Source organism: Erpetoichthys calabaricus, chromosome 1 (assembly GCF_900747795.2).
Source record: "Erpetoichthys calabaricus chromosome 1, fErpCal1.3, whole genome shotgun sequence".
NCBI classification, from domain to species: Eukaryota; Metazoa; Chordata; class Cladistia; order Polypteriformes; family Polypteridae; genus Erpetoichthys; species Erpetoichthys calabaricus.
In genome coordinates, this window is record NC_041394.2 from 143094691 (window position 1) to 143166779 (window position 72089).

Genomic DNA, 72089 nt, shown 5'->3' on the forward strand with positions numbered 1-72089 from the left:
CTAGTATATATATATATATGTCAATGTATGTATGTATATATGTATGTCTATATTTATATATATATATATGTACATATGTATACATATATATGTAGATGTGTAAATTTGTATATATATATATATATATATATATATATATGTGTATGTGTATATGTATGTATATATATGTATATGTAGATATGTACTGTATGTATATGTATATATATGTTTACATAACCTTTTTAACACACTACTTCTCCGCTGCGAAGCGCGGGTATTTTGCTAGTATACTATATACTATCAATTCATAAATTTATGGTCGAACATGTCAAGAGGTTTACTTACCTCGGCATGTCTCTGGTGACTCTTTCTATGAAGTCAGTAGATGGACTGGGATAGCATGGGGGGTCATGAGGTCGCTGGAAAAGGGTGTGTGGCGCTCCCGATATTTAAGGACGAAGATCCAAGTCTTTAGAGTCCTGGTGCTTCCTGTCTTGCTATATGGTTGCGAGACATGGACACTATCCAGTGACCGGAGATGAAGGCTGGACTTCTTCAATACTGTGTCTCTTCAGAGAATCCTTGGGTAGCGCTGGTTTGACTTTGTGTCGAATGAGCGGTTGCTCACGGAGTCCTGAATGAGGCACATTACCTGCATCGTGAGGGAACGTCAGTTACAGCACTACGGCCATGTGGCGAGATTCCCTGAGGGTGGTCCGGCTCGCAGGATCCTCACTGTTGAGGAACTGAGTGGCTGGACCAGGCCAAGGGGACACCCACGTAACTCCTGGCTGCGGCAGATAGAGGGTCATTTCCGAAAGGTGGGACTAGACTGGGTGTCTGCCTGGGGGTTGCACACCAGGATCTCTAGCTTTTTTGTCTTGTGATGGGTGCGGCAACACACTGTATCAGTGCATGCTCCCCAACCTGACCTGACTTGATAAATTCATAAATATACAAAAAAATATACAAAAAAACTGAGAAATCACATGTACATAAGTATTCACAGCCTTTGCTCAATACTTTGTCGATGCACCTTTGGCAATTACACACCTATCCTTGGCCAGTTTCGCCCATTCCTCTTTGCAGCACCTCTCAAGCCCCATCAGGTTGGATGGGAAGCGTCGGTGCACAGCCATTTTAAGATCTCTCCAGAGATGTTCAATCGGTTTCAAGTCTGGGCTCTGGCTAGCTCAATTTTTTTATTTTTAATAAATTTGCAAAAACCTCAAGTAAACTTTTTTCACGTTGTCATTATGGGGTGTTGTGTGTAGAATTCTGAGGATAAAAATGAATTTAATCCATTTTGGAATAAGGCTGTAACATAACAACATGTGGAAAAAGGGATGCGCTGTGAATACCCTCCGGATGCACTGTATGTAACAATCATATCTGAGATCAAATTTTAAAACTACATTTACAAAAAAGGGTAGAATGATGGTGCAATGTATAGCACTGCTACTAAACTAGACTCGGATTTGGATCAAGTAGTATGAGGATATGATGTTACATGTCCCCAAGGAAAATCTTACTTTTTACAGAAGTTCATTAAATAAAAAAAACAAACACACCAGAATGACTGAAAAGACAGAAACCTCTAACTTGACAGTTATAGTCACAGTGAGGTATTATGCCAACATACTGCTGTTGGTATAAAGAAGTCCCAGTAGTATTTCTTGAAACATTTCTGCTGAACAATTTGTTGGCTGAAAGTACTGTGTTTGTGTGTCAGAGACAAGATGTGAAGCATTGTTCATAATGGCATTCTATTTTGTTTTAATTCTATCCTCCGTGGTACTACCTCCAGTGGGCCAAGAGTACATCCCATAACTTAGCCCTCTTTTTAATTAGTTTACATGAAGCTGCTGAAGCGATGTTTCCAGCCCAGCACACCAGTTTATAAAATCAATGGTCACCACAGAGTTGCAGATGTGAAGAATGTTACTACCCACATTAAAGGAATTCAGTCTCCTAAGAAAACAAAGCCTGCTATGCTCCTTATATTGTTCCTTTGTGTAATTAGACCAGCCCAATCTGTCATTGACGTGGACCCCCAAGTGTTTGTAGGAGTGCACAACCTCTACATGTACTCCCTGAATAATGACTGGGTGTAGAAGATCTTAGGTGTGGTGAAAGTCAATAACCAGTTCCTTGGTTTTGCTGTATGTTAAAGTACAGACCAATCTATTTGCTCCAAGAAACAATGTTCTCCACCTGACTCCTATGCTTGGTCTCATCCCGCTTATCAATATACCCCATAAGTGCAGAATGATCTAAGAATTTCTGCAAGTGACATGACCTGGCGTTATATTTATAGTCAAAGGTATACCGAGTGAAGAGAAAAGATTGTTTCTTATGGAGCTCCAGTATTGTCCTCATCCATATCAGAAGCATAGTCCTTGAGCCTCACAAACCATGGTCTGCCCGACAGACAGTCCATTATCCAGGACACCATAAGCTCATCCACCTGCACATCTCCAAGTTTACCCCTTACCAAGGTTTGCTTGATGGTATTGAAGCCATTGGATAAATCAAAAAACATAATCCTCCCAGTGCTACCAGCTTTGTCCAGGTTAAAATAATCTTTGTAGAGCAGAATGATGATTGCATCCTTCATTCCAATCTTTGTTTGATAGGCAAACTGCAGTGAGTCCAGGTAGTCTACCACAAGAGAACTCGTATAGTCCAGGAACTCCCAAAGGACTTCATGATGTGAGACGTAAGTGCCATTGGTCTGTAGTCATTTGGTGAAGGATGTGTCAGCCTTCTTACAAGCAGGAAAAATGGAGGATGTTTTCCACAGCGGAGACACTTTTTACAGCCTTAACGACAGACTGAACAGTTGACAGATTATACCACAAAGCAGATCTGCACACAACTCAAAGACTGACTCCATCTGGGCCAGCAATTTTCCCTGTGTTTAGCTCCCACATTTGTCTTCTCACTTGTCACATTGCTATGGACAGCCCATACTGATGGTCTGAGATGGACTCATCTCTGACCATTCCTGCTGAAGTGGAAGTAGTTGTTAACGTAGCAGAGATGGTGTCGTGGGAGACTGGTCATTGGAAGAAGGTGGACGTGTGAGGGAAGATCTATCAAAATATCAGTTCAGAGCATTAGCTTTGTCCACCTTTCCTTCTAGCACCTGGGCCCTGGATTGCTCAAGTCCAGTAATTATTGCCAGTCCATGTAAATTCTGTATCAGGCATTTAGCACCCACTCTTGAAATTGATAATGCTAATAAAGGATTTTAATTAATCAGAACTAATTAGCATCCTCACTCAGACAATAGAACTCCATTTCACAACACTCAGTCAAAAATCCAGAAACTTTAACAATGAAGATTTTAGGCTTTTATTAATGTTCAGTATATACTGCATTTCTGGTTACATCTCCTATTTCACAAATAATTTCAGCTGACATTAAATAGTAAACATAGTTATACTAAATTATATCATGTTGTTATATTATTTTTATGGTAATATATAATTTGTACAATATTCATTGCGCAATAATATCATATACTATTAACATATTGTATATGTTATTAAATGATGTTAAATATTAAATTAAAACACCTTTGCATATCCCAAATGTTGTAAGTTGACTAAGATAAAGGCATCAGCCAGATATTAAGTAATAAATAAAACTAACAAAGTCATGCATTAATCCATTTCCACAGTGACACTGACAGTAGACTCGATGAGGCACCAATTACAGCAGAGGTCATTAAACAGATTTCACCCAGAGCCAAATTCTTTCAGAGCAAATAGTCTTTGAGGAAGGCTGAGTTGGGTCAGTCACCACAGTCCAGTATTTATAACTTCTAATGCAAAGTAAACATGCTAAACATGTAAACATAATGTGGCGGATGGCTGGGTAAGGGCCTCAGCTGGGACACCTTCGTAATGGAAAGACCAGGGTAGAGAGTGTGCACAGGTTATTATCTTCCTCTGATCGCTAGATGGCAAACCCCCTGATTTGCAGCAGTGCCTCGGATTCCCACAGAGCACACTGGGAGTTGGAGTTTGCAGTCTTGGCCCTGTTGGGTTCCGTGAGTGCTGCCAGGGGTTGCTGTGGGTACTGAAGAGCCCTATTTTGTTTGGCTTCCGCCTCACCTGGAAGTGCTTCCAAACCATGCTAACAAACCACCGGAAGTACTCCCGGGTGAAAAATAAAAGAAGCCCGTTGCCTTCATTTAGGGAGTGAGAGTTGGGAGGTGGAAGACAATGCTTGCTGTGAGGAGTGGAGTATGCAGAGACAAGAAAAACAGAGAGGGGAAGAGACAAAGAGTTGCTGTACCGTGCTTGTGCTACACTGGTGGGAAACACTTACAGAGGAAGTGTTTCCCACAAATAAAAACTCTTTGGTGGTTTCATACCGATGTCTGAACCTATCTGTGTTACGTTTAGGGAGCTGGAGCACCCCCCACTGGCCACAATGTATACATATACTGTAATATCCACAACTGTTGTGAAATGAAGCTGAATTCTCTTACTAAACATACAATACAGACTCAAAATGAAAATAAAATCACCAGCAAGTACTGATGCAGGAACTCTGAGAATCTGCTAAAAATAGTTTAAAACAACAAAAGCTGGAGTTTTTCATTCTTTCCTGCAGAACTGACATATGGACCAGTGTCAGTGTGAATTGGAATGATAAGGTCTTATACTACACTGAATTAATGCAGTGCAAGTGAAATAAGTGAAGGTATTCAAAAATCTGTTTGTCTAAATCTGCCACAGTTCAGCAGAGAGGATGACACCAACATCTGCTCCCATAGGACACTGGGTGTATCAAATTAACCTAATATGCTTGGGATGTGGGGAGACAACCACGAGAAAACTACACAGTTTGTCATTTTATGGCCCTGGAATAACAGCATTGGTCTTGTCCACGTCCTTGCCATTAAAGTGGTATCAGTGCTACAACTTGTCCAACTAGGCATCACACGCTACTATATATCCGCCTAAATCCAGTTTTTAAAGGAAATTCAAAGAGTATTTGTTATTCACGTAAAAAGACAAACATTAAAATTAAACAACTACTTTATTAAAAATTTAGCTTTAAAAGGAGTGTTTGGTTAATTAAATAAAATAAAATAGTTGTCTAAGTACATATACAGTATATGACCGTATGTTTCAGTAAACCAGGGTTAAAGTGTGTCACACATGCGTGATTGGGGCAGCCAAAAGGACCAATGGTGCGCGAAAACTCACTGGACGGGGATATAAGACAGCGTACTAACGCTTCTCTCCTTTTTTCATCAGAAAGATCAAAGAACAGACGAATCCTGATACGTTAAGTCTCCACTAAAAAACAAGCACAAGCAAGGAAGACCTTCTGCATTCCAGCTGTCCCCACGTGACAACTTCAACCCGGTCGCCCTCTGATGATATCATCTCCATCCCATCCCGTCTACGTCATCTCACCTCTACACCAATTTCCGGTCCATCCGCCATAAAAACCAGTCACCTTTCCAGTATGATTGTCGAATGTATATGCTAATTCTTACACTCTGTTCAAGAAGAAGCAAATATTCTGGTTCACCTACAGTATATGGGGACAGTTCCCCAACCCTTAATCTGTCTATTTGGTCTCTTTTTCACATGTGTTAGACTGTGTGTGATTCAAAGAGCATATAACCTTGATTCATCTGTAATGGCAAAAAGCTGGTCTAAAAGAATATTGCATTCAATTAACCCTTGCGACCAGCAGAGAGACCATACCAAGGCAGCACAAATCGGTTGGGTACCAACCCGGTAGCCACGTTTAAAAAGCAAACTGAAAAGGAAGAAAAAAGACTATACTGTGGCACAACAGAAAATTAGCCCACCAAAGTTATCTCTTTCTCAGATCTCGCACGGGAACATGCAAGAGCCAAGAGTGAACAAGATGCCACCTTTATGGGCTGCCCGGTAAGGTGCCATCCTGACTGAAAGGGGCTGGGCCTACTCTGGGTGTCACGGCCGGGCTTGGTTGACCTCACTGGGCATCTTCTTGGGGCTGTGGGTGAAACAGAAGATACTGTTAGCGACAGTGCCCCCTCTTGTCCTAGAGTGGTATCGCTTATCTCAGTCAAACCAGGACGATGACCCCACCCACCCACTACCCCCATCAGACATCTGTGACACTCTTTAAGGCTATTTTAATAGTCATATCCATACTCATTCTCAGCATGGCTTAATCCAAGTAAGGGTGAACCAATCCGGGCAGGACCATCAGTCCATCAGAGAGCCCAATCATGTGAACACCCAATCAAATTATGTCCAATTTACAATTACCAGTCAACCTAATGTACACATCATTCAGAATATTGAAGGAAAACCCACACAAAAACAAAGAGAAACTGAGTTATTTCAGCAGCACAACACATGGCTAAAGAGTAAGTGGATGGTTAACACCCAGTGTAATTAAAATAACACAATGTACTTATTTTTCATTATTTTTAAAATTGAAAAGGTCAATAACTTGTCACTACTGACATGGAATATTCTAATCATATTAAATGTCTTCAACTTCATCTTTTCCCACTTCTATGTGGTGTCAATATACTGTAGCTGATCAACCTCCATACAGCTCGATCCTCCACCTCCACAATCAAATCATTTTCCTTCCAATCTTCTTTTACTTTATTCTTCCATCTCTGCCTTGGCCTCTCTCATTTTCTCTTCTGCTGTTCCACTCTTCTTAGAAGCTCTCTCTGCAGGCTAACTTCTGAATCCTGATCCTTAAACCTCAAATATTTGGTCTTCTTCATATTTATCTTCAAACCTCTATCTTTTAAAACCCTTATTATATTCTATTAAATCAATCATTATAATCATATTCAACAATTTAAAGATTCTAGATATTGAGACTAAGAACAAATAAATCATCTGTGTCAAAAACATTAACCTAGCTACAAGAAAGAAATTATTTCATGTACAGATCTTATGCATCTCATTTTCACTGGTCATTACAAACCAGATAAATGCCAAGGATCAAACAGCATAATGACCCTAATCATTTTGTACTGTAAAAAAGTAGGTGGTGCCTATTACAGTAATTACAGGCCAGATTATGCAGCTTGTAATATAAAGTAACAAAAATTCTGTTTATCAGTAAAAATAATTAAACTACAAAAAGCTGGTTTTCAGGACATACTGTATTTAACGAGAAGGACTATAATAAACATTGCCGTAAAATACTGAAGATTGTTCATGTACATGAGTTTTTTTTATTCAAAATTATATTTAACACTTTTTTTTATTTTAATGGAAATTTCAAGTTTTGTTTGGTATATATTTTTATACTTTTACTCGTCATCAGAAACTTTTGGTATTGATGCTCATCAAGCACCTTGTTATGGTGTGCTCCCTTAAAGTGATCGAAAGAGCAACTGCTAAAAATGCAAACTATTTGTAGTGATTATAATGGGTTCAGGAATGAATGAGTATTTGATATCTTTTTTCACACTTCCTGTGAAATTAATTAAACAATATAGCTCTAATCTTTCTGAAATGTGTCGAATAATCTAATGAGCATTCAAGTAGTTTTACTTTTTCAGGTATATAAAGAAGCAACAGATTTTTATCGTTCTGCATTTAGATATGTACCTTCATTGACGGTGACCTGGCAGAAGACATCTGGAGTATCTTTTGCTGCTTCAATTATCTGTTGTCCATAACGACAAACTCTGCTTAACATTCTTCCATTCTCAGCTCTGAATAAGAGCTTTTCATTCTCAGAGGAGACACTGAATTCACAAAATACATCTGGTTCAGGTTTAGCGGCTTCAATAAAGTCGATATCACCACTTCGGATTCTGCTGAGGTAAATTCCTCGTTTATCTTGCAGAAAGATTGCACCATTTACTCTTGTAACTTTAAACTTGCACCATTCTTCATTGAAAAGGTTGACTGCCTGAATCTGACCACCAGGTTTGCTGCACCAGAATAAGCCATTGTCTGTTGTAAAAGTGACCCATTTATCTGTGTTGATGTATTCTTCCAAATTAGCAATGGTAGCAAGTGGGGCTGTAATTTAAACATATAATTATATTCAGTATATTTTTTTCTGTACATTATCGTTACAAAATTTTCTTTAATCTGTAACTAAATGAACCTAAGTTGGAAATGACATTCTTTTGAAATATGATTATTTAATTACTGTGATTACCAACTGAAAATTTCCAAGACTCAAGAAATTACAAAATATTATTTGGGGGCAGTGAATACATTAACTAAAAACACTATACCTGGTCTGGCCACTATACCAGCTCAGAGAGTCCAGCTTAAACCATTTATTGAGGTAATTAATCTCATTACTATTACTGTATACAAACCTAAACAAAACATTAAGTAATGCTACCACAAACAGCCTCATTATCTATGATAAGCAAAATTAACCCACTGTTTAAACTTTAGTTGTAAAGTTTCCTTTAAAATATTAAACGTCCAACATTTGTTATTACTTGCTAGTGGGAAGATCAAGAGGCAGGACAACCCTTTAATCATATAACATTTATAGGTAGATTGAAGTTTTATGCATTGTGAACCAGTTTTGTCTGAGGGGTCAGGTCATTGGTATGCTAAATTAAAATTTGATAAACTGTGAGTAACAGCTACACACTGAGGATTATTTATATTACCTGTTAATGTTTACACATTTTGATTTGCAATAACAACAAATCCAGGTTTACCTGTCAAAGTAACTGTGATCACTTGCTACAGAAGAGGGAAACCACCGAACTAGTGAGAGTGTATATTTCTACAGTAAAACCAATTAGAATTATTATCTTAAAAATGTAACTGAAATTAGGCTCAATGTTGTTCTGAAAATAAGTGAAATAATCAAAATGTGCATTGGACATTTTTTTAAATTAGATGTTTTTATTGTTTTACCTTCACTGTTGACTGTTAACTTGCAGAAGATATCTGAAACATCTTTATCCGCTTTTATTGGGTGGCCGCCACAATGGTGAAAGAAGCTCAGCATCCTGTTATTTTCAGCTTTGAAGAGTACCATTCTGCCTTCATACGAGACTTGAAATTCACAGGATGTGTCAGGTTCACGTTTAGTTGCTTGAATTCTTCCAATGCCATCACTTTGATTGAGGCTAAGGTATACACCCCTTTTGTCCTGAAGTAGTATCTTGCCATTGTTGGCCTTTGAAACCTTGAACTTGCACCATTCTTCATCGTAGGTGTCTACAGCCTGGAGTCTGTGAATGCCACCACTATGAGCCTTGCTGCACCATAATGTACCTTCAGTTGTTCTGAAAGATACCCACTGGTCACTGTCAATGTATGTTTCCAGAGAAGTCTGACTGTTTGTAGAGTCTGAAAAAGAAGCAAATGCAGAAATGTATCTCATATATATATCTCTTCTGTTTCGTCCTGCTTCCACTTCAAAACCGGTCCCGCCCACACAGAGCCGACACGGCATTTCTCGATTCCTATTCGTCCTCTTCCATGTCATGCACTATACTGGCCTGCTGAGTGTAATAAATCCAACAAGTATTCGAGGTGCTGCCACAACGGTAAAGTAGCTTTACCACCTTTGCGGGAGCCACCTGTGTCTTTACAACAGCTTCTTACACAGCAAACATCAGAAGCTAAAAATTATCGTGAACACATTCGAGAATACAACTCTTCTCTAGCGTTTGCTTCCATGGCTGCACAGATAACTCAACCTCCTGGCCATGGACCATACTGTTTTAAAATACACGGGCAAATTTATCACCAAATCTCTCCACTATATGCTAACACTTCTACCTCTCCAGGATATGTTTTTGACACAGCGCAAGCTACTGAAGTATGCTTACAAAATAAAGCAAACTCTGTATGCAGCAAAAATGTACTTCTCCAGCTAGATTCCATGCTCAGAACCATCAACCCCTTCGCTAAATCATACAAACACATGCATGAAATCGCTCAGTCCAATCCAACAGCATCTGTACGAATGGTTTTCAAGGAAAACCCTAGGCAGGATTTATGACGATACAATGCCCCAACATGTCACACCGATGTTGCAGCGATTTTCGTCGGAGAAAATGAAGAACAGCCTTCTGAAAGGGACATTTGCATCTATCCCATAGGCAATTCCTATAAACAGATTTCCACACTCAATATGAATTGCGATCCTATGGTTTACCCACTTTTATTCCCTTATGGAGACATTGGCTGGCACAAAGATTTACATGTTCCCGATAAAAGAACCACCAAGCGAATAAGGCTTACTCAATGCCAATTTTACACGTACAGATTAGCAATAAGGAATACATTTAGTATTTTGCACTCCAGCTGCAAACTATTCCAACAGTACGTCGTAGATGTGTATGTTTAAACAGAGGGCGCCCATCTCAACTATCTCAGATTACATCAACAAGATCTGCACGTGAAACAATGCAAAGGACTTTCAGACGCACTGCAAGCAAATGCTGAAAATAATGTACGTGTAGGCAAAATGATTATATTACTGTCCACATTTCCAGGAAGTCCAAGATACATGCAACAAAACTATCAGGATGCCATGGCCATAGAACATAAATATCGGAAAGCCTGATTTATTTATCACTTTCACATGTAATCCTGCTTGGCCGGAAATTCTACATGCACACTGCGTCTTTCAAGAAGTATTTATTTCTTCTTGATTTCTGAATTCCTTTCTCACCGTTTTCCGTTCCTATTCTTACACCGCTGTATGCTACGGCAGGTGTCGGCTAGTAGAAATATTTTAGCAATTTTAGTGATATGTTTAGCAATTTTTAAAGGCAGTGTTGTTCACTAGAACTAGTTATATTACTTGTGAATAAGAATTAGCCTTGTGAGCATGAACATTTCAAACTGGCACCTTTTAAAAAGCTTAATTTCTGCCTTTCACCTGATGATACTTGGATAATATCTGGCGTCTCACATCCCTGAACTGAATTTAACATATTTGAGAATGTTATGTCAGACTGTATTGGTTTACAAATGCTTAATATGCCATCTTATTATGTCACTTTACAAACAATGCTGTATGAGAACTTAACCCTCAGGTGTTCTTAATTTTTCTGGATCCACTCACCATAGTAGACTAAAGGACCACAACAATCTTCAGAGGCTACAAAAAAATTAAATAAAATCTTCTCAATCATTCTTATTATCTTACTATAATCATTCTTATTCTTATTGTCATAATGACCAACTTAGTTTTTACAAAGAATGCTTCATCAATACAGAGAACATATTTACAACACAATTCATGAAATTAACATACAAAGCTAGGGTAAATGTAATAAGTTATAAAACCTACTACAATATATTTGTGAAAGAAAAAGAGAGCTACAATAGATAATTATCAAATAGGAGGTCTTGTATTATATAATACATTGATGGATTCAGGCCTTATCAGTGATACGTCTTGAATAAATCTTGTAAGTTTCGAGGTGTCAATATAAAGAGTTTATGTCCCATTATTCTCCCATATCTGTTCCCCTTATGTCATACATGGCTTACTTGCTTGTTGAAGAATATTTGAAACAATGCACAAAAGCATGATACATTTGAGTCCTTTAATGTTTGATAAGCAATAGTCCCCAATTAGTGAAATGATTAAATTCTCTTTTTCTATTCTCCCTGTTCCACACCTGCAAGTATTTCATATAGTATGAGACCATGTGACAATGGATGATCTATGATACCCACTTAATTACTTTCATGAATTGCTTACCTGTACATTTATTTAAAATGCTATTTTGTTACTTCAAAATATATATTGTGTAACCTTTAACCTCCAGCAAAGGCTTAGTTAGATAAGCAGATTTCTGCGCATCTTATCCCAAACAATATCGTGCGTCACTGCAAACTTCGAGAGAAAGCCAACATTTCCTATTTTACAAATGTCATGTTTGGAAACCTGGAAAGAATTAGCTGTATGCAGATAAAACACTGAACCAAAGTCATATAACAAAGTTAAAATTAATAAAGTAAAATTCATAAAAGATAAATGTTCATGAGCATAATAAAATTCACATATTGCTCAAAACTGTCAAAGATCCCTGACATTATCTTATATTGTATATGCGCTGTTACCTTAATAATGTATATGCAGCTCATTTGTCTTTGGCAGACTTAAATAATATCAGCTATGGTCAACAGAAATTGTTGGATCTGGGGCACTGTTATCATCTTGAAAGGAAGTGGAGGAGAGTTATCCTACTTGCATATAGGGCTGCAACTAATGATTATTTTGGTAGTCGACTAATTGTTCATTTTTGTTTTTTGATTAGTCATGATTATTTCATGCCTGACTATTTTGATGCCTGCGACCTGTGGTTGCACATCCTGTTCTGGGGTCCAGTGCAGGTCTTACCTCATCTGCTCACGTCAGTCCACCTGTGAATGTCACCCTGATGTCTCAGCATTAACACAACTAAAATTAATAATAATTAAATGAAAATAACCAGTGAAACATAGGAATTTGAAAATAATCAGATGTTTTATATTAGTGTGACCATCACAATAAAAAAGAAACACATTAAACAATACAAGCTAAAGTGCACATATTCTTTAAACAAAAAAACGACCACTTAACCAAAAATGGCCACTGGAGTGTCTTAAAGTCCAAAAGTTTAAATAAAGCTTCAATTCAAATAAAATAAAACAACAATGTACAGTTTATATAAGATTCAGTTCATATATTCCTGATTGCAGTGCAGGAATGTGAGCATTTCGACATGCTCTGGTGTGAGGCTGGCTCTCTTCTTTGAGACAATGTTCTTTGAGAAGAGATGCTCAGAAGTAGCAGGAATACACAAGAATGGTTTTGTAGACAGAGAAAGATGTTTTAATCATAACACTTTGAAGGAAAAGTGTTGTAGTTTATCACATCATGTACTATATTATGCCAAAATAAAAAAAAAATGGAGTAAAATATGTAACAAGCTAATTACTGATATACTCCAAAACACAAGTTACCTAACGTTAATTAGAGATGGTTTACTATTAATATGAACTCAAATATTATATGAAAAAAGAAGAAAAAAAAAATAGGATGGCTCAGCTACTCCTACCCACTCGTTTACTATAGCTCCAAACACGTTAGCAAACATAACTGAAATTATAATCACTTAACCCTTAAACCACCATTTTCCACCACAATTTGCCGAGTATATTCGGAAAAGTACATTAGTTGAACGCCGCAACTGGCTAGTCAGTTTCCAGTGCAATTTGGGAGCACGGCGAAGCCGAGTATATGCGGCGACATACATTCAGCGGCGTACATTCATTGAACTCTGCAACCGGCTAAAGTTGTGTCTTAGTGCAATTTGCCAGCACGCAGGGGGCGAGTATATTCGGTGATGTACATTCACTGAATGCCACACCCGGCTATAGTCACTTTACCAAGGAATTTGCCAGCACGCCGGAGCTGATCAGTCAGTGCCGTATATTTGTTGAGCAGCCAGCTCACGACCACTGGCGCCTTGCAGCATCACTGTCCCCGGAATTCAGCCACTGCACTAGACTGGCACAAGCGTCAGCGCTTACCTCTGTGTGCCTACGTGCAGCCAGTTCAAGCGCAATTGGCTCGGTGATTTACTGAATTTCATTAATGGCTTCAGTTGCACCTTGAACATATAATAGATTATTGCAGTAGTTTTTTTTTTTTTATAGTTTTTACAGTTCATTTGCAGTGTGTAAAATGATCAGTGTTGCAGTAATTGAGATGCCCTTTACATGAAAAAAATAAGTGTTCCATTAAAACTTCACATTTTCTTTGTGAATTGTGACGTTTACTTAAAAAGTGCAGCTAAAAAGTATTTGCCGTCCAGGGGTGCATTAACCCCCAAGTATGTGCCGGTTTAAGGGTTAACTATCATTGTCGAAACCTTGATATACACATTATTGTACAAACATCAACGTTAACACGTGACACTAACTTTACTAGCTAAAACTTACCTCTCAAGAGACGGCAGCATCACAGCTATAGGATGCTTGTGCTTCTGATGCTCATGCATCGCGGTGGTGCTGCCATGAAAAGAAAGCTCCGCTTTGCATAATCTGCATTCAACTTTTTTTTCTTTTTCGGTGAAGTTCTCCCACACTTTAGAAAGTTTCTGTCTCAATTTTTTTTCCCATCTCCTTCCCCTGCCCCCAGACGTTCATGTAATGCATTGCAGTTACAAAAACTAATGTGGTTCTTTGTGACTGAAGCCTCAATTGAAGGTTCTGTTTATGACACGTCGACAATAAAAAAATCCACATCAATGTTGTCGATTAGGTCGACTAATCGTTGCAGCCCTACTTGCATAAATAAGACACTTCAACTATGTGTCCCCGGGTTGGGAAGTATGAAATTTGGGAGAACGTGGAGCCTATGGACGTAAGTTATCATGGACATCCTTTCAATTACATAACCCTTCCCTTAAAGCTATATAGACAGAAAGGAATCAGTCTCCACTTAGCATCAGCTTGAACATCCAGCTGATTACAATACTAATAACTCCACAGGGACTGGTAAAACTGAGATTGTAGTGAAGGATGTGAAAAGGTGCCTTTACATCAAGGCTGTTAAATTAAGTACTTTTATTGTATATTTAATTTATGTTGTATGATGGTTTTTTAAGACTATGTTTTACTTTTTATCTTTTTTATGTATGGTATACTTTTCCTTTTAAATTATATATATACAGAAATTAGTAGCCTTACATCTGCATCCTCATTTTAAACATTACAATCGAACTGAAATGTTTCAGTATAGCTTTTGCACGTCACAGTAAAGAAATAGTCATAACTCTTGTTTGTACATGACCTATTACAGGAAATGCAAAACATTTGAGGTTTTTAGATTTAAGTACTGATTGTTACAATAACTCTCACATAAGTCTGCTATACAAACTTGTCAATTATTTCAAAAAATATAGAATTTTAATGAGGGCACTCCATTCTTATATTCTTAAGTTTTATATGGTGTCCTTCACAGAACACAACTGTTTTCTCTCCACAATTCAAAATTAGTGAGATACAGATACAGAGAATATGTTATCTTAAATTATATGTAGATAACACTAAGTTGCATGTATTAATCAAACCTAATGACATTTCCCAAAATAAGTCTAATTAATTGCTCCAAAATGTTAAAACCCCGGATGACGAAAAACTACTTGCCTTTTAACATAGAATAACAAAATTAGTTTATGGAAAAAAATCATTGACAGCAACACTAAGCACAGCAATGCACGCTCTCTCTGTAAGGGCCAGAGTATTACTTTTGGATGATTAAAATGAAAATGTATCATTTTTGACATTAATCTATGATGCAGCAAACACACACACATAGCTGTGTTACTCAAAACCTCTTTTTTACCAGCAATGAAATTCAGGAAAACTAAAGTATTGAAAGTACTCCTCCCTTCAGGACCATTGTCACTCATGCCAATAGCTTACTTGCATGCCAAGTAGCTGAGAGAGCGACAGAGAAAAGAATCAGGGATCAACTAAAAGTTAGCAAATTGCAATTTAGTTTCATACCTGATTTTTGATGTCAGGAAATAGCATCTGGCAACTATAAAGAAGATAAAGGCATTCTGAGGTCTGTCACGATAATGACTAAAGTGATGAGATCGTGTGAATGACTGCCATAAGAGCTGTTGTATGCTGGTAATCTCGTATGGATGGGAAAAGTCAAGCAACATTGAAGGGGATGAAACAATAACAGAAAGTGCTCTGTTGTAAGTTGCTTTGGATAGAAGTGTCTGCCAAGCAAATAAATATAAATGTAAGCTAGTATAAAAGCAACAGGTCTTAAGGTACATGCAGAAAAAACTAAGGTGATGGTTGGAGGCAAAGAATAAAAGGGGGTATGGAAGAGTTTGATGGCTGAATGATGTGTAGTAAAGGTATTCGGAGAAACTCTAATGCCTGTTTTGTTGGAAGTCAGTCAGTCAGTCAGTCGTGGAGTAAAATATATAGTGGTGTGAAGAGTGATCTGCAGGCAGCAAGTGTGACCTTTTTTTTTTGTACAAAGGCAATAAATGCGGTATAATAATGCTGACATGTACAGGACTTATCCTGAATAGGGTGTGCATGTTGAGTGACAATGGTGGTGCAGGCACAGGAATGACAGAGAGGGTGAGAGGTGCGAGGAAGAAATTTCTGCAGCTGTCCCTCATTCTTTTAAAAGAGTCTTACTGGCATTGAAAAGTAAACTTTATTAAAAATGTGTGATGAGAATGATCAGATGAATCAAGAATCATAGAGTGACAGTAAGACAAACGTTAAGTTAAAAGAAAGACTTGTTTTGAATGGTGAATGGGATAGGTAGTGTGCTAAGGAGAAACAAGTTAAGGTGGATTAGAACAAAAGGCAGAAAGTGATAGCAGAAGAGATGCACCAAAATGAAGGAAGAAGGGGATGAGATCAAAGAAAGGATGTGGTCAGAGGTGAGTATCGGATGATATAAAAAGAATGGGTCTCACACCAAACGATTTCCATGACCATAGACAGTGAAGGAAAAAGATTTGAGGCAGAACCAGCTAACCTAGGTAACCCCATAAAATGACTGTTAAACCAACGATGATGATGGTCAGACTTCTCAAGTAGGTTACTAGAATCTATCATTGGCAAAAGCATGTTATTAATCTCAATTTCACTGGCATTTTCAGTGAAATGAGCAGAATAAAGACTTTGCAGTTTCGGAAATCATACTTTATCTAAAGATTACATTTTCACTAGTGTAACAAAATTCAATTTCAATTCAAAATTCAATTTTGCAAACTGACAGCTTCAGCAAAAAGTGACAGCTATTATAACTTTCATTAATCAATGCTGTTCACATATAGTAAGTACCTTTACTTCTGGAATTTTTGTATTTTTATTTTAACCATTAATTTTATTGTTATTATGGCAATACCATTTCCCGTTTGGCTGACAGCACTTTGGTGACTATCTTTGCATGGCTATGGCCATATTGTTTACAGGATTTTTGCTTATCTATACCCTACATTAAAAAGTGTGGTGTTGATGCTGACAATCTCAACAGTTTTCAGCCCTTCTCTCACTTACCTTTTCTCTCTAAAGTTCTTGAGCATGTTGTAGCCTCCTAACTCACCATTTACTTAACTTGTAGTAAGCTGATGGAACCCTTTCAGTCTGGTTTCAGAGCACAGCACAGCTATGAAACTGCTCTGCTTCGAGTAACTATTTGCTTAAGGCAACAGACTAGGGGCAAACCAGCATTTTAATTCAATTAGACCTTAATGTGGAATTTGATTCTCTCAAATATAATATTCTACTGTTCAGACTGGAGGACATTTAGGGTATCTCTCTCACTACCCTACAGTGGTTTAAGTCCTATCTAAATGATAGACAAGAATTTGTTAGTTTTGGCAACATCATATCCAGGTCAGCGCCAGATACACAAAGAGTCCCTCAAGGCAGTGTCCTTGGCCTTTAACTCTTCTGTATCTAAATGCTTTCCCTTGACCATATTATTCGTAGCTTTGGACTGGTTTATCATTTATATGTGGATGACACTAGATTTATTTTAGTGTTCAAAGTTAAAGTTCAGAGTTTGTTCAGCTCACAACCTGCCTCAGTGAATGTAATGTAACTCTTTAAAATTAAACTGTAACAATACTGAAATCATGCTAATTGGCACTAAAGTTCAGTTTAAGAAGAGGGTCTCCTTCTCAATCACCCTTGGTGATGATGTCATCAAGCCTTCTTCTTCTGCTAAGAATCTTAGTGTAATGTATGCTTCCTTATTTTCTTATGTTACCGACAACCATCACACTAAAAACTTTCTTACATCCATCTTCGTAACAAATCCCGTGTTAGTTCATTCCTCTCCTTTTCCAATTGTGAGAAAGTTGTTCATGCTCTTATTACATCCCGCATCAACTACTGTACCTCCCGACTGGCAGGTGCCACTTCTAATCTGTTATTACAGCTCCAGTTGGTTCAGAGCTCAGGTCTAAGAGTCCTTATGCAGATCCACAACAGTGAGCACATAGCACCCATCCTGCTCCAAATTAACTGGCTCACTGTGTCTTACAGGAGTATAAATTTCTATCAATAACCTAAAAAGCTTTACATGGCCTTGCACCAGGCTACATCCATAACCTCCTCCATCATTAAGCTCCTGTCTGTCCGCTAAGATCCACTGATTCTGGAAATCTCACTGTGTCCTAAACCAACCCGTATTCTACAGATGACAAAGCCTTCAGCTTCCAGATCTTGGAATAACCTCCCTTATTAATAAGATCAGCCGACTCAATATATTCTTTTTAAAATGGCTTCAGTCATTTGTTTAGGAAGGGATATTGTAAGTTGATGTTTATATCTTTCATATGATCACCACCAACTGTTTCAGCATAGTCTATTGATACACATTTAACCAATTTGCTTTGTAACCGATCAACATTTTTGGCGTTAATTTGTTTGACTTCATCGTTTCTCGGTGCTAGGATTGCCTGTGTACTTATTTTTATTGTTGATAACCCTTCATGATGAAATTCTTCAGTAAGATTTGGACATAATATGTCTTCTTTAATTGCGAACTTAAAGTCAGGAAAACGTTAAAATGTATAAGAGCTGTGAGAGCAAGAACTGTGTCTGTCAAAAGCATTCACATAAATGAGAGGTGAGAGTACCGTGTGCGTAGTTGAATATGGTTCAGAGGAGGGTGTGACTTGAAAAAATCTCATGGTCAAAGTCTCATCTCGCGGGACTTGAAAAAATCTCTTGAAAAAAGTCTCATCCCAGGATTTTTTTATGTAACAGAGAGATTTGTATTTTTATATGTTATTGTTTTTTTTGTCACTTATTTGATTTCAATGGTTTGTGTAACCTGTATTTATTGTTATTTAGCATTTTTTGCAGATATTATTTGTATCCAATATGTATATGCCCTGTTGTTCTTTCTGAATTTCTGTGAAGTGCTTTGAGCATGGGAAAGGCACTATATAAATAAAATGTATTATTATTTTTAGATTGGTACGCCTGTTTTGCAGACTACTGTGTCTTCTTATTCTGCCTATAAAAGATTAAGTGCCTTGCCCATCCAAGTGTTTTATGAAAGGCAAACTACTGTGGGTTAGATGCAAATAGTCAAGATAGAATTAAGACTTTGCTATGAGTCTTCAGACAATAACTTTTTTTTGGAGAAAATGGTTCTGAAGCTTCGTATTTTTTAATTTATTTAAACAAGGATTCTATTTTGCCCTTGAAGCTCCTTCCATGTGCTTGTCAATATTTCAGTTGCTCACAATCATTTCTGAGATCCTGTTTTCTCTCAGCTGACTATAACAGTAACAAACTATACTTTTGCATGCAAAAACAGTAAACTATTATTTAAAAATTACATGCAAGAAGTTTTATTAATACATTCTCAAAAATCCTTAGCTTGTGCATACTTTTAAAAAGTACTGTACCTCCAGTGCTTACAGCAAACCTGCAGCAGACATTAGGTTGCTCATAAGCTGTTTCGATATGGTGCTCTGTATAATTGAAATATCTGCTGATAAGCTTTCCATTGTCGGCTCTGAAGATCACTTTCTCATCCTCACAGGATACTTGAAATTCACATAATGCATCTGGTTCAGATTTTGCAGCCTCAATAAAATTTTCATTGACTCGGTGGACTCTGCTGAGGTATACTCCTCGCCAATCCTGTAGCAGTATCTTGCCATTCTTCCCTCTCAATACCTTGAACTTACAAGATTCTTCATTAAAACTTCTGACACCTTGAATGCTGTTGAATTCTCCCCCAACATCAAGACTACACCAGAATAAGCCATTGTCTGTTCTGAAAGTTACCCTTTTTTCTGTATCAATGAAGCTTTCCAAAGGGCCGAGATTATACACTAGAAGAAAAAAATATATTTATTTCATTTAAATAAAGTATAGAGCATTTGATAAATCAGTCTTTTTTAGACCACCTCCAGTACAAGGCCCTGTTTTTGTTTCTAGTACAAACACAAACTGTATATAAGGAGAACATTTTACATTACCAAAGATTAATTAAATTCACAATAAAAACATCTGGAAATCATGTTTTTGCTTAAGCATTTTCATAAAGGCTATACTGCAGAAAACACTAACTAGTACAAGTCAACAACCATTTTCTGTGACACTGGTTGTTACTGACCTCTGTGTTCTGAGCACCACTCAGAAAACATTATAATTTAAATAGATGGAACTGTGTATACAGTGGCGCTGCTGCCTTGCAGGGCAGGGTTCATGTCTTAGATCCTTCCTGCATGGTTAACACGTTAGGTGGATTGGCTAAACTGGCCTTAGAGTGTGTGTGTGGTTTGTGTTGACCCTGTGATGGACTATTGCCCTGTCCAGGGATTGTTCCTGCCTTGCCCCCTATGCTTGCTATGATAGACTCCAGCTTTTCTGCAACCCTGATCAGGATAAAATGGGTTTAGAAGGTGGTTGTAACTGGGTATTAAAAAAGCACACAAAAATGTGTCAAAATCTACACCAAAGGAGCACTTTATAAGATATAGCTAATTCTCTCCAAGAACAGCCTGACTTCATTAGGCTATAGATTTAACAAGGTGTCAAAAGCACAGCATATGATTGTTGGTCTGACTTCAGTTATTACACATTATTTGGTAGTAAATCTCTTGCACATTCATCTGGTCATTCCATCTAATCCTGGAGATGCCCAAATGGACTGAAATGTAATTAACTGGAGAGACAAAAGTATTATATAGAATTCATCTTTATATCCCTTAGGAAGTTTCAGTTTTCTATCTTTGTACAATACAGAATCAAACTGTATAAAAGGTATAGTTTCAGAAAAGTGCACTGCTGCAAAAAAGGGATTTTACCTGATTTAGAAATAATGTTTAATTACCCATTGATATTCAAAAATAGATCTCCATATGTTAACAGATCCATTGTCATGGTCACCATTATATTACAGCTATCAGTCTGCATTTTTGGCACTTGACAAGATGGAGTCTTTGACTCACAGGATTTTTGCCATATCCTGGTCCTTGCTTTAGCATGAACTAGTATTCATTAGCCTAAGCCAGGTAGTGTTTTGTTGTGTTGTATGTTTTTTTTCATTAGCACACTGTAAACACATCTTCTTGTACTCTACTAATAGAAAAAAGGGAAATCGGTTGGGTGAATGTACACTAGCTATAATCAAATTCTTTTCATTCAAGAAAATCTTGTGCTTTTTTCCATCAGTATATTATAATGCTTGTCCAAGTGAGACAATCATTTCATAAAGCAAAAATACATAATTTGTGCCCTATGTGTTTATTTTCAAATCTAGGAATCATATAATTAAAAAAGTAGCAGGTATAACCAGGAATGTACTGTTTTTGCAAATTTCTAAATAAGGTTTTACTAAACTGTAGGACATTTTTTCAGCCTATTTTGAACAGAAGGAAGAAATCAACAATTCTAACAAATAAAAAGTGTTCCCCACAGAAAAATTCCATCCAGACTTTAGAAAGTCAGAAATAATAACCTATTTTTGATTATAAATTGTAATCATTGCTGCAAGATAGGATCCATCTCCATGTGACTTTGTAATGGAAAAAACAGGTTCAGAAAATGTAAGATATTATTTCATTAACCAAAATACAAAATTATATAAAGTAAAAATGTAAACTCCATTCGCAGCATGATTCACAAGAATTTATTTTAATAAATTATCTCCAAAACAAATAAAAAAATCTGCACATTAAATAAAAATGGAAGAAAGGCATTTGAAAATCACACAAGAACACAAAAAGTCTTCTCATTCATAGACATTTCTTTCACTGATCTGCACAATATGCTTAAAAGATGTAGGAACAGTTATGCACATTTTCAAATGTTAAGAATAAAACCAGGAAGACCTGATTGCATAGGTCATGGGCTTCTATAACTGCATCTCCTATGTCTGAGCTACAAAAGTGTAATCTTCAACCAGCTAAAAGCATGGCAATTAAATGAAAAATGTAGTATGATGGATCTCAGCCTCAGTGGCTATTTTGTCAGAATTGGTAGTCTTATGCACTGGTTGGACTTGACAAATAAACATCTACCTTACAACATAAAACATTATATCCATAAAATACACTTTATACAATCCAATGTATGAGTTACAGGGGCCCCACAGCAACATTAGGCATAAGGTAGGTCCAGTTTTGGACAGGGTACCAGTCAAATCATGAAGCCATTGCACACACATAGCCACACTCACACAGGGCCAATCTAGAGTCCCCAATTAGCCTAACGTTTTAATCTTCATGGATGTTGAAGGAAAACCAGATCATCAAGATGAAAAAGCACATGGACATTATGAATGTGCAAACTCCAAAAAGGTAATGACCAGGTGTTGGATTTGAACTGAGAAAGCTTTATGCTTGAGGCAAACCAATTAAGAATTTGTTTTGAAAGTCTAAAAAGTTGTTAAACTAGACTTTTATTTATTTTACTTTTTAAAAATTCAGTGTTGTATAATTTTAGAATCCTATTATCCACTAGAGGGCAGTATAATTGTAATCTACATCTGACAGGTTGGTCTAGTAAAGGAAAAATGGAAAGACTGCTGTGGCCATCAAAAAGTGCTGTGTGAAACTTCTTCTATAACATACATAAAAATGAGATCAAAATGTAAATTTTGCTGAATAAAGCTGGCATTCCATAGGTCAGCTACAATCAAGCACAGTCATTTGAAAGTGAAGCACCACACAGAAGCTCCTTCACATTTATCAGAAGAATATTTAATAGATAACATCATCATTAGACAATGCTGAAACTTTATTGAAGGAGAAGGGTTTGGAAGTTTAAGTAACTGTGGCTGGAACAACTGGCAGGAATATAGTTATAAATCACTGCTATACCTATCCCACCACAGCAGGACTCATTTTAAACCAGCTGTGCTCTCACCTTCACCCAGACCACATTAATATGTTAATTCTTCTACATAGAAATATGGGGTTATAGGCTAGAATAGGGCTTGTTGTTAAGTCCTTAGCAGTAGCTCATAATTTAAAATTTAGGCCAGTGTAGAAAAACTATTATTAAAATGTTATTAGCATAAATAACAAAGATTCATTCAGTGAGTTCAAGTATTACTGTTAAATATATTACTTTATTGTTTTAAATAGTTTTTCCAATTTGTCAAAAACTAACTAAATAAAATATCACAAATACAAGGCATGAATGGGCCAGTAATAACTTGAAAATTCAAATAACAGTTTTGCCTTACATGCCCATCCCTAATAACTGTGCCACTATGCTGCTCAATATCTATGTTTTTTCAATAAAAAAATTTGTAACAATCTGTCCATTAGTGGAAAATTCCCTCATGGTTCTCTGTTTTAAACGCATACTGATCAGATGAGTGTCCAAATTTATCTGGCTACAGAAATCATCCATCCAACATCAAACAAGCTAAATCCAATTCAAAGTCATTTAGGCCACAGCATGTCTAGAAACATCATATGCAAGCCAGGAATCTGCCTTGCCAATCAATCATAGAACATACTCATACAAGAATACCTACACACCAACCCAAACCAAGCTAGTTTTGAGCTGGTATTTAGCCAACCCTGTATGTTTTGGGAATGTATAACACTAGAAAAATTTAAATGCCCAAAGAAAACATATGTAGACACTGGGAGAATGATCAAACTCGACACAAACATGCCCTGAGAAAAGGTTTTAAACCAAAACTCTTGAGCTGCGAGGCAACAGTGCTAACCATTACACCGTTATGTTGTCCCCAATTTGTCTACTCCATAGTTAGTTTTAATTTTAATATTTAAAAGTATGACCAAGCTAGCTTTAACAAGAATTGTAAGAGGGTGTATATTTTGTCACGGTGGCGCAGTGGGTAGCGCTGCTGCCTCGCAGTTGGGAGATCTGGGGACCTGGGTTCGCTTCCCGGGTCCTCCCTGCGTGGAGTTTGCATGTTCTCCCCGTGTCTGCGTGGGTTTCCTCCGGGCGCTCCGGTTTCCTCCCACAGTCCAAAGACATGCAGGTTAGGTGGATTGGCGATTCTAAATTGGCCCTAGTGTGTGCTTGGTGTGTGGGTGTGTTTGTGTGTGTCCTGCGGTGGGTTGGCACCCTGCCCAGGATTGGTTCCTGCCTTGTGCCCGGTGTTGGCTGGGATTGGCTCCAGCAGACCCCCGTGACCCAGTGTTCGGATTCAGCGGGTTGGAAAATGGATGGATGGATGGATGTATATTTTGTGATAATTTAAACTGATTAGTAAAAAAGTGTTTTCATATTTTTTCTTACCTTCTTTATCCTGCAACATCTCTTCTTTCTGCTATCACTCAAAAATGAAATCTGCAGGAATTAAACATAAGAGAAAAATAAACATGGAGTAGAAACAGGGAAATATTGAGTGACTTGAATAACATATTATGATTCTGACCATTTAGCATTTTATGAAGGACCCACTCAATTATGAACTCTGGCTTTCATTATCATTTTACTATCTGATACAATTTCAACAGCTTTGAAAGGCCATTACCATTACATAAGAAGCACTACTTATAGATACTCCAAAAATATTTCAAATACATTCCTCAAAAATGAAACTGTCACCATTTTATCATAAATTGAACACACAAAACACCATTTACAGCATGTAGGATATACTGTCTTTTGAAGAGAATGTACTGTGATAGAGACCCCAAGTAGGAACCACGACCTGAAAGTAAACTGTGAAAAAATGTGTCTCAGTATGTCGGTAGAAAGCCAATAGGAATGTCAATTAAAAAAAAAAGGATTTAACTATTGTTTCTATATAAAAGTTACCAGCTTTGAGTTCACTCAGTAGCTGACAAGTACAGGCAGATCAACTCTTTAAAGTAATACTGCTTAGAGAAATGCCCTTATAAGTGGGACGACAGTTTATCTGTAACAGTGGTGCATGACTAGTGTTGATCAGTGAATTTCACTAAATCATTATTCGCAGCAAGTTTGTTGTATTCGCCCTTGTTCACAGAAATATTTACTGATAATTCGGCCAATTTAGGAGAACTTTTTTTTCCCAGTGCCCAATAATGCTTTGTGAGGCCACAGCAACAACCCCCAGAGCTGTAACAGCCGGCACTGGATGGGACCACCCCCAGGGTATATAATGCTGATCATTTGCATTACAGACTTTGTGAAACTTAGTGGTAGAGATATGAGAGAGAGAGAGAGAGAGAGAAATTAAAGGTCTTGTTGCTGTTGGGAATTCATTTTTCCTTGGCATTCAGTGCTGTTGTCTGAGTTTTTTTTTAACTTAATTGCTAGTTTGTGGCTAATTGTTGTATTTTGTTCATGGTTATCTTTCCATTCACATCTTTTGTTGTGAAAGGCGTGTGCAAGTGTGTTTGTGGGTGGCTTTCTGTGCAGCACTGTGGGGTTAGAACAAAGCCCTAGTATTTGTCCTCTGGTTGTTTTGTGTATTTGCCTATTTTATATTTTTCCCCCCAAAAAATTATTCAATCCCCATGAAGGCTGGAGGAAGGAGAGCTGGTCGTGGCTGTGGCCATGGACTTGATATGTGACACAGTACCACCAACCCATCCAAATCATCTCAGCCATCTGCGGCTATACCTGTCATTCTTGAGGAGACAGCCAGCAACAGCAGCTATGCAGCCAAAGCAACTCTGTGCTGCCAACGAGCAGTGGCCAAGGCTCCAGATCCTTAACAGGTCCCCCTGAAGAGGAATCCCCTCACTGTTTGATCACACCTTGGGGGATCTCTAGGAAAAAGTCCAAAAGAAGACAAGCACAGACCTGGAAAGTGACGGACAGGAGCTGTTGATTCAGGTGCTAGGCACATTTAGGAAGGAAGACAGAGAGGACTCGGAGCTTCCACCACCTAAAGCGACACAGTGGGGCAGGGGCAATGCATCACCTGCTGAGGACCACACTCTGGCAGCAAGGGAGGAGCAGCTGCATGTTCCTCTTATAGCTGCCTCTGCTGACCTAGGGTCTAAATTGGTGGAAGAGGAGGGGGGTGAAATGCTAGGCACTCACCTGTCTTGGTAGGCAGTACCACTGGCAGGCAGCAGCAGACGACATCCAGATCCATCATGTGCCACGTTTTACCACTACCAAGGTAGCCTGAGTGGTGCCACACACTTTGCCCGTCTGGGCCTATTTTAGCATATTGACATAGGACCAGGCCACAGTGGTCTGCAACCTCTGCCAGCAGAAGGTATGCAGGGGGTAGCCTTGCTCCTACTCCCCTTATCAACCATATGAAGAACCACCACAGGCTGCTGTGGAATTGCCCGGTCCCACTCCCCGGAACACTTTGTATCAGAATTTGCCAGTGGAAGCCAGTCCTCAGCTGCAGAAGATCTGAGGTGGCCAGTGTGTAGCTCTTCCTCTTCCATGCCATCCTCTACCCCTCCTATTAGCACACAGCAATAGTCCACCATCACCCAGGTGCTGGAACATAACAGACCCCTCCCACCCAGCCACCCCCAAATACAGTGTCTAAATGGGCACCTGGCAAAACTGTTGGTGTTGCATCTCCTGCCCTATCAGCTGTTGGACACTGCCACATTCCGCCAGCTGATGAGTTGCGGCATCCCCACCTGGCATATGCCCAGCCACCATTATTTTGCCAGAAAAGCTCTCCATCAGCACATGGCATGGAATGTAGGTCTATCACTTGACCATGCTGTGGGCAGAAGGGCCCACTTTACCACCGACATGTGGACAAACAGACACAGCCAGGGGCGGTACGTATCAATTACTGCCCATTGGGTCACCCTTCTAGGGGTGGGGAGGGTGCTGTTATAGTTGGTTGTGCCACACTAAGGGATCAGGGGGAGAACAGTCCCACTCCTCTTCTCTGCTACTTCCACCCCCTTTACTGCATAGCTGCCTCCAACCCAGAGACAAGCTACACTGTGTCATCCAGCAAATGCCTCCACAGCTATGCTATGGTGCTGCACAACCAGTGCCAAGCTGTGCTGAAGCTGGTGTGTCTAGGTGAGAGGAGCCATACTGGGCCAGCAATCCTGGCTGCCTTCCAGGGTGAGGTCCTGAGGTGCATTACCCCCTGGCAGCTCCAGACAGACAGTGTGGTGTCAGACAATGGCACTAACCTCCTGGTTGCCCTGTGACTTGGCAAATTGACCCACATCACATTTTTTGCTCACATGCTCAACCTTGGGGTTGAGTGAGCTTCTGAACAAGGCATGGAGTAAGGCATTTTCATCACTCCCCTACTAACAGTGTGTTGCTTGCAAAAATGCAGCAGGAGCACCTGTGATGGTGCAAGTCGGCTCCTTGCTCCCACTCTTGTCTGGGAGCTTCTTGATCCTGACACCATTGATAACGTAACCAGATGGTTCTTTTTTTATAGACTGCACCTGCATGGGATTTTGGTGGCTTTTATATTTAAAGAGCAGCTGCCCAAGTATTGCTATTTTTTTCTGCTGGCTTTTCCTGTTGATATTTCCCACCATTAATACAGTAATCCCTCCTCCATCGCGGGGGTTACGTTCCAGAGCCACCCGCGAAATAAGAAAATCCGCGAAGTAGAAACCATATGTTTATATGGTTATTTTTATATTGTCATGCTTGGGTCACAGATTTGCGCAGAAACACAGAAGGTTGTAGAGAGACAGGAACGTTATTCAAACACTGTAAACAAACATTTGTCTCTTTTTCAAAAGTTTAAACTGTGCTCCATGACAAGACAGAGATGACAGTTCAGTCTCACAATTAAAAGAATGCAAACATATCTTCCTCTTCAAAGGAGCAAACAAATCAATAGGGCTGTTTGGCTTTTAAGTATGCGAAGCACCGCGGCACAAAGCTGTTGAAGGTGGCAGCTCACACCCCCTCCGTCAGGAGCAGAGAGAGAGAGAGAGAGAGAGAGAGAGAGAGAGAGAGATAAAAAAAATCAATACGTGCCCTTCATGCTTTTAAGTATGCGAAGCACCGTGCAGCATGTCACTTCACGAAGCAGCTGCACAGAAGGTAGCCAACATGAAGATAATCTTTCAGCATTTTTAGACGAGCGTCCGTATCGTCTAGGTGTGCGAACAGCCCCCCTGCTCAATCCCCCTATGTCAGGATCAGAAAAAGTCAGCGCAAGAGAGAGAGAGAGAGAGAGAGAAAAGTAAGCTGGGTAGCTTCTCAGCCATCTGCCAATAGCGTCCCTTGTATGAAATCAACTGGGCAAACCAACTGAGGAAGCATGTACCAGAAATTAAAAGACCCATTGTCCGCAGAAATCCGCGAACCAGCAAAAAATCCGCGATATATATTTAAATATGCTTACATATAAAATCCGCGATAGAGTGAAGCCGCGAAAGGCGAAGCGCGATATAGCGAGGGATCACTGTATAATAAAATCAAGTAACATCTAGAATCGTTAGATTAGGTTAAAATATGTGCAAATATTAATTTATTTTAATTTGAAAATTCAAATCTTATTTTTCTGGCTTGTTAGTATGGAACTTAACTTGAGCCATACCAGTCTGAAAAGGTAAAGTTATCAAAAGCTTTGATATGATTTTGGCTCGGGGCTTACTGTGGTGATGCAGCAATTGTACAGGGTTGGTTTGGTCAGGGTGGGGAGGAAAGGGCAAAAAACTCTAGCAGTACCCCTGACACCTGTGATGGCGAGTGAGGCATTGGAATTGTGTTTAAGAAAGAAAATGAATGTTTAAAAGCTATGCCTTTTGGTTTTGAATACATAAGTAAATATTTAGTTACATTTTGACCTAACAAACAAACAAATAAATAAATAAATCTTTCCAACATTCATAATGTGGTGCTCTTTTTGTAGGATAAGACTGCCACAGCCTATCCCAGAAGCATAAGTGTCCAAAGCAGCACTTGGGATGTATGAACAAAAGAATTCATATTATTATTTTTTTTTAAATAAAAATCACATTTTTGTCAGAATTTATTCTAAAAACACCTATCAATTGTATGGATATCCTATTCCACACTTGTAATAATTTTTACTGTTTAGTGACCGACTGCTACTAGATGAAGTTCCGGTCTGACTGGCTGAAACGGATTCAATGATATTATTCTGGGATAGACTGGTGGAAGGTTATTTTCTTAGCTATTTCTATTTACTAAAATCAGCAGTAAGGGGAATACATAGCTGGGTACCGTTAACTAAAAGGCAGATTGGTTTGTACTCTTTACCTTACAAATACCACACAAATATAAAATGTTCACTCAATAACTAATCTAGCTCTCTAGTTGTGGTCATGTTTTGTCAAACAATACTGATGTCCTCCACACGTCGCCAAACTCATGGACTCGACTCTACGACCTCACACACCTCAGCCCACCTACCAAGCACTGATACTGTATGAAGTAATCTACCTCTCATTCTTTTCGTCACTCAAGTATCGTAAATGTTATTTAGTTTGTTAAAATGACAAGCAGTGTACCATATGACTTTTTCCGGTTACGGTGAAGACGTCACTGCGTAAATGTGTATCGACAAGGTTATTCCAATATACGCCCATCGTTTATCATGCAATCTCAGCGGACTCTCCCAGGTTTCTATCAGATGTGTTGACAACTTTTTTTCCAGCCGAATGTCAACAGTCCCACAACAAAACGGGGCTGTACCAATCATTTCGCATAGTGCCACGTCAACTTGCGAATTTCTGCTGTTATTACTAAGTCTTACTCTAATTTATAACACGTAGTGAATCAAATTATTATTAAGGCGCCGTGTGTCACTCACCTTGCTGCGCACTGACTGTAGCGGAAAAAAACGAAACTGCGCGAGCAGCAGCCAGGAAAACGCGAATTGCTCGTGTCATCTCCCCTCCCGCCCAATCGACCCCGCCCACGTACTTCTAAGGAAAGGGATTGGACAGGTGCGCGAGGTGGGCTGGGAAGTGCGCGACTAAGGAAACGGATTGGACAGGTGCGCGAGGTGGGCTGGGAAAACGGAGCGAACAGGGAAGGCTTGTCTTAAACCCGTCCATCGTGGTTTCTTTCCGTAGTGTTAATAGTTTTGCATTTTGTGCATGGGAGTTTATGCTTATCAAACAGAATTATAAGTAAGGCAGGACATTAATCTGAATAAGTAATACACTTACTGGCAGAAACGTGCACAGAGAACGGTCACTAGAAGAGTCAGGATTTGTTACTTTATCCTAGCCTAGACTCATCTAGTGAACACTTTTATTTCTGTGGTATTTTTAAATAAATGGGAAAATTGGATGTAACATCAGAGACATTATAATGCAAAACAGCAAAAACATGGATCGGATTGCTGATTGTTAGATTATAATCTAACAATTATATATCAGAAAGCACACCACTCCCCATTTAACTGCATACATCTTTTCCAAATACAGTTCTAATATGGCAAATTTTAACAAGATTTAAGAGCATATAAAAGCATTTCCGTTTAGCTCATTAAATAGCACATCAAATCATTTTTTTCCTCCAAAAAAGTGTGGTGTAAATATTCAGGAATCTATTAGAACCAATAATCTGATGCCATAAATCAGCACTATTTTTGTGCATTACTTTTTAGCAAAGAAAGGTACAATTAATATGATCTAGAACCGTAAAGTAAACTGTAAAATACTTTTTTTGTGTACAGTTTCTTCAGAAAGTATTCTGATCCTTTTATTTTGTGCACACTTTAATATGTTGTAGATTTATTTTTAAATTGATACATTTGCCATTGCTGCCCATTAACCTACATTCAATAACCCAAATGACAATTTGAAAGCATTCTTTCAAAAAGATTAGTAAATTTATTAAAAACCAAAACCTGGAATCTCTAATTCATATAAGTATTCAGATCCTTAATTCTGCACTTTGTAGAAGCACCTTTGGCAACACTTACACCTTTGAGTCCTCTTGGTTAATCCCTACAAGCTTTGCAAACCTGGATTTGGGTAGTTTATCTGATTCTTCTTGGCAGATTCTCTCAAACTCTCTTAGACTGGATGGGAAAAATATGTAAGCTGACATCCTGAGGTCTCTCCACAGATGTTCTATGAAGTTTAAGTCTAGGCTTTGGCTGGACTACTCAAGGACAGTCAGAGACTTGTTCCAAATCCGTTCCAGTATTAGTTTGGCTGTATGCTTTAGGATTAATGTGTTGAAAGATGAACTGTCATACCAGTCTGAAGTCATATGCTCTCTGCAGCAGGGTTTCTTCAAGAACTTCTTACCAGTCTTCCTGTCCCTGCTGCTGAGAAACATCCCCATGGTATGATTCAGCCCCCAGAATGCTTCACTTTAGACATGGTATTAGGCAGTTGATGAGCAGTGCTTGGTTTTTGTCAGATATTGTGTTTGGAGTTCTGCCTAAAGATTTACATTTTTGTCTTATCAGACCATTGAATCTTTTTCCTCTTGCTCTCAGAGTCCTTTAAACTGTCATATGTCTTTTACTCAAGAGTAGCTTCCATCTAGCCACTCCATCATAAACGCCTGATTGATTTAGTGCCACTGAAATGGGTTCACCTATTTCAGCAGAGGACTTCTGAAGCTCTCTTATGGGGACTATTTGGTTCTTGGTCACCTTCCTTACCAAGGCCCTTCTTACCCAGTTACTCAGGTGGGCAGGATGGCCAACTCCAGCAATAGTCTTGGTGGTTCTGAACTCCCTCCATTTTTCAATTTTTCAATTATTGAGGCAGCTGTGGTCCTGGGAACATACAAAGCTTTAGAAATGTTTTTATACCCTTGCCCTGATCTATACCTCACCACAACCTTATTGTGGAGATCTACAGAGAATTCCTTGGACTTCATAGCTTGGTTTTTAGTCCTGATGTGCAGTGTGAATTGTGGGACCTTTTATACTAAATGATGTTCAAGCAATTCAGTTTGCCAATAGCTAGACATCAATAAAAGTCTAGACACATCTCAAGGAGAAATAAAGCAAACACAATACGGAGTGCCACAGCAAAAGGTCTGAATATTTATATTTAGTTATATTTCAATTTTTGATTTTCAATAAGTCTGCAAACATTTCTGAAAACATGTTATCACTTTGTCATTATGGGTTAAAATGTGTAGATTGGTGGGCAAAAAGGAAAATGTGTCTATTTTAAAATTAAATACACAATACAATTTTCAGAATACTTTCTGAATCCAATATGTACCATATGTATTAAACTACCTCAGTAACTGGGGGAAGACCAAGGGGCAGATGCAGGAAACTCTGGAGAGATTATGTCCTAGGACTGTCTGGGTATTCTCCAAGCTGTTCTGGGATGGGGAGGCCTAATTAGACTAGCACAGCATGTTGGGACTGTGACTGTCTCCAGGGAAAGTGAAATGAAATAATAATGATCACGATATACTGCATATGCATTAAAAAGTCATATATTGGTAATTTGTGCAGATGCTTTTTTTAATTTCACAAAATGGGGAGTAGACAACATACAAGAACACAAGTAGGTTAATGATGGGATAGCATATTCTCCCAACAGAAAGAAAGAGTAACTATTTGTTCACTGCATCATAAGGTTAAAGCCATTAGGGTGTGCACTTCAACCATCTCCTCATTGACTATGTTTATATCTAGGAAATTACAACCAACCTTGACCAAAGCACATCCAGAGTTACAAGATGGATATTATTAATATTATTGCTCACTGCTCACAAGGTTACATGTTACACAGCATAAAAGAATACTGTACATAAATTGATATTTTGTGATACATTTCTATGATGTTATGAAGACATTATACAATGCTTCAGGCAGTAATATATTGAAATGTGTGGATAAAATATGTACATTATAAAAATATGTACATTTAAGAAAGCAATGAGAATAAAAAGAGAGTTCAAAGAAACATAATGAAAGGAAGTATAAAGTATGTGACCAGAACTGGCCTGATGCAAATGCATACTGTAGGTCTGCTGCATAAGACACCTTTAAGGTTAAAAGTTTAAAAGACTGAAAGTTTTCCTTTGTGTGCTGTAACACTGCAAGGATCATAAAAGCGTATCAAATAATCATGTCTGTACCATGGACATTGTGAGAGCTGTGTCATTCACATGCTTATGGTTTTATAAACAACTTCAAATCACTTACTTTGTAATACACTGTGATGTTCTTTTTGTATTAGAAATACATGCCTTTTTTCCCAGCATCCAAAAATATTCAGCAAAAGGTGATGTGAATTCAAGGTTTAAAGTTTATATTTATTTAACTGTATAATGTCTCTGCATTGACGACAGAAATTGTAAAATAAATTCACTGTTGTACAAAGTTCCCCCATTAGTTGGAAGTTTGCTGCATAGCACAAAAAGACGGCACTGCATTTACAATAACCTGTATTACAGTCATAAAATACATACTGAGTCAAGTGAACGATTCACAAAGAAAAAGTGTCATGTATGTAATTTAAAGGACAGGAATTCACTGTATGAGCTGTCAGCTCTATGCTTTGTATGAAGGAAACACAAGATGCTTTAATTTCAAGCCCCTGCACACAAACTTGCACTTGTACTTCAGCAGTTTAGTCGTTTGCACAATAACAACTGCTGATATACAGTGCAACTGCAATTAGACTATTCACTAATGACATATAGCCATTTTAAGTGTGGTGATAGTATAAGAGCAAAACTGCTGCTAACGGCATAGACTTACTTTGCCTTAATTTTAACTGAGTTGTTTTTTATTTGCCTAGTGAAAGTAGGAGGTTTTCCTGTCTGATCTTCTAAAATGATTATAAACCTTCAGGGGGATTTTTTTTTATTTCATTTTATTTTTAGCCCCAGCATTTCCTGTTAACATACTGATAATCAGTTGAGGTCTAACTAAAGGAAAGTATGTATCAACTACTCATAGAATGGGGAATACAGGGTAAATGACTGAATCACGCGAGAAGAAAGGAGAAGCACAACATTGCTGATGTGTGTGTCTAAACAAAAAATGATTTTCAATGAAATCAGCTTTAGAGAACATTTTTGCATGTGTAAACAAAATGCTGTGGAAATAATTACACCCCCAGAAACCAGACTGGCATCACTGCCACAAAGAGGAAAGCCTATATCCCTTTATCTACAATTGCTGATAACTTTAAGATATTTTTTGCATCTGTTACCTTTCACCATGAAACTGGAGATTTGTGTTTATGCAAAGTACTCCAAAAATTCTCAATGGTCATCTGTGTAATGAAGGGTCATTACATTACGTTTGCTGATGCTGCAGGCCAAGCTCTCTACAAACTGCAGATTGATGTCAAAGCATTTTTGTCTTTGATACAACTGCAGGTGTTTGTTTTTGTCTTCTGTAACTGGGGATCTTGACACTTTTTGCTTCAATTGTGTCTTTTCATGCTCACTAAAATTTTTTGATAGTGTTCTTTTATCTTCTACCATTGTTTTTACTTTTCTCTTTGCACCAAATGATGGTCTTCTTGCTATCTGCTCCAGCTTTTATGAGTACCCTCAGGCCTGTGCCAGATGTCTGCACCCTCACTAATGAGTAGTAACACAGGTAGTGTTTTATAGTGGTAAGTTTCCCTTTGTACTCTTTATTGCATAGAATTTAATACAATGACCCAAATCCCATACTTGCACCATATTGTCAGAGTTGACTGCTACTGTAGGTCAGGACTTCCTTCTTTTAGATCTATACACTCATTAGATAGAATAGAAGAATAGGCAGAAGAGAAAGGTGCACAACCATTTGTGTATTACTGATAATATGCACAAAATACTCATAGCAGAGTACAATGAATGTTGGTTAAAATAATTCACACTCATAATAGGTTACCAGACACTCTGTCTTGTTAATGTCGATTGATTTCTGGTCCGATGTGGTCCTTGCTCTCACATGGCCTTTGAATGGAATGTCAAGAACAGGTAGAATGGCCTGCCTAAATATGACTTGCAAGAGAGTGATGGAGGGAAAATAATAAAAAGCCACTGTATTAGCCTTAATTTAAGGGAATCCTGTGGCTTCTTGACACATCCCTCAAATCAGTAGTTGCGTGAAAGAGATCAGTTCAACCCATTAAGTCCAGCTCGTGCTTTGTTACAGTAGACATCTTCATGAGTTTCAAAAGATCCCCAAATATAGTTTCAGATAAACAAGAATGAAGGAATAAACTAGTAATTAGTTCTAAAACTGCCTTATTAAAATCACTCCTGGATTTTTTCCTGGTGTGGATGGCTCATAGAATGTAAAGTGTCCTTGTCATTGATATTTGAAGCTCATACAAACTAAATCTACGCTTCTGATGCAGCAGGTTACTTGTTAACTACATCAGAAATGCTGCGTGTTATAACAATTCCTTGAATACTTCTGCATTCCACTATATTGGACATTCTGATTCAGCACTTAAAAGAATTTCCTAAAGACTAAGAGGGAAGAGGAGGAAGTAAGCATTTGCAACATCACAAAAAACAGCTGTTCTTATAAGGAAAACATGCCTTTTTGGAAACAATGGCTCTTTTTGTACATTTTTACACTAGAATATGCAGTATGCTGACTTGTCAGAAAGCAGTTTCTTTCTTTTAAATATTGTACCGGTAAATGGAATATATCCAAACTAGCCGACGCCCGCCGTAGCATACAGCGGTGTAAGAATAGCAACGGAAAACGGTGAGAAAGGAATTCAGAAATCAAGAAGAACTCAACTTCTTGAGAGACGCAGTTGTGAATAGGTGTTTTGGTGGAGACGACAGATAATGAGTCGAAAGATCTATCCCTAGAAAAAGCCATGTACAATTGACCGTTGCTGAAGACTGGTACTCCAGATGTTGCCATGTATTGATAGTACTCCTGACTTGTTGTAATAACTCGACTTGCGTTGGAAAGAACAACAGGAAGAACATCTCCAAATCTGTCCCAATGTGATGCAATGAAATCTACTGCCCTATGTCGTAGTGAGAGTGCATTTCCTTCATCAACTGTTTGTGTCAAGAAATAACCCACTGATAGGAACAGGCAGTTGCCAGATCCTGGAATAGAGATGACGTTGTACAAAAACCTGTCGACAGAGAAGATACTGTCATTCATTTTATAACAAATGCTTAGGAAACAACCATCACAGTATAACAAAAATACGATGGAGTGAAACCAATAGCAAGGAGCGAAACCAATGCCAATGATCGACAGAGTACCTTTCTGTAGCAGGCTACAGAAAAGACTCCCAGGCGCACACATGGCTGAAGTGAAAGGTCACACGGTCAGGCTAGATATAGGGCGGTGACGTGACACCAATGGGGTCATGAGAGAGGAGCGGGGAACACAGTAGTCTGAAGGAGGAATAGGAATCGAGAAAAGCAGCGTGGGGGTGTATGATGCCTCAGGCAGCGTGGAGAAGGGTTTGTAAGAGCAGGAATAGGAATCGAGAAATGCCATGTCTGCTGCGTGTGGGCAGGACCAGTTTTGATGAGGAAGCAGGACGAACCAGAAGAGAAATATATATAAGAGATATTAAATATTAATCTACACTACAAGTGATTACTTTTTAATCTTGTTTACTTTAGTCAAGGACTCAATAATCAAATAATAAAATAATCAAAAAGTAACTAATACACATTTAAGCTATGATGATTAACTATTCTAGATTAACACCTACTCCTGGCTTACTTTAAACTCTGTCCAGGCTAAGAGACCATGCGTAGTACTTGTTTAATTCTTACCTATATGACTGATCAATATCCCATAGGTCGCCACTTTCTGGCACCTTGATATGCAAGAAGGTATTAAAATCCAGAGATTTTAAATAATGTTGGGCACAGCTCAAAAAGCACAATACTTACAGTGCAATATACTTTTGTTAGCATTAAATTGTGGCTCTGCTTTTCATCAAGAACTGAGCATATGGTTAACATTGAAGAAAGTATGGGTGTTGAAAAATACAAACAAATACTGCCAGAGAACAACAGTAGTGTAGAAAACATAACATAATCCTATAGAGCAAATGAAAATAACATAACAAATGCAAGAGTATGCACTAAAGACACTACATGAAACTTACATAGGAAAAAAAGAGCCATACACCTAGTGAGTCTGACCTAGAATAGTGTTTAATGCACAATAAAATTAGGCTGCTAGACTACATATGACAGTGTAGCTATAGGCTTAGTGCTGCTGCCTCATAGCTCCAGAACACTAAATCCCCAGCCTGATCATTGTCTGTGTAGCGTTTGTGTTTTCTCTCTGCTCTCTCAGGGAACTCCATCTTCCTTCTGTATCCTAAACACATGCATGTTAACGTGTGACTCTAAATTATCCCCCAGTTTCAGTGATTGTGAGAGCATGTGAATGGTACTACATTAATATGTATTACTATTAAATAATAATGATAATTAAAGTTAGTGATTAAAAATTATTGGAAGTACAGTGGCACAGTGGGTAAAGCTTCTGTCTCATAGGTTCAGCATCCTGTGCTTGAATCCTAGTACTTTTTAGTGTATGTTTTCAGTTTTACTCCTATATCCCTAAAAGCCAAAATAGTTAGGTAGAGTGACAATTCTAAATTGTTCCTCTGTGTTTATACAATACGATGCAATTTATTTTTGTATAGCCCAAAATCACACAAGAAATGCCACAATGGGCTTTAACAAGCCATGCCTCTTGACAGCCCCCCAGCCTGGACTCTCTAAGAAGACAAGAAAAAACTCCCAAAAAAAACCCTAGTAGGGAAAAAATGGAAGAAACCTTGGGAACGGCAGTTCAAAGAGAGACCCCTTTCCAGGTAGGTTGGGCATACAGTGGGTGTCAAAAAGAAGGGGGTAAATACAACACAATACACAGAAGAAGACACAAGTAATCTTCAATGCAATATAATAGTAAAATAAAAATATTGCAAGTACAAAGCAGAATTTAACAGCAGATGATTTCACATAATAGGATTAGAATTTCTTTAGAGTCCTGGAGACCTCAGCCATCAAGCTGCCTCCCCCTATTGGCAATTCCACAGCTGAGACAGCGCTAGGCCAGCCAATCCAATGGAAGAACCCCTCTACCCAATGATTCCTGCAATCCTCCATCAGAGATGACTTTACCTTGGGCAGGCAAAACAAGTTGGTGGGTGGGCCGTGGCACCAAGTGCCACATTTGAGTACCGAGAAGAGAAACAGAATAGGTGAGGGTTAGTAACAATTTATAACTATCATAATACTTATGTTTTAGTAGATGCAGTCTGTACAGTTAATCAACAGCTCTAGTCAGGATATGCTAAACTGAAGTAGTAAGTCTTCAGCCTGGATTTGAAAGCTGAGACTGAAGGGACATCTCTTATAGTAGCAGGCATATGTATCTGTATGGGACCTGTGATGGACTGGTAGTCTGTTCAAGACTATTTCCTGCACTGTAGCCAGTGCTGCCAGGAAAGGCTCTTGCAGTTGATTAAACAGTTTTTAGAATATTGAGTTAAAATCAAATGTCACAGTATGTTGACTAGATTTGTGGACTTTCTGACTCATTGCTTTTTGTTGAATAAAATACCTGGTCATTTTGTAAGCTTTGCTGATGTGCAGAGTGTAGATTGTGTGCACTGAGAGTTAGGTGCTATGTATTTCTTTGTTTCTAGTTGCAATTAACGCAGTGGTAGCACTGCTGCCTCGCAGTTAGGAGACCTGGGTTTGCTTCCAGGGTCCTCCCTGCATGGAGTTTGCATGTTCTCCCCGTGTCCACATGGGTTTCCTCCTGGTGCTCCGGTTTCCTCCCACAGTGCAAAGACATGCAAGTTAGGTGCATTGGTGGTCCTAAATTGTCCATAGTGTGTGCTTGGTGTGTGGGTGTGTGTACCCTGCGGTAGGTTGGCATCCTGCCTGGGGTTTGTTTCCTGCCTTGCGCCCTGTGTTGGCTGGGATTGGCTCCAGCAGACCCCCATGACCCTGTAGTTAGGATATAGCGGGTTGGATAATGGATGGATGGATGGATAGTTGCCATTAAGTGGCCAGGCAGTACTTTTTACAGTTTGTTTCTCCTTTTTGTGAGCTGCTCAGGAGCAAAGAGATAAGTTGTGAGTGAAAGGTGTGTATGTGAGGTGAGACGAGGTGAGAGTTAAGAGCATATTTTTAAACGGGGGCATTTAAGCAGTTATCGTATTGATAGTTGCTCTTGTATCAGTACAGGTGTGTCCTCAGAGGTTGACCAAACAGAGAACCCAGAAGAGGAACACTGAGCATGGTGGGAGTTATATAAGTATTTCTTTTTTTTTGTTGTTTGTGTAAGAGCCATTTGCTAGTTATTTAAGTTATATTAAGTGTTTGCCTATACAGTGTATATTAGTGCATAATCCGTGGGAGGTTCTTATAAACACCACATGCTGAATTGAATTGGTATATTCTAACTATTTAATGTCTCTCTGACTATAGATTAGTTTCAGTTAGACTGCACACGGTTTTAAACTGTGCCTTAGCGTGCGGGATAGAATATAACACAGTGTGCTGTATTGAACATGCAGTCCTGTACGCTTAGCATCTTTAATGTATAGAAACGACTGAAGTTTGACAAGAAGAGCTAAGTTTAGAGAAGAGATATTTTTTCCAATTTATTTTGCCTTTTATTCTACGTGTGTAACAACCCTTTTTTATTCTTGTGTAGATTATTTGCTTTGAAACCTAAACCTTTTAAAACAAACTTTTGGACTGAGAGATTTCTTTCAGCATGCATTTGACCTGTGCTTGATCCTGCAGCTACAGTTTAGGCTTTTTCTGTTCAGATTGCATTTTAGGCATATCTTGTTTGGTTTTGTTATATTTTTTCTCCTTTATAAAGTTTATAAAGATTGCAGTTTTGACTTGCCTTTACAAGGCAGAGTTTTCAGTTTCTCTCCTTTTTTTATGTTTGACGCTTTAGTACACATTTTCACCTTTCATAGTCTGTTTACCATTTTTGGCCTTGTTCAGGATAAAGCCTGCAGGTGTTAATTGGAGACTAGCTGGTATGGGCTGCCCAATGAAAGTTCTAGCCTGCTTTTGTGGCTTATTTTGGAGGTATCACACCCCATTTCACCATGTTTAAGACTCACAAGAATCACAACATAATTGAGTTTGTGCTTGGTGAACTGAATCAGTGTTTTAGTGCTTGCAGAAAGGCATCTGCTAACAGTCTGGGCTCTTTATTTAAATAGTGGCAAAACTTACTAATCATATCATGGACTTAACAAGTTAGACCATAGCTGAGAAAGAGCATATTTTGACATGCCTTTTTTACTTCAATGAACTAATGGATAGCAAAAAAGAGAGTAAGTGGACAATTAAACAACTCCTCCTAACACGTTACTTAATTCCATACCAAGTGTTCTAATTGCCATAAAACAAGCTTTAACACTAGGTGATTCCACTGCCAAGTTTAAGAATTCACTTCTGCTGATTAATTTTTGATGCTATGATCTAAAACAGGGATTGTTTAAAACCCAGTGGATCTTAAGGCACAGAACCAGCCAACAAAACATTTAGTTCTGTCATACAGAGATTGCATAGTTAATAATAAAGTGAATCCATATCCATGTATAACTATACCCTGGGTCATAGGGGGAGTTTCAAATTAAGTGTAGTGGGTGGTGTGGGCTTTTAACCCGAAAAAACAACTCAAAAGTCCAGAAAAAGTTTTGGGGACCATCCCCGTATATTGCCCTAAGACAATATAAGAAATAAAGAGATCAAAGTCTTTGAATTTACAAGAACATTTGACAGTTTTACTTTGAGAAAATGGTGGATTTATACAAAAAGGATTATGGGAACAGGAAATGGTTGGCAGGAAGTGACGTTAAGAACAGGAACCAAAAGTAACGTCATCGAGGTGAGACAAAAGTGATGTGATCTGGAAGCGCCGGAAGTGATGTCATTGAGGATGGCCGGAAGTGACGTGTCGCGACCATTTTTATGTCCAGAAGTGAAGATAATTGCTTTTCTTCTGGTTTTCTGTGGAAAGAAGAGATCCAGGTAAGTACCACGTGACCAACTCATATCTCGAGATAGTTCACTCACCTTTAGGCTCTTTGAATGCCTCCTAATCTCACGTGTGTGACAGTGGGCAGACGAACCAAAAAAAAAGTCACAAATGTACTGTTACATACTTACATCATATACCAAGTTAAACATCATAAACTTAGAAAACAAAGTGATCTCACTTATTTTAACATGTTTAAACTATGAAAAAAAACAAGTACTACACTCGATGAGAACCCTCAGTGCCAGGATGCAATTGGTGGTAGACCTCTTAGGCATAAAACCAGACTGCTCCGGTAACCGTTAAGTCAGCAGGTGAGCATGGATTCTATTGAGATTGACTCTAGCAAAGACCTTACCCGGCACAGAGAGCAGTGTTATCCCTGTAGTTGCCGCAATCCATGCGCTCACCCTTCCCTTTCCAGATAGGGATGATAAGTCCTGTTTTCCAGTCAGTTAGGATGACAGCCGTCTCCCAGATGGAGACAAGGATTGCTTGCAATGCCAGGAGGACAGCCTTACCACCAAACTGGAAAAGTTCACCCCAGATGCCGCAGTTTTCTGCAGCCTTCCCTACCCTCAACTGGTTCACCACCTTTGCAATCTCAGTGAGATTGAATGATTCACAGCTAATTGGAGGGTCAGCCTCAAGAACCATGGACCCAAAGATGTCCAGTATCCTAGCTGGAGGATCAGCTTTAAACAGCTGGTCAAAGTAGCCAGCCCAGCAAGTCACAACTGCAGAGTCATCCATAAGGACTGTTCCATCACCCACCCTGACTGCGACTCTCAGAGGAACAGATTTGAATGTGTGTCAAATGCTTTGATTCCTGTGTAAGCAGGATGTGGGTCACTAGACCACAGATGGTGTGTCACTTGCTCACAGATTCCTCTAACAAACCTCTCGTAATCTGCCCTCAGAGGCCTTGCAACCATCATTCTCAGTTCCTGGTACAGACCAGCATTGCCATCAAGTCATGGGCTGCGACTCCTCTCAATGATATCCTGGGTGCCCTACAAGATAAAATTCCTCCTTCTGGGAACACCGGTAATACTAACACAGAAGATGTTTTCATATCAATGTCACTAAATCAGAAAAGTGGAAAGCAAACATATTGTTAATAAAACAATAACTATCGTTCAAAACAGGGAATGAATTCTTGGGGTATATCACTGACAGTGTAAATGTTTAGTATAGCTTTAGTAAATCTAAGAGAAAATAATTCTTCTTTATAATAGGTGAGGCGTCAGGATATGATGATTTTTTTTAAAGGATGATGTGAATTGGACGGCACAGTGGCGCAGTGGGTAGCGCTGCTGCCTCGCAGTTGGGAGATCTGGGGACTTGGGTTCGCTTCCCGGGTCCTCCCTGCGTGGAGTTTGCATGTTCTCCCCGTGTCCGTGCTCCTGTTTCCTCCCACAGTCCAAAGACATGCAGGTTAGGTGGACTGGCAATTCTAAATTGGCCCTAGTGTGTGTGCTTGGTGTGTGGGTGTGTTTGTGTGTGTCCTGTGGTGGGTTGGCACCCTGCCCGGGATTGCTTCCTGCCTTGTGCCCTGTGTTGGCTGGGATTGGCTCCAGCAGACCCCCGTGACCCTGTGTTCGGATTCAGCAGGTTGGAAAATGGATGGATGGATGATGTGAATTGCCATGAGTATGGAATATCATTTGAGCCAAAATGAAAGTGTTATATTAAATTATTCAGTAAATTATGCAAAAATGCATAATTATAAATTAATTTTTATAATATAGAAATAAAACATGCAGTAATCACATCACAATGCATTGTATTCCACAATAATTAGATGACCTTTACTTAATTTTTTACTACTTAATGCTTTTTTTCTTTTTACAGTTTAATGACCCTATACTGTATATACCATCACTTTTATGTGATTGTTTTATTTCATAATTGCTTTTTTATTTATTTTATTTTGGCCCAGATAGTGTTCCATACTGGAGAGAGGTAATTCGTTGCATGTTTCTCCTCAAGACCACTTGTATTAAGTCATTGTATTAAGTTATATAAAATAGTCAAAATTAATTAACTGATGCAGTTTATTTACTTTGCCTTAAATAATGTTATTTTTAAAAAATAACATTTTTCAAATTAGTTTCACTATTAGCAACATATTATTTTTAAAAAGTTTTCAAACTGTTCAGCATATCCATCTTTCATTTAACTATTCAATAAACTGAATAAAAAAGTTGAGTAATGTAACTAAATTATTGTTTAAAATGTATTATTTTGTACGAATTATAGGATAGCTCTAGGTGTAGAATTCGGCAAACAGTCCAGTCTGAAATGTTTAATGCTACTGACTAACATTGTCCTAAATTCCAAAGACTCCATCCACTCTATGGCTTGTCTCACCCTTTCAACATTTCACAGTGCTCTTATAATTCTCAATGGGCCACCAAACACCTCCTTCACAATACTTTTGAAGTGATATTTACTGAACTACTTTAAAATACTGTTTGGCAATAGAATTCTTCCTTGAAAACACATTAAACTTAACAGTGCCATAACAGTGATGAGGCACTGACTAGTTGTTGATGGTAACTGAAACAGCATTTATCATATAAAACAGCCACAACTTACATATATATATATATATTATCACATGTGGCCAGGTGCCATACCCACGGCACCATGAGAGGACAGCTGTCCTGGTTGCTATGGGGGTCACGGGAACCGAGCTGGGAAACTCAACCCTATAGGGGCCTGTGGCCACCGCCACGGGGCGTTTACTGGATCCTAGAGCCCTGGAAATCAGCACTTCCACCACATGAAGTGCTGGTGGAAGGAATTCCAGGGTCACCTGGAGTGCTTCCGGGTGCTCATGCTGCACTAACCCCGCACCAGGAAGTGCTGGCAGAGGTTCATCAAGGGGCACCTGGAGCATATCTGGGAAAGTACTATATAAAAGGGGCCGTCTTCCAACAGTTGAGAGCTGGTGTCGGGAGGAAGCAGACAAGGCTTTGGAGAGTGGAGAGAAGGCGGCCCAAAGATGACCAGTGAGAGGCCCGAGAGAGTGGTGTTTGGTGCTGGAGCACCGTGTGCTGTGCGGGACTGTGGTGAACATTGTAAATATTGTAAATAAATCGTGTGTGGTGGACTTAAGGACAGTGTCTGTCTGGCTGTGGTCAGATATATATATGCCCACACCCTATTGACTTACTTCCCCAAGAACCCCAAAAAATCATCAGATCTTTCTACCTTATCCGTTAACTTTATTTTGATACTTCAAATTGGTGTTGTGCTACCTTCATCTATCAAGCTTGTCCTTTCCATTTCTTTCTTTCTTTCTTTCTTTCTTTCTTTCTTTCTTTCTTTCTTTCTTTCTTTCTTTCTTTCTTTCTTTCTTTCTTTCTTATATGCATCGTTACTGTCAGTCATCTCAGTTTGATTGTTCCAGTTTGTGAAAGGGATGGTGGTGTTGTTAGGAATATTTATTATATTTTCATACAATTGAAACAAAAGCTCTCTGTGATGAACCAACAGAGTTGTTTATAGGCTTCATCTGAGATGCTACCAAAATAAATAGTGTACTAAATAAAAGGCAGGTAACACTTGACACAGAATTTGCACTTGGCGAAAATCCGCTAAATTTATTACAAAGTTATGCAGCGACCCATCATAAGCATATCCACAATGCAGTTTGGGTTCCAGTCCAATACAGTCCTAAGTCAATAATCAAAATAAAAAAGGTATTTCTTAAGGATAAACATCCTTAAGTCAACAACCCAGATGAGAGGGCTGATGATGGTCTGGAAAATTATTATTATTATTTGGTGTAAAATAGTCCTTCTTTACATTATTTGTAATTCAGTTTGCCTTATAGTCATTTCTATAGTTTTTCAATTTAGATACCATAAGTAAGTCACTTTACTTACCTGTAGTTAATTTGGAAAAACAAAAGAAATGTAGCAGATTGTACTCAAGTTTTGTACTTAGACAAAGGCATTAGCCCAACAATTAAATAGTAAGTAAATGATAATAATAATCTCTCAAGCTGCAGATGTTAAAGTGAACATACAGTACATTCTCAACCTTTTGCTGACATAAGGCTGCAGTTGTAGAATATCACTTTCATTTGCTCCCTAATAGACCTCAGGCATTTCTTGATGGAATGTAGCTGTATTATTTAATATTTATTCTGATGTTCATTTAGTTTTAGTGTAACAGAAATATATATCCCTACTTGATATCCTTTTCTTCAACCTACCCTAGCTGCTTCTACATCTTGGATACATTATTTTCATATTCCACAATATATTATTGTAACCTCCATTTTTGGTCAAACGACCCTGCCCAGGATTAAGCAGGCTTAGAAAATGGCACGTTATTGCATAATAATGATGTCATGAAACTATGAAGGTGTAATTTGATCCTTCTCTTTAAGAACATTTCTCCTGTTTTGGCAGCCAGCCCTGTAAATTCCCCAACAGGCAAGCCATTTACAATGCATGCTTCAAGCATTCCATTTACAGTTTAGTGCCTCTCACTTTTTTTCTGAAAAACTTGTGGTGTTTGATTTTCCCTGACCCACCCTCTTCTCGCCCCCAATATCTATTCACCCCCCCCCTCCAAATGTTGTTTTTTATACTAAATACTGATATTTAAACAAATTCCTATACAGATCTCCATGCGATCATTATTAAGTGATTAACCTCCAAATAACATATAAAATGATGTATGTTTACTTTGTTACCTAATGATTTTAAGTTTGGATTGTATATCTACTTATATTTAGAATTAATGCATTTCTGAAAATATAATTCTGAGGCGCTATGATCACATTGTGGAAATCTTACAAAAAAAACCTCAAAAATGTGTCTTTGCTTGTATTAATTGAAAGCATGCACTATCATAACCTTTCAGTCAATAATTAGAAAACTTTCTGTAATGTAGTATAACTTAGGAAAAGGGTATGGAACAAATAATACATAAGGAAAGCTCTGTTGTAAGGCTGAAGATACACATTCTTTTTTTCTCTTGGGCATCTTGTTGTGAGCTGTATCTTATTATTACAAAATGTAAAGCCGTTTGAATTTATATATTTTACATTTATGCCATATGTGCAAATGTAAGATGTCCATTTGTTCCACACCCAAAGCAAACATCACTCTAATCTTTCATATTTAAATTGCCAAGCATAATGAATCATAAAACTTGCACACAACTCTTCCTGTTCATGTTCTTTATTTACTATTTTTTAGTTTCAGTGGTTTTCTGGATTAAAACTACAGTATAGTCCTAAATAATTGGCCTACCTCTTAAGTTACTTCAGAGTAATATGAAACTGAAAGTTACTTCTTCCTCTAAGTGACAATAAAAACCAAACCTGTTTTTTTTTTTTTTTTTTTTTAACATACAAAAAGTTTTGTGTAAAGCAGCTCATAGTGAGAATCAACTGAGACAGCCACTGGTAAGTAGATGCAAGTTTTCTTGTGCTCTTTGTCTTAACATGTATGTTTTTCAGATATTTTTATGAAGATGTGCTTGTGTGGATTATGTACTTGTATCCCTCTTGTATGAAATACAAATTTCATTTAGTAACATTCAAAAGAAACAAAACAAAGCAGAAAAGGCTCTAACAAACACCATGGAGAAGCAACCGTAGAAGAGTGCATGCATTAGTATTGTTTACTAGATTACTACAAATGTGCAGTTTTCTTCACATCTGTTTTATTCTCTGCTTATCACTTAGGTGCCCAAGACCATGGAAGGAGCAAGGCGTCCTCCTAAATTTACAACATCAGGTTCAGTCCACTCAGCTGAACGGAATCGCAATGGTTTACCGATGCAGGTATGGAGCACGGGCCTCCAACAGCTTGTTATGAATTCATTTCAGTTCATGTGTAATTTAAGCATTAAAATGGCTACTATACTGTTTTGACATGTTTGAGTTTATGGTTTGTAATAATATGAACTTGTTCTTCTGATTTTATTTCAATTCATATGTTATTTCACTGCTGCTATATTGTTGACCTTAATTTTAGAAGCACTTATTTTCACTTTTGACTTTTCTAAATATTGTAGCTTTAATCAGTGTTGTCATTTTACCTAATTTAAAGGAGCAAGGCGAACAGAGGATTTTGAATAGAAGACAGGGCCAGATGAATGGTAAGAATACTGTTGTTCTGTTACATATGTCCATCATTTGTTCTTGAGTTTTTCTTTTTTGTTTTAAGTATTTATTAAAACAAATTTCTCTTCATGAGTACTGTAACATGAAAATGGGAGAGTAGGTTGTTTTTATTTTATACTCCCCAAAGTATCTGACATTGTCCAAATATCTATATATATAATTCACTAAGCCGCTGACAAGTAGCCACCCATGGAAAGCACGCCGGAAGGGGCGTGGATTCACTAAGCTGCCGACAAGTAAGACGCTCATGGTGCACGCAGGAAGGAGCCACACCCACCAATTCTAAGATCATTGGATATGACGACAACTCGCAGAGCCACGCCCACCAACTCGGACGCGACGACTTGGAAAAAACGCCATCATTTATGTTCGTCTGTGCTACAGTCCACATGCACCTCTGAGCCACGTTGACTTTACGGTTACGACACACGACCACGTGCACCATAGCAAACCGTTTTACATGCTACATACAGCAATTCACATCCGCAACAAACATGCGTCTTCTTAGATGGTCCTGCAGGAACATGGAAAATGTTTCCCCGCCCACCAACACTTCTTATTCCCCCACCGGCGTCCACCGCATCTGTGACAAACATGCGTCTTCTTAGATTGTCCTGCAGGAATACAGAAGATGTTTCCCTGCCCACCAACACTCCTTTTTCTCCGGCCCGCGTCTACCCTCGCTCTCTAGGCATTCACACTGCCTGCTCATGTGCCCGGACACAAAAACTCACCGACCACCCAGTTAGTACCGTTTGTCTGTGCTAGGAGTCCAGATGCACCTCTGAGCCACGTTGACTTTTCATTATTCTTTTCGGTTACGATACCCGACCGCGTCCACCATCGAAAACCATGGGAAAGGAACAACGAAGCCCTGCCCAGAAACTCTACCCCTCCTCCCATGTGATCGGGAACGCACCTCAGAGCACTGCCCACCAACTAGAACAGCTCATCAAACACATACTCGCTTTGGTCTGTGCTGCTGTCCAAATCCAGCTGTGAGCCACGTTGACTGTTCTTTTGCCCTCCATGGCTACCGCTTCAAATGTATTTCATGGAAACAACACTTCTTTCAATGTTATAGAAATTCCTGCATCAGGTAACTGTTTGTTTCTATCAGTCGGGTTTTTTTGGAAAAATGTCATTGACGAAACTGTTGCTCGCAAACTTCGCAACATGGCTGTTGGCTTTGTTTGCCAACATTGGGATAACTTTGGCGACGTGGTGTCCAACTACATGAATATGTCCGGAGTCTATGGTGGCGAGGCAGAAATTGTGGCAATGTCCCAAATTCTCCCAGCTACTATCAGCATTTACTTCCAAGAACATCCTCATGCCTCTCCTCGAGTTTATAATCCGGCCCAGCATCTCTCCATATCCCAGCTCTTTAGCGGTCCTTTGGATCATGGGCATTACGAGGTTCTCATGCCTCTCAAATACACACGTGGTAACCTTCTGGTGACATCTTTTGACGCTATCGGTATGTGCACACAGAGTGCACACCCACTTGCTCGCCACACTAATGTGACGTCACCTGCCCACTCTCCTCTTCCTGAAAAACATTTCAAGACACACTCCCCTGAACACACGCATTCCACACAGGACTTTCAATACACCTTTTGTTCCAAAAGCTTCCGAGTGCAGAGATATCTGAACGCATATTTAAAAAAACACAACACTAAACGAATTATGCAATGTGAACGTTGCCTACAATGCTTCAAAACAACTCGCGCTCTCAAGAAACACTTACGAACTCATTCCACTCTCACCTTCAATTGCACATTTTGCAACGAGGACTTCACAGGTGAGATGGATCTCCACAACCATATGCCGATCCATTCAACACAAAGATTTGTATGCAAAATTTGCGACAAACACTTTCACGCACACAGATACCTTACTAACCATCTCAAAACACATTCCCTGATGAATTCTTTTCAGTGTCAACACTGCTCCAAAACCTTCACGCACCAGAAATCTCTCAAAGTACATTTAAACACACACTACACTGAACAAACACATTCCAAACAGATCTTTCAATGCACAATTTGTTCAAAAACGTTCCAGTGCATAGATATCTCAACATGCATTTAAAAACACCCAGGCAAACAACACTGAATAATCAATAGCTGCAAATACTTTGCCCGCTCCAACTCCTCACCTGAGTCGGTTACGTCTGTGTTCAGCAGTGTTTCCCAAACTCGGTCCTGGTGAACCCCTGTGGATGCAGGGTTTTGTTCCAACCAGATTCCTAATCATTAATGCCGGTGAAACTCATCCGGGATAAGTCGGTTTTTCAAACGCAGCCGTGTAGCAGATTAGTCTAGCAGGATGTAATAATCCGAGATGAATGCGCGCCCCCACGCTGAGTGAAAAGCCAATGTATATTGAGTCTAGAAAACATGATCAGCAAGTCTTTGATAGGCTGCAACAAAATGATGAAAGAACGGGCGCATTTTTTTCACACAAGCTGGGTGGGTGGGTGTTAGTTAGTTAATTAGTTACTCGAAGGATTTCACAGACAATTGTATGTTGGTTCGTTCCGTGCATTGTTACAAACGTTGATACTTATGTCATTGCTGGCTGAAATGAAAATGCCCCATCAGTCATCCACATTGACTTTCTGATACATATCAATTTCTGCAAGTTGAGAATTTGTTCTTCACTAGCGAACCCGCGGTGTACCATACGCGCATAATCAGGCCGCTTTTTTAATGATTTTTAAGCACAGGGAGAAAATTAACATTTGAAAAATCAGTAATGTAATAAATCACCAAGAAAAGTAACATTGTAACAATGCACGGAACGAACCAACATTCATTATTGTCCATGACTGAAAACTGGCAGACCGCCGTCACGCCTTCTCCTCCCAGAGCGAGGGATCAGGGTGGACGGCACTCGGGCGTGGAGGGTGGAACGGGAGGAGAGGGGAAGGACGCCCATTCCACCCCCTCCGTCATGCTAGTCTGCTGATTTCTCGTTCAGTATGCACTGCCTGCTCATGTGCCCACCCCCAACTCGTCACCTGAGTCGTTTTCCTCTTTGCACAGTCCACATGCACCTGTGAGTCACGTAGACTTTTCATTGTTCTTTGCGGTTTTGTCTGCTTTTCTATATATAATCCACCAAATCACCCGACCACGGTAGTAGCGGGGTTAGGGGGGTGTGTACAAAGGGCAGGGACGTAATCGTAAACGTATGACCCACTAGCCAACCCGTGGTGTAGCATACGCTACATAATTATGTATTGATGGGTGAACACTTCCTGAACGACAGTTGTCCAAACAGAAGTGAAAACAAAATCGAGGCCGGTGCATTCTTTAACTGCCTTGTAGCGCAGTAGTAGTGTTGCTGCTTTGCAGTAAGGAGACTGTGGAAGATTTTGGGTTTGCTTCCCGGTTCCTCCCTGTGTGGATAGCACTTTGAATACTGAAAACACCGGTATATCAATGTAATGAAGTATTATTATTCTTATGTGTCCAGCGCTCTCTCTCTCGCGCGCGCGCGCCTGTATGTGTGTGTCACTTGCTCGCTCAATGCACATGTTCCTGCAGGCATACCAGTAAGTGAATGAACAGATGGAACTCTGGAGAGAGCAACATACAACGGTCCGTGACTGAACACTGGTTTTGGCAGATACATGCATATCTTTTTGAAAGTTTGGCCCTGTGCCTTATTAATTGTCATCGCAAAGGCAAATCTAATAGGAAATTGTCTTCGTGTTAAAGTAAAAGGCAAATTATCCGCGCCAAACAAACTGTTTTACACGCTGCATACCAACCTGCGGCGTAGTATACGCCGCATAATCACGCCGCTTTTTTAATGTTTTTTAAGCAGACGGATAAAAATGAACATTTGCAAAATCCGTAACGCTGCTTTCAGTAAGTACAATGCACACATGTTTAATTTGTCTACCACTTTTTGCCAGCTGTCTTTTCTGGTTTGGGCTGCTTTTGCAGTGTTACCGCTTGTGCATATAAAATCTTGAAATCCTTCGAGTAACTGATTAACTAACTAACACCCACCCTCCCAGCTTGTGTGAAAAAAATGCTCCCGTTCTTTCATCATTTTGTTGCAGCCTATCAAAGACTTGCTGATCATGTTTTCTAGACTCAATATACATTGGCTTTTCACTCAGCGCGGGGGCGTGCATTCATCTCGGATTATTACATCCTGCTAGACTAATCTGCTACACAGCTGCGTTTGAAAAACCGACTTATCCCGGATGAGTTTCACCGGTATTAATGATTAGGAATCTGGTTGGAACAAAACCCTGCATCCACAGGGGTTCACCAGGACCGAGTTTGGGAAACTGCTGAACACAGACGAAACCGACTCAGGTGAGGAGTTGGGGCGGGCAAAGTATTTGCAGCTATTGATTATTCAGTGTTGTTTGCCTGGGTGTTTTTAAATGCATGTTGAGATATCTCTGCACTCGGAACATTTTTGAACAAATCATGCATTGAAAGATCTGTTTGGAATGCGTTTGTTCAGTGGAGTGTGTGTTTAAATGTGCTTTGAGAGATTTCTGGCGCGTGAAGGTTTTGGAGCAGTGTTGACACTGAAAAGAATTCATCAGGGAATGTGTTTTGAGATGGTTAGTAAGGTATCTGCATGCGTGAAAGTGTTTGTCGCAAATTTTACATACAAATCTTTGTGTTGAATGGATCTGCATATGGTTGTGGAGATCCATCTCACCTGTGAAGTCCTCGTTGCAAAATGTGCAATTGAAAGTGAGAGTGGAATGAGTTCATAAGTGTTTCTTGAGAGCGCGAGTTGTTTTGAAGCATTGTTGGCAACGTTCACATTGCATAATTCGTTTAGTGTTGTGTTTTTTTAAATGTGCGTTCAGATATCTCTGCACTCGGAAGCTTTTGGAACAAAAGGTGCATTGAAAGTCCTGTGTGGAATGCATGTGTTCAGGGGAGTGTGTCTTGAAATGTTTTTCAGGAAGAGGAGAGTGGGCAGGTGACGTCACATTAGTGTGGCGAGCAAGTGGGTGTGCACTCTGTGTGCACATACCGACAGCGTCAAAAGATGTGACCAGAAGGTTATCACGTGTGTATTTGAGAGGCATGAGAACCTCATAATGCCCATGATCCAAAGGACCACTAAAGAGCCGGGATATGGAGAGACGCTGGGCCGAATTGTAAACTCGAGGAGAGGCATGAAGACGTTCTTGGAAGTAAATGCTGATAGTAGCTGGAAGGATTTGGGATATTGTCACAATTTCTGCCTCGCCACCATAGACTCCGGACGTATTCATGTAGTCAGCGTATTGTTGAGCAGACTGTATAACAATGCCTCTGTGACTAACAACAATGGACACCACGTCGCCGAAGTTATCCCAATGTTGGCAAACAAAGCCAACAGCCAGGTTGCGAAGTTTGCGAGCAACAGTTTCGTCAACGACATTTTTCCAAAAAAACCCGACTGATAGAAACAAACAGTTACCTGATGCAGGAATTTCTATAACATTGAAAGAAGTGTTGTTTCCATGAAAAACATTTGAAGCGGTAGCCGTGGAGGGCAAAAGAACAGTCAATGTGGCTCACAGCTGGAATTGGACAGCAGCACAGACCAAAGCGAGTATGTGTTTGATGAGCTGTTCGAGTTGGCGGGCAGTGCTCTGAGGTGCGTTCCCGATCACGTGGGAGGAGGGGTAGAGTTTCTGGGCGGGGCTTCATTGTTCCTTTCCCATGGTTTTCGATGGTGGACGTGGTCGGATGTCGTAACCGAAAAGAATAATGAAAAGTCAACGTGGCTCAGAGGTGCATGTGGACTCCTAGCACAGACGAAAGGGACTAACTGGGTGGTCGGTGAGTTTTTGCGTCCAGGCACATGAGCAGGCAGTGTGAATGCCAAGAGAGCGAGGGTAGACGCGGGCCGGGGAAAAAGGAGTGTTGGTGGGCGGGGAAACATCTTCCATGTTCCTGCAGGGCAATCTAAGAAGACGCATGTTTGTCACAGATGCGGTGGACGCCGGTCGGGGAATAAGGAGTGTTGGTGGGTGGGGAAACGTTTTCCGTGTTCCTGCAGGACCATCTAAGAAGATGCATGTTTGTCGCGGATGCGAATTGCTGTATGTAGCGTGTAAAACAGTTTGCTATGGTGCACGTGGTCGTGTGTCGTAACCGAAAAGTCAATGTGGCTCAGAGGTGCATGTGTACTGTAGCACAGACGAACATAAATGACGGCGTTTTTTCCGAGTTGTCACGTCCGAGTTGGTGGGCGTGGCTCTGTGAGTTGTCGTCGTATCCAATGGTCTTATAGTTGGTGGGCATGGCTCCTTCCTGCGTGCGCCATGGGCGTCTTACTTGTCGGCGGCTTAGTGAATCCACGCCCCTTCCGGCATGCTTTCCATGGGTGGCTACTTGTCGGCGGCTTAGTGAATTATATATATAGATGTGTATGATTGGATTCCATAATTGTACTAACTCCTTGCTGGGTTGGAAAGATGAACACTACTTGTTTGTACAGGAACATTCACTCGAAAGAGGCCCCGAATATTCTGTTGTAACTCCCATTAGGATGAAGCAATCTGAACTAAAAAAATACGCTATATACCTTGACGTACGTATGTGTAATCGATTGCATTACATGCGATGCTGGAAGTGGTTTCTGTTTTCTGGCAGACACATGTTGACGTGACACTCCATGTTCCTGAACGTATTGGCAAGCGTCTTGGGCGAATAGAAGCAATTTCACATTGGATGTGTTCCTTCAAATCTTCCACAGTACAAGGCTTCTTCCGAAAGACTTTTTCTTTGAGCATACCCCAAAGGAAGAAGTCTGGTGGTGTCAGATTCAGCAACTGTGGTGGCCAAAGCCCCTTTGAAATTACCCTGTTGCCGAAGAAGGACTTAATTTCTGCCATGCTCCTTGCTAATGTGTGACACATTGCTCCATCTTGCTGGAAGTAACCTTCCATTAACTCACAATCATCCAGTTGATTCTGACATCGCTTAAACAAATTAGTGACCCAATACATTTGTAGCGGTCCAGTGCCGCTAAGATTCACACCATCAAAGAGACAGTGATTTATTTATTTTTTTGGTGGATATTCCAGGGACGCTCCCAGCCTTGGCTCGATTTGCACACACTCACAACAAAGACAAAAAAGCAACCAATAAGAAAACAACAATTAAAGAATGTATTAAACACTAATAAACAAAATATAACCAAGCTAAATGATATTACCCCAGTTCCCCTTACAGCAATGTACAATAAACATTAACAAACCACAGCAATAAAAACACTCAAGACAATGTCCTTATACAGTCCAATACAGCAAAAGCAGATGAAATGATATGGTGTGAAGATGAGAATCCCGTGAATAGCTTCCGTAGAAATGAATGAAACAGTCCTACCGGTATTCCTGAGTGGCGGGAGGTGAGATTTCCAGAAGCACTCCTTTTGAAGACGCACGACAATTAATCCACCACTATAGCAAGACAGGCAGGCACGAGACAGTCCATTCATCTAACGTGAAACGATCCAGTGCACAATTGACTTTTCAGACAACAGGTTGGACAGGATACACAAAACACCAATCTCCTTTTGCTCTGTCAGGCCCCCATTTTAAACTTTCCCGCTGGCCTCCTTCGTTCCCAGTAGCCCCTACTTTCGTTCCCGTCATCTTATGCAGGTAACCCCCTCGGGCTGCTGGGAAGTAAAGTTCTTCCCACAGCAGCACTGTTACATGTTTGCACCACGAAGCTGCACTGCTCAATACTGTATTCCACCATTCTGATGAGAAGTCAAGTGACTGAGTGAAGGGGTACGGGCGGTATGCACCCAGAAGTTGCAAACTAAGGTTAACTGTCAAGACAGCTGTCCAGTACCTACCTCATCACTCTGACGCAGGGGCATCCCAGCTTGTTCGAAGCTCCATATACTGTGGAGCACATTGCATGTTGTTTCATTCAGATTCCTGCATCCTAGCGAGAGTTATTACAGAATATTAAAATATTCAGGGCCTCTTTGGAGTGAATCTTCTTGTATTAACCCTTCCTGCTTAACCCTACATTAATAAACTGGATAGCTTGTTGAATAATAAAATTCCATTGGTTGCAGGGGTATTGGAGTTCACAGACATTGCTGCAGGACTCTGTATTGTTAGAGGACACAGCAGGTGTAGTGTTATTCATTAATGCTAATGCAAAGTTGATTCATTCAAAACTGATTTAAAATTGCTACAAATCACGACACTCTGTTGGCATCAATTCCTAAAACTGTAAGTGCTTCATCATAAAATGGACTTGAATAAATGTCTGTCATCAAGAAACTTTAAAAGTTAGCAGCATTGTCCTTAGTTGCTCATTCTGCCAACTTTTGAATAGCATTCTGAGCATGAGCTTACAAATCATGTTTTCATCATGGTTTATTTTTTAGCAAGAAGATGCTGGTGTATAATGGTGCTGTTTTTTTTTTTCAAAAACTAGGGGGCCTGGCCCCCTGCTTGCTTTGCTCGCTAACCCCTGGGCCTGCGCTAAGCGCTAGCCTCTTTACGGTTCTGTAGCTCGCGTATGGGGAAGCGGATGTACAATTTAAAAAGATTGTTATTTTCATGGGAATTGTTACATATGCATAATAGAACTAACCATTTTACATTACAGTGAGTAATTAACCATATTAAAATATAGTAAAATGCAATAATTTGAAAGTAAAGTATGTTTCATGTTGTGTTAGAGTTATTCATTGCGTAATATGATTTCATTCTGTTTGGCTTTGAAATTAACATGCAAATACTTTTTAAACTTACACTTTTACTGTAAAAATTCAGTAAAAACAATTTTTCGAATTTAATTATTGTCAATATCGCATTGAATTTTGATTCTGTGTTTGGACTTTCATCGTGACAACGCAATGTATAACTGCCTGAGATTGAATTTTGTTTCTTTCTGTCTATTAAATAAAATGACTTTTTTGGAATGTTTGGCTCTGAGATTTGTTAATTGTCTTGCAAAAGCTATTATAATGGGAAACGGTTAATGTTTTAATATGAATTGCATATTAAAATCTCCTTTGTTGTCTAATGTTATTACTTGAAGATTTACTACATTACCTTTCTTGGATACATCCTTCTTACTATAGTAATTGTGGAGGAAGCCTGGACGGTGTTAACGGTTGTAGATTTTCTTTGGGATATTGTAAGCTGATGTTTTCATCTTCTGCACGGTCACCACCAACTGTTTCAGCATAGTCTATTGATACGCATTTAACCAATTTGCTGTATAACCAATCAACATTTTTGGTGTTAATTTGTTTGACTTCATCATTTCTCGGTGCTAGGATTGCCCATGTACTCATTTTTACTGTTGATAATCCTTTGTGATGAAATTCTTCAATAAGATTTGGACATAATACGTCTTCTTTAATTGGGAACTTAAAGTCAGGAAAACATTAAAATTTATAAGAGCTGAGAGAGCCAGAACTGTGTGTGTCAAAAGCATTCACACAAATGAGAGGTGAGAGAACCGTGTGCGTAGTTGAATATGGTTGAGAGGAGGGCGTGAGTTGAAAAAATCTCATGGCCAATGTCTCGTCTCGCGGGACTTGAAAAAATCTTCAAAAAAGTCTTGTCTCGTCCCAGTATTTTTTTATATAATAGAGACATGTAAGGTTATGCTTTGATGTGAAATGTTGTGTCATCAGTTTACTTCAGAACTATTGTCACGTATACACAATGCATTTAAATTCCTCTTTGTACTCCTGACCAACATGAACCAGGCTGCTCACTATCCTTGGCTGGCAGCATAAATATTCTACCATAGGTTATGTAAAATGTAAAATCACAAATGATTAGGTAGTGGTGAGTAAAACAGCTGAAGTTTCTTTTCATGAAATTGATGCTAAACTTCATTATGCATGCAATTTTGCGAAATGAAACTCACAATATGACAAAAAGACATGCCCTTAGACAAAAGCTGTAATCCACAGTGAGGCAATGAAATTGTTATCCAAATTAGTTGACTAAAAATGCTGAACCTGCAGCCTTAGATGAGATCTTGCTTTGGCCGGTGTAAAACTTTGTGCATGCTGATATCTATGTGGCGTGTGATTTCTGTGCAGTTGTGATGCTGACGTGGATGTGTTGAAAGGAGGTGTGGAGCAAGGGGGGCCGATTACCTTGGACCCCATTTGAGTAGAGGTTGAGTAGAACTTCAAATTACAGCTGTAGGTGGATGCAGAGAAAAGGAGAACATGACTTGTTGGGAAAGACAGGAATGGAGTCTAGCAGTAGGAACACTGTGAGACAGAGCAGTGGAGTTAAAGCACAGCAAACATGAAACTGCATCCTTTTAAGGCGGAGTAATTAAAATTAACTTAATATTTGCATTTTGAAAGGCAGTTATTACTTTTTAAGCTGATGTTAGAATGTAAAATGGTGTAAAATAATTACACCTACTTAAACATTAGCCACCATCACATTACTGTTGTGTAGTGAGTAAGGCATTGGACTTTGAACCTGAATGTTGCAGGTTCAATTCCTACTTTTCACTTGCTGCATTATTCTGAGAGAAGTCACTTAACCTGCATGTGCTCCACTGAATAAAAGCCAGAAACATTTTGTTTGCATATAAAAAATTAAACTGAAGCACTGAAGTAATGTTATACCAGTATATAATATCTGTATGTATCTGTTATATTCAATAATTTTTAAATTTAAACCAGGATGTTTGATCATTTGATTAGTCTTCTGGTAACTAATTATGTTTTTCTATTCTTTTTTTTTGTTTTTGATACCAACTATCTTTGGAAGAAGTGGCAATGACCTCCAGGCAGTCAGAAACGTTTTTATTCAGCATTATGATTTATTTTTATCTTTGGATTTGTTACCTGTTAAATTACAAACCACCCCAGAGAGTTGCTCATCCACCTGCTTCAGGTAAGGCAGACATACTTTTGATCTATAATCTCAACAAAAAATTAAAAGATGTATTTTTTGCCATTTTCACAGACTGTGTTTCGAGGGGCATTTGCTTTTGGATATTTGAAGCAGTTGCATTTTCTTGTTTTTGTGGTTTTTATGCCTGCTGTAGTTTAAATTCTGTAAACAACATTTTATGGCCAATTTTTCTTTATTGCACCAGCTATAAAAATATATTTACTGAGAAGTGTTCAGAAAATAGTAACTTAAGTGTGACAAATAGAAAGAGAACATTTCTTTCAAGATCTATTAGTTTGGCAGTAGATAAACTGTTTCAAAATCTTCTCCAGATACTTTACAGAGTTGTTCAAAGTTTAAAGTTTTTATAAATTGTTCCACTGATTTTTTTTCACATTTTATATTATTTTTTTTAATCAATCCATCCATCCACCATTTTTCTAGTTATTTAGTTGGTTTGTTATAGTGAGGAGCCTTGGCTTCCATCTTTTGAACTCCAAAGGATTAATTGTGCTTTAATTCATGCCAATGATTACTTAATAAAAGTGTTCTACACTAAACTATGACAAAATGCTAAATTATACAAGGTCCAGAGATAAAGCAATGCATGCAGGATTTATTAAGTTTTATTTAATCATTTTCAAATCTGTGTAATCCTATTCCAAGCTCTGGAGTTTTCAGCATCTGGCATAAGGTCAGCATCAAGTGCAAACTAAAACGAGAGCTCACCACACAATGCTTAGCAGTGCTACCTTACAGCTCTTGAGTCCCCAGTTTAAATTTGAGTTCAGATACTGTCCGAGTTGAGTTTGCACATTCTGCCTGTGTCTTCAATGATTTTTATCTTAGATAATGAAGTTTTCTTCCTACATTCCAAAGACGTGTATATTAGATGACTTGGACAATTTAAACTGTAATAATGAATTTATTTGTTCTCTTTGATGAGCAGTTCTTCGGTTCAACATTCTTTCCTGATCTGTACCTTTCACAGCTATGATAGTCCTCACTGACCTTAACTGTATATGCTGGGTAAAAATAAATGGAATGAAAATTTAGAGTTCATAAAAAGCGCCAGAAATATCAAATAGCACCACAGTTTTTTCAACTATGTGAACATATATGCAAATATTCATCACTTATCTTCACATACTTGATGTTCACGTTATTACTTCTTTAGAGTTCTTGATCTCTGGGAGCTTCCAGTTTTTACTCATTCTGATTATATTCTGCACCACTGTGAATGTCTTAATGTGACAATCTACTGAAACTCATATCTGTTTGAAAGCTGGAGATAAAAGCCAAAGGTGAGGTACATGTGCATACCTCTTTCCATCAGTAGCTAGTAAGAATTTTGCTACAGATAAGACATGTGATGAACTATACTTGGCAAAAGCTTACTTTTGGGTTGCTCTTGAAATGTCACAGAAGCTGTGGTTTTTCAATTAGAACCCAGTTCTTGTAGTTAATGTCATTTAACGACATAGCTTAATATTACTCTTATTCAACAACATTTGAAATTTTTACAAGCGTGGATAGAAAATTCATCTTTCATTTAGAATATCCAAAAAAAAAATTTGCACCATTCATGAAATATATTCTTTCTCAATCTGTGCAAACCATGTCGCAATTTTGCTAAAACTGTATATCAAATGCAAATATTTTGAGTAAATGACAAAATCGAAATTGTGAATGATGGAAACTGGTGCCTTATACTCTCTTAAACTGAAAAAAATAAAATTCTCTGTGAGAGCTTTTTTTTTCTTTCATAATTTGGAAATAATTCCTTAATGCTATTCTTATTTTTTAAATAAGCATGCCAGTTCAGTACATCAGGACCATTGTGGCCTATTTCTGGCCTAAGGAAGGTAGGATAGAACAGGCCAGGACCTGGTTAATCTAGTTCAGTGGTTTAGTATTACAAACTGCCAAATTATTGGCTAACTAAAAAGATTACAATATGCAAGCTTTCGAGGCAACTCAGGCCCCTTCTTCAGGCAAGATGTATCTTGTTTACATCTTGCCTGAAGAAGGGGCCTGAGTTGCCTCGAAAGCTTGCATATTGTAATCTTTTTAGTTAGCAATAAAAGGTGCCATTTTGCTTGGCTTTTCTCTACATTCATAATGGCTAACACGGTACAACACCCTAGTACTACAAACTGCCAAAGAAAGTCATTAAGGTCATTTGATTGTCACTGTACCTTCACTCATACTGCTGCAAAAATTATTTATAATTCAAATCAGAGATGACACTGAGCTCTTCACTTTTGTTCCATAATTCCTTTGAAACCATAAGACTGTTTTCGGTGTAGAGTGCTCATGTGACCATAGGGAACCCTTTGTGCTAACTGAGAATCTGTATGCATGGAGTTAGCATGTTCCTCCTTGTGTCAATGTGGGCCTGTCTCCTAAGTGGATGTTACAATTTGACATGGTTTGAGTGACTGTGTGTTGCCTGGACCTACCCCCTATTCTGGACTTATTCCTAAATTAAGCCAAATGCTGTTGAAATATAATTGAGTTCGTAGGCTGAGGAAATTGAAAGATGTCTCTCTTAGAGATGATAAATATGCCACTGTTAGGGGCATATAGAAACTACTGAGTCAGTAGGAATTACTGGGAACTAGGAATTAGGTGCTCACATGGGTAATGGAAAACTGGGGCATCTACATGACATTATTAATACATGTATACAATTGTTTGTTTATTTAGTGCATTTTCACTGACAGATATGAAGAACTATGTCACCTTTGAATTTTTTTTCCCTTTCCAGTTGTTCTATTGCAAGCCTTGGGGCTTGAAAGTTACATGAAAAATAAACTTCAGCTTCACTCCATCCTTGATATTGGTTTGGACTGCTTACAAGACAAACCTGCACAATCCTTAAAAGATCTGCCATGGCGCTTTCTGAGAAGACTCATGATGGCCAGTGCAACAGCCAGAGATACTAGATATATGCAAAATCACACTGAATTCAATCACGAAACATTAAGGAACACTAATTTCCCAAGGTGCCAAGTCGACTGTGAAATTCATCCTCTGGATCTCATAATAACAGTTCTTCATTGCTCAGATGGTTTGCTACAGCAGGAGATTTTTTATAAAATGGCACAATGTCAGTTTTCTGTCCCTCTTTTGCTGCCAAACAATGATACTAACCAGTGTATGTTGATGCTATGGGCTATGAGAGATATAGTGAAAAAGTGGAGACCCCATTCATTGGCATCAACGAGAGGGTTTTGTGAAGAAAGTATTGTTCTTGCCAATATGCCATTAATGTCATTTGTTCGACTGGGTAAATGTGGACTTTCCAAGTCTCAAATTCTAAATAAGGTTCTCAGTAATCCCCAGCAGCACCATGATTTCTTTGTTCACTCTGAAATGGACGGTGGGAATGTTCTTCGCACAGTTTCAGATGGACTTGTGGAGATCATGTGGTACCTGCCCTGTGGAAAGAAAAACATTGATATCTTTACAGAACCTGTGGCCATTGCCAATTTGCGTGGAGACAGCAGTTCATTTCAATCCCAGGTTTCATTTTTAGGAGAAGTATCTTCGGGTGTTTTCATATTTTTTGACAGCACACTGCCTAAAAACTATAAGGTTTTATCCCAGTTGAAACACATAAAGGCAAAAGTAGTTGTGATTGCTGTTTCTTATGAAAACACTGAGAAAGACACAATGGTACATCTAACACAATTGGCTTTGACAGACTCAGTCATTTTTAAAAACAAACAGATGAATGATGCTCAGTTTGTGATGAGCTTGCGGCAAGCAATAACGTCTGTGCTACAAAATACTCCTAAAGTGAGAATAAATGACATGCCTAAGACAGCAGCCAAATATGGCATAGCATTAGATGAGGAAAGAACTGCCTGCCAGAATGGAAAGAAACTGGCAGAAGAAATCACTTGCCAAATCAGAGATATTCCCCAATACAAGAAATCTGAACTTCCACGGCAGGGGGATATTCTGAAAAAACTGGCTAAATTAGAGAAAGAGGAATGTCGATTGTTAAAAGCAGGAGACCAGCCAATTGAGCACTATAGGAGTAAACTGAGTGCAGACAAAAAAAAATTAAGAGAAGAGCAAAACAGAAGTCAAATTGCTACTTCCATGTGTTGGTTTATTACTGCTTTGTCAAGTTTAGATGAAGAGGGGCGATTTTATTTTTTAAAATGGATGAGGTTAAATTTGGATGCTAGGGCAAGAAAAGATCTCTCAGGTTTTCAAAACCAATATAAAGCAAAGTGCTGCAATTTAAAAGAAAACATGAAGGATATTGCAAAGTTGGATGAAGCCATTTCTAATTGTTCCTTAGGAATTGAACATTTTATGCGTGAGATGGGTCAGATTTATGAAGCTACTTGTTCCCTTCCTGAGATGGAAGAGTTTCGTGAACAGTTCAGCTACCTTCCCAGTCTGGGTGCCACATTGTTGCTGGATGGTTTTCCTCTGGAGCTGGTAGATGGTGATGCCTCACATATCCCTGTAAAATGGATAACTGATGTCCTAATGGCCCTCCACAGCAAAGTTAACCAAAACAGTCGAGTTCTGGTGGTGACAATTTTAGGGGTACAAAGCACAGGAAAATCTACACTCCTTAACACAATGTTTGGAATCCAGTTTGCTGTCAGCAGTGGTCGATGCACACGTGGGGCATTCATGCAGTTAATCAAAATTAAAGAAGAACTCAAGAAAGAGATGAATTGTGATTTTATACTACTGTTAGACACTGAAGGTTTGAAGTCTCCGGAACTTGCCCAGCTAGAGGACAGCTATGAACATGACAATGAATTGGCCACACTGGTTGTTGGATTAAGTGATGTCACTGTAGTCAACATTGCAATGGAGAACTCCACAGAGATGAAGGACATTCTGCAGACTGTTGTTCATGCTTTTCTCAGAATGGAAGATGTTGGCAAAAAACCAAAATGCCAGTTTGTACATCAGAATGTAGGAGATGTATCAGCTCATGAAAAAAACATGCGGGACAGGAGAAATTTGCTTGAACAGTTGAATGAAATGATAAAAGTGGCAGCAAGAATGGAGAAAAAGCAAGAGCAGGTGAGATTCACTGATGTTATTGAATATGATGCAGAGGAGAACAACTGGTATGTCCCAGGATTGTGGCACGGAACGCCTCCTATGGCACCCGTGTCAACAGGGTACAGCGAGACTGTGTTTGAGTTTAAAAAGAGCTTGATTGAGGTTTTTAAGGGATGCAACCATACAAAACCTCTGGGGAACATTAAAGAGTTCACCAAATGGATGGAGAGTCTATGGAGAGCAGTAAAACACGAGAATTTCATCTTTAGCTTTAGAAACTGCTTAGTTGCTGATGCTTATAATAACTTGTGTATTGAGTTTAACCAGTGGGAATGGTCATTCAGGAAGCACATGCTCATCTGGACACAGCAAGCAGAGAACAGAATTCAAAACTTGGACAATGATGATCCCCACATTGGGGATCTTGATGAATTTCTGGTCATCCTTAAAGCGGAGGCCACAGAGGAACTGAGAAGCCAAGAGGAAATATTTCATAAGTATCTAGATGATTATTATAAGAGTAAAGACAAGCATATTCAGCTAGTGGAGAAGTACAGGCAAACCTTTATCTGCAGCATTAACAGTCTTAAGTCGGAAGTTGAAAGTGATGTAAACAAGAAATGTGAAATGGCAGTAAAAATCCAGAAAGGGATGAAAAAGTTGGTTGACATACACAAGGAACATGCACAGACAATTGAAACGAAAGTTCTGGAGCTGCTGAAAAAATGCAGAGAAAACAATATGGATCTATCCGATGAGACTCTGAAGGAGGAATTTGAACGCATGTGGAGCAAAACTGTATTGGAGCTGGATTTCAAAGGTTTAAAGAGACAAAATATTCGCACAAATGTTTCCAGTCAGCTAAGAATTAATTTAGAAAGACATGGAAGTGCCGTCACTGAGAGACTGAATATGACAAATAATACAGAATCAGATGGAACATTTAATGTAAAAGATTCACACATGGAGGGTTACAAAATATGTAACTTCTTTACTCAAAAGAAGGAGAAAACTCAGAAACTGGCAGATGGAATAATTTCAGATTGTCTTCAGTTTATCACTGGGAAACATCTGAGCAATTCTGACTACCATGACACGTACACCAAAGAACTGCTGCGTATAATAGATGAAAGAGTGAAAGACAGGGGAACCAGTAATATATTTGAAGTGGACCTAAAGCTTCACATTTGCAATATTGCTGCCAAAAATTTTCAAAAAATTCATGATGATTTCATTGCAGAAAATGACCCTAAGAAACATCTTGAGAAACTCAAACCAAGCTACTTTTTAGATTTCACTGATCTTTACCATGAAAAAAATCAGTGTCAAAGGAAAGCCACAGACTTTATCAAGTTGTGTCTGAAGCCTGCAATTAGAGATTATATCAAAAAGAATCTTGGTGTAAAAATCGTCGATGAAATTCTGTCAAGTGGCTCTTCTGTGAAGTTCAGCTCTCGTACACATTTCCAATACACACTTTTAGAAGAGCTGCTGAATAAAAAAGAATTTGAAGCATATGTTAGGTATATCAACCGATATGAAGATTTTGTCAAGAACTGGATTTTAGATTTAATTCAAAAACATTTCTCATGTCAGAAAAGTTTTGGGGACTTGGAGATATTAAGTCTCAATGAAATAATGATTAAAATACAAGATGCATTTCTCAAAGCAAAGAACAAAACTCTCGAAACAATCTTACCTAACAGCAGTAAAGGCATAGCAGACTTCATTGAAGAGATTTGTGGACACCTGAAGACAGACCTTGTAATACCCGTTGATAACATAAGAGCTGCCCTCACTCTTAATGATTCAAAGGTAGAAGAATTTGTTGAACATATAGAAAAGTCCTTACCTGAATTAAGAGAACATTTACAAAGAAAATATATGGAACTGAATCAATATGATCAGTCTACAAATATCAAGGACAAAATTAAAAATCTTTCATTTAAACCACAGGATGAGCTGTTCAGGAGAGTGTTTGGCTGTGGAAAGCAATGTCCATTTTGCAAAGTGCCTTGTGAAGCAGGAGGCGGTGATCACAAAGAGCATCATGCAACAGTGCACCGACCCCAAGGGTTAGGAAGATGCAGAGTGCTGACAAGTGAAAAGCTTGTAGAAAATATATGCACAACTGATGTAGCTAGTGAAACGGTTAAGTTTCAGAATATTGATACAAAGGGGCAGTGGCATCCTCACAAAGACTATCGTACATATTACCCAAGCTGGAACATCCCACAAGACACAAGCATCGAGGCATCTAAATACTGGAAGTATGTGATGCATTTGTACAATGACGAGTTTGCAAAGGAGTATCATGCTAAACCAGCTAATATTCCTGACCAATGGAAAACAGTAACACATTCTCAGGCTCTGGAGAGTTTAAAGGATTCGTTCAACTTAAATAAAAGCAGCAATATCACCGAATTACATTAAAATGCTGTGGAGCATATGCGCCAACCAGCATCATTCATTCGCTTGTATGGCGTCTCTTAACTAAATGAATCAGTCTTTGCAATCAGTCAGAGTAAACCATATCGAAATGCACTCTACTGAGAAATTTTCATTTAATTGTGATTCTAAGACCTTGTTCTTCTCTATTGCATAGTACTTTGTTTTCTTTTAACATCATATTTCACTTTTAGAATTTTAGTAGGCTAAGGTACAAGGACGACTCATAAATGATTATTTAAACTTTGATAAACCTACACCTCATCTCTTTGTAACTGCTACATTCCTACCTCAAACTCCTCAATCAAAATTCCATTAAAATGCTGAACAAAACACACCCTGACCATGTGACTGACTCTGACTGCCATAGAAAAATCTTCCATTACAGTTTAGCATCACCTTTGTACAACTGCTTAGCCACTAATCCAGTTCTGTATATGCTTTTAAACCATTGTTTATTACGCTTAAGAAACTAATTTTACATCATATTGTGCTGTAATGTTAACTCCTGTGCAACTAGTGATTTAGCAAAACATATTACAAAACAAAGAATAATCTATCAGACCAGCTTATGTCAACAAGATTTAATGGGGGGCCAAAGCCTATCCTGCCAGTATTAGAAGGAAGCGTGGAAACAACCCTGGAAAACATCAGTTACAGGACACGTTTTACACGCATGCACATGCACACTGACACACACCTAGCAGGTCAATTTATAGTCCCCAATTAATCTTTCACACACAATTTTCTAATGGGGAAAACTGAGGCACAAAGATACAATGAGAGTGAACAAAGTCCACACAGACAATGACCAGGCTGGGACCTGCACTCTGTAACCTAGAACTGTGAATAGGCAACAAATATTACAAATAATGTGTAGTTTATGTGCAGTATAAAGCTTTTTGGATTGAACATTGTTTTTTGTAGTATATTGTACTGTTAGCACTAGCAATTATAAACCTTAATTTAGCGAAATGGAATGATGGTTCTTTCAAAATGAAATATGTGGTTGTGTTTATTGTTTGATACTGCCTATACTTACTGTATATTATTCACATTTCTTATGATGGTGACAGAAACAATAAAGTAAGTAAATATAAATGGAAGCTTCATTCTTACATATTAAAAACATGACCAATACAGTATGTATTTAACTTCTTTTGGAAAAGGTGATTCCCTTCACGTGCACTGTTTAGTGGAAGTAAACTATAAAAATGTGAATATGACTTCTTTGGGATTAAAACACTGGTCGGAAGAACAGTTAATAGTCAAATGGCAGGCTAGTTTTTGGTAAAGGCTGAACAAAATTTGTCCTCTAGTTTCCTTCAGAAGGGTTGCCACAATTTACTTCTGCTATTTAAGTATAGATAGAACTGAACAACCACCCAACTGATAAATTACATTTTTGGCCTTAATAAAACTATGAACGTGAGTTCAATGTATTTAAAGAAGGACATAAGAATCTGTTCCTGATTGGCCATGCATGCAAATGAAAAGAAGCATATTGCAAATTATCAATAAGACATGTGATGGACAGCTGGGATGCCTCCATAATGGAAGGAGTGGAGGACTGGACGTTCAAAAGGCACTACCTTCCCTGGAGCACTAGTTAGCAACCTACCTGAGTGGCGGCAGCACTATGGTTTCCCACATGACATCATGGGAATTGGAATTCTGTAACTCAGCCCTGTTGGGTGCCGTGGGTTTTGCCAGGGGGTGCTGTGGGGAGCCTCTTATTGTCAGCTGACCCCTGGATCTTATAAAATGAGTCCTGCTTCAAAGCCAAGTGGCCATGGTGCTTAAAGGCGGCAGAATGCGTGAGGGTTTACCATGAAAGCAGAGCGACGGTTTTGCTTATAGTGTGGCTGGTTTGCCTTTTATTGTTTTAAAATAAATGTGGCAGTACATTTTGGAGATAAATTAATTCAAAGATTTTGCGTGCTGGTTGGTGAAGAGCTATATGTGATCACAATGGAACAACATTTCATAAATATTCATTTATTATTATTAAACACTTTCATTAAAGTACTAGCTGAGGACACTGCAAACTCAAACTTCATTGTGTAGCAGCCATCAGCAATTCCATCATCAGTGAAGATACGTGTGCCAGTACCTGTGGCGACTAAACGTGCCCAAGCCATAATACCCCCACCACCATGTTTAACTAATGAGTTGGTATGCTTTGGATCTTGGGCAATTCCTTTCCATCTCCACACTTTGCTCATGCCATCACTCTAATACAGACTCATCTTTGCCTCGTGTGTCCACAAGACCTTTTTCCAGAATTCTGCAGGCTCTTCTAAGTCCTTTTTCGCAAAATGTAATGTGGCCAGCCTGTTTTTGTGGCAACCTAGTGGTCTGCATCTTGCAGTGCAGCCTCTGTATTTCTGTTCATGAAGTCCTCTCCAGATAGTAGTCTCTGACACATACACATCTGCCTGCTGAAGACTGTTTCTGATCTGTCAGACAGGCGTACTGAGCTCACCAGTACATTCTTTCTTCTTAATGATATTGCAAACAGTTGATTTAGGTAATCCTAAGGTTTTCCTGATGTTTCTAATTGTTTAATACTATTGTTGTCTAATTCTTTATCAGCCTCATAATGGGTTCTTAGACATTCATTGGCACTGCTCTTGTTCTCATGTTGAACAATGGCAACTACAGACTCCAAATTGTAAAAGCAAGCTGAGGTATTTTATGTCTGCACTAATGAAGGAATTTAAACACACCTGAGTAATCACAAATACCTGTGAAAGCTAATTGGGAGGACAAGGTAGAAAAAGTGTCACAATTTCTACATGGTGTTACTGAAATATATGCAGATACCCTTAAATTAAAGTCTGCAATGTATACTTTGGCCATGTCTGAATTGTTTGATCTGTAATTGTAAACTGTGGAGCGGAGGGGTAAATAAAGGAAAAATGTGTCTTTGTCCCAAACACTATAGAGGGCACTGTATGTATAGAACCCCTACTTCCACGACCCTGCTTGGGATTAAGCAGACCTAGAAATTGGAATGGTGTGGTATGCGTAGACAACGTTGTTTGTGTATAAAAAATTTATCTATGACGCTGGGCTGCATTCCCAACACAAAATGTGCAACAGCTCCAGCTGAAGCTTCCTGCTCTAAATGCACTTCAGCAGAATCAACAGAATAAATGGCATATTTGAATAAATATTGGTAACAGTGTGGTGCGATATCAAAAAATAAAATATATACTTGAATAAAAAATATATATTTGTGTATGTGCAGACAGCCAATAACACTACTTTGGATTAAGCAGGCTTACAAAATGGTATGAGATGTTATGTGTAGACAATGTTGTTTTTCCAAATATCTGTCTTTAAACAATATATTAACATTACATTTTGTAATGTCATAATACTGGTGCAAAATTGCCCATTATGAAATACCCACAGGAAAATCAGTTGGTCACACTTTTTCTCACCCCTCCAATGCTTAACTTCACTCCAAACTTAGCATAAAAATACATAAAAATAAGTGGAATATGTAAAGATAGATGCTCAGATTTTTTTTTTGAGTGGTGAGCAGCAGTACTCCTATTGTTAAAAAAGAGAGACGCTTATTTTAAATGTAGAAATTAAAATAGGTTCCTCAGCTATTATTTCTTAAACTCTGTCTTATTCCAGTTAGACATAGTGTCAGTTGGTGGTAAAGGAAACAAGGAAGAGAAGGCACTTACTTTCTTCAAAGCTTTTATTTGAAATTGTTGATTTCAAAATTTTGATACAAAAATTGTGCTAATTTCTTGCAATTTTCCAACATATTTAGTAAATACAGTATAATAAGGTGGACAAGAAAGACAACAACTGCAATATTTATTTCTGTAGCACATTTTCATGCAAGAAGTGTAGCTCAAAGTGTGTTACAGGTAGTAAAGAAAAAAGCACAAAGAAAATAAATAAATAAACAGACAGATAAAAATAATAAGAGCAGTTATACAAATACAAAAGGAAGAGTTCTTAACAGAGTTAAGCATATTATTTCTATTAATGCTTCACTTTCTTAGATCTCTTATAGTTTTAATGGTACAAGTTTCAGTCTGATGCTATGGTCAGATGGCCAAAGAGGACATGAAAATAAAAAAACTAGTGAGGATGCTGGAGAAAATAAACCTCCAAAAGACTCTCCAGCATCCCAAGGATTTTGCAATACAAAAATAGGCGAAAGACATTGTGATAAGTAAAAGAGAGAGTGAAAAAAAATGTGTTTCTACTTTTTTTTTTTACTGGTTAATTGATTCCACCAATGGAGGAATTTTACATGCATTTGCCACAACCATATTGTAATGTACATTTCTGGAAGTTATTACTTATGAACCTGGTAGTGGTAAATCTGTGCATTGTATTTAAAAAATCAACTAGATGTCCTTTACAGAGATAATGTGTACCCCCAAAGTAGGTGCCTGGGAGAAGATTCCAGATCTAAATATAGGTGGGGTCACAGTTATACATATGTGAAAGATAAAGAGGTGCACTCTATCTGGGGGCATCAGCCCCAAAGTTTGAGATTTCCAACCATTTTCACATCCTTCCTGGGTGATAGTTCTGATAACTCTGAGGTGATAGGCATGGGATGACAAGCCACAAATGATCACCACAAATATCAGTCCCCAGAATGACAGAGGTAGTGATAGTGAGGGACTCGGTCATTAGAGGGTGTGATGGTCTGTGCCGGCTCCATGCTCCCTGGTTACTTCCATGAGCTTCCTAAACCCAGAACCATTGATAGTTGTTAAGCAACATGATCAGGGCAAATAAGGACACACAGAGTCAGCAAGGGGATGATGCAAAAGTGCCAAGTGCTTTTAATAAAACCCAACCAAAAACAAAGTGTTCAATAGTGCAGTGCAACATCTTCAATAAATAAATAAAGAATACATTAAAATGTGAAAACATGGTCGTCAGAATGTTCAATAAATAATCCATTAAAAACAAGGTTAAAATCCCAGGCAGGTTTCTCTATTTAAAAAGTCACGAACCCCAATGCCTCTTCCTAAAATTTAGAGTCCCCTCAGCTTATCCCAACAGAACCTTGCAGCAAGAGGAGACGCCTGCCGACCAGTGCAGTTATCCAATTAATTCCCAGGTTTGCGGTCCTACCACTGGTCCGTAGACGCCCTTAGGACCTGCTAAATCCCACTCCCTCAGTCAGTCTTTTGGCATCAAGAGGGAGACGCTGCACAACAGGGGCACTCCTACTCCTCTTCGTTTCACTCGCTTCCTCGTGGCAAACTCCCAACTACCGGCCATCTCTCTTTAGGACACAGGCTCCTCACCATCCTGCTTTTTTCTCCTTCCTTAACCTCTGTTTGTTTGTTTCTCTCATACTTCTTTGATCACCTCTTCGTCCCCCCTTTCTTCTTTTTATGCTAGTTGGCAGACCAACATAAATGGTACATTACTGCCACCTACTGAGCTGGAGTGTGGATGCTCAAGAATCATACCATACCTGGGGGGCTAATGATGAAAAAAAAACCTCAAATAATATAAAAAAAATTCAGATAAGCATTTTGATGCATTATATTGCCAAAAACGTCCTAATATCTCTATGGTAATAACCTCTTGTCCCATAGATTCCCGTTTTTTAAAAAGATGTATTCTTTGTTCCTCACATGCAATACACTCCAGCAATACATACTTTATTGTTGTAGAATAATTACATTTACACATATCCTTGTGTAATGAAAATGTACACATAAAAATACATCTTTCAAGTTATTGATCAGGATTAAAGCCACATCAATGTTTAAGTTTTAAAATATTTTGTCTTCACATTGCCACATAATTGTAATATTGCAGAAATTACTTAGGCATAGACTGTATTCTAATGTATGTAGACTGGACCTGAGAAAGCTGGACCCCCACATTGACGTCTGTGGACTGTCAGAAGTTTTTAAACCATGAGGAGAAGTTGGCCACAAAAACAGCCACTGCAGACCATGGAAATAGGTAGGAAAAGATCACCTACCTGTTAAGACGCAAGTCCTTCTCCATTAAAATCTATCACCCTTTGTGTATGGTTCTCATGGAGTCTTGGGAAGAATCCTGGCCTGGCAAGACTAGTTGGAGAATGAAAGAAGTGTTATATCTCTGACTGTATGGCAGAATAGAGAGACTGAACTGGTGCAGGTGGTGAATGTGTAAGAGAAGAGCGATGCTGGGTTGGATGACAGGAGTTGAATCTGCAGGGAGAAGAAGCATGACATGGGGTAGTGGCATGGAACATGGCCCAAAATGGAGACTTGTGCTTGGCGTCTGAAAAAAAAAATGCAACAATCTATTGTTTTCATATAGTTCACCACTGGACTCAGTTTGTCTCCCTGAGAACAGACTACAGAAACAAATGTATGATAACTGAATGTCTTACACATGTCGATATTAGTTACAGTTTTTAGCAGCATCACAAAACAAGAATAGATCTGGAAAATGATCCTTTCACATCACATCTGTGCCCCCTCCAAAGTTTGATAATCCTTTCCTCCATTTGGCTAATCCAAAATACTCACTTTCCTTCTTTCTTTGTTGTCGTTGTTCACTGTTTTTGGGCATTGTTTGTATTGTATGTTCAGCTTATTCCAACTCTCACTGACACAGCAGCCCACCTGTACTACTTGAAACTTGGTATTAGAAAATCATACTAATTTGATCTTGTTGTTGTGAGTCACAGATGGCTATGATGGAGACGTTGGTGATGTTGCACTGCACAAGTGATAGTAA

At 38.9% G+C, this 72089-nt stretch overlaps 2 protein-coding genes across 2 annotated transcripts; one reads left to right on the forward strand and one right to left on the reverse strand.

Moving 5' to 3' along the window:
• Window positions 1-3320: 3320 nt before the first annotated feature.
• LOC114655509 (uncharacterized) lies at window positions 3321-29729 on the reverse strand. The gene is made up of 5 exons (XM_028806567.2): window positions 29653-29729; window positions 24213-24263; window positions 19385-19816; window positions 8871-9308; window positions 3321-8003 (listed from the first exon to the last, which is right to left on the reverse strand). The coding sequence occupies exons 2-5, from the start codon at window positions 24229-24231 to the stop codon at window positions 7558-7560; spliced, it is 1335 nt and encodes a 444-aa protein (XP_028662400.1). The 5' UTR covers window positions 24232-24263; window positions 29653-29729; the 3' UTR covers window positions 3321-7557.
• Window positions 29730-46527: 16798 nt separating this feature from the next.
• Window positions 46528-66745, forward strand: LOC114655516 (interferon-induced very large GTPase 1-like). The gene is made up of 4 exons (XM_028806581.2): window positions 46528-46621; window positions 46890-46938; window positions 57729-57854; window positions 60625-66745. The coding sequence occupies exons 1-4, from the start codon at window positions 46535-46537 to the stop codon at window positions 65331-65333; spliced, it is 4971 nt and encodes a 1656-aa protein (XP_028662414.2). The 5' UTR covers window positions 46528-46534; the 3' UTR covers window positions 65334-66745.
• Window positions 66746-72089: the final 5344 nt, after the last annotated feature.

What these genes read in the sequence shown, in the direction of transcription:
- LOC114655516 (XM_028806581.2), top strand. Translation starts at nt 46,535, where the DNA reads ATGGAAGGAGCAAGGCGTCCTCCTAAATTTACAACATCAGGTTCAGTC. An exon ending in GCAATGGTTTACCGATGCAG is followed by an intron (nt 46,622 to 46,889) that starts GTATGGAGCACG and finishes CCTAATTTAAAG; the next exon opens with GAGCAAGGCGAACAGAGGAT. An exon ending in TGCTCATCCACCTGCTTCAG is followed by an intron (nt 57,855 to 60,624) that starts GTAAGGCAGACA and finishes TTCCCTTTCCAG; the next exon opens with TTGTTCTATTGCAAGCCTTG.
- LOC114655509 (XM_028806567.2), bottom strand. An exon ending in GTTTGCTGTAAGCACTGGAG is followed by an intron (nt 9,309 to 19,384) that starts GTACAGTACTTT and finishes CTTCTTTTTCAG; the next exon opens with ACTCTACAAACAGTCAGACT. An exon ending in GTTAACAGTCAACAGTGAAG is followed by an intron (nt 8,004 to 8,870) that starts GTAAAACAATAA and finishes TTTAAATTACAG; the next exon opens with CCCCACTTGCTACCATTGCT.